Here is a 51468-nt window from a genome sequence, read left to right on the forward strand (position 1 = left end):
TTTTTAAACTCAAGAGGGTTCGAAAATGCTTGATCTTGATGCGATCGAATAAGTCTAGGACATTACCAGACACTTTAGGGATGTTACTATGCTGGTCTTCTCTGGGAGAGATTAGGTGTATGTACTCCCTCCTTTCTACAGATGTGCTTGGTGGTCGCACAGCCTATTTATTTGTATGAACAAGATTGAGAACATTAGAGAGATGCTGACCTGGGGTCATGCCCATTGTGTGCGAGTGGGAGATATTAGTTGGAGGGGCGCCCAAGTGGGGCTGACCCCCTCCTGCTTGTAACGCATGGCTTAAAGCCATGCGTTACTTGTAACGTATGTAACGCATGGCTTTAAGCCATGCGTTACTGCTGTTACACTTGTATATTGAAGGCTGGCCTTTAAGGCCGGCCGTGCATAGGAGGACTATATATAGTCCTCCTCCATTGTGTTTTTGGCACCATCTGAAAAATAAAAAAAGACTCTCTCTCTTTTTGTTCTCTCTTGATAAAATACTTACGCTGTGGATTGATTAAGTGTTACTCTAGTTCTATACTACGTAGTACACTTTTGCCACTAAGAGGAAACGCTTGGAGTTTATCAATCTGGAAAAACTTGTGGAGCAATTCTTTAAATTGAGCTTGAGGTATTTTTCCGCTGTGCATTCTAACAGATTGGTTAGAAATACAAGTTGTCTTGCCTCCATCGTTAAAGCAATACTATAGTGCATCTGCGCATACGTATAGGTTGGGTTTAGCTTTGAAGTCAATTAATTAATTAAACACTCGTACGTATTCCCCCACATTCTTAGAGCATTAGCATCAGCCTGTCTATCTCATTAGCCAAACTTCGATTCATATCTCACTTTTTCCTTTGGTTCGTGCTCAAAACTAAATCCTAGGTTAAATTGTTTAAATATAATAAAATATATAATTTTTAATTTCTTTATTACTTTTTTATTAAATATTATTTTTATCATATTTTACAGATCTACGGGTCATGTTTCATTTTTTAATCAACAGTCAAATTTTTTTAATTTAATTATCATAATTTTATAACACGCACTTTTTTAATAGTGTTATATTTAATAAGATAACGGTTATATCGTTGATTCTAAATAAATGACTTTTGTAGAATCTAATGGTAATAGCTAAAATTCTATCAAGCTATCTTTTTTACAAACTCAGTACTCTAGCCATTAAAATTAGTCCATGTTCATGACTTAGATGAGTTGATGAAGTAGTTTCATTTTAGTTCTGGCCTATGCGATACCAAAATCTCCTTCGGTACCTTCTATTAAAGAATTTTGCCCACAAGGTGAGGGTAGATGCTATGCAACTTCCAAAGAGATTCCCACGAATTGTCTCCCATTGGTGCTTCAAGCCATTTAGGCACTGTTTGGATACATAAATGGTTTCGTCTTATCTCATATCATCAATACATTTTTTTTCAAATTCTTACACAACATATAATAAACAACTCAATTTTTTTCAAATCTCAAAATAATAATAATATTCTAACAATATTTTATATAACTTTCATCTAAAACATATCATCTCATTTCACTATCCAAACGAGACCTATCAAAATTTCAGTAGATGCATGGTTCCCCACTCTTCTCATTCCTCTCTCAAGGATAGCCTTGTGTTCATGTTGAATACTACCCTTATGACCTAATGGTGGTAATGTAGGCAGAGGAGAGACACTACAATGCATGAATTTGGTATGAATCAATGATTATTTGCAACCAACTTTTGTTGACCACGTGAATTTGATAGCAACTAGTAATTATTTGCAACCAAAATGGATTTGCGGGAAAAAAAAATTATGTCCCAAAAACCACAATTTGTTATAGTGAGATTTGTTCACACAAATTTTTCTTTAAACAGGATACTTAAAAAACTGAGTGGATTTTAGAACTGAAAGATAAATTCAATCTATATGCCATTGTTCCAATTCTTGCAGCAATTTGGAAAGAACCATAGTACCTTGGGTCTAATTTCAAGCTATGCCTCATTACCACTATCTTTTGTCTGTAAGGCTGCAACCTCAAGAATACTCAATCACCCACTTCAAAAGATCTTTCCTTCCTCCTTTTGTCAGCAAATGGTTTTATCTTATGTGGGGCTTTCTATAAATTTTCTTTTAAAAGAGACAAGTGATGCTCTCAAGACTTCAAGTGCTGATTCACTACTATATTAGTTGTAGTTCCAAGAATGTATGCAACAATTTGGGAGGGAAATAACCATAGAGAGCTTCAAATGGAGAGACCACAATAGAAGAATGAGCAATGGTATTGTAACATCATTTTGCTATAGGAATCCAGTTGCTCCACTCCTTTAGTTTTTTGGCCATTATAACATCTTAAGTACCATTCTAGGAACTTGTTCAAAGCCTTAATATGGCCATCTAACTGGAGATGATAGGTTGAACTAAATTCTAGTAAAGTTCCATGTAATTGGAATAGTTCCTTCCAAAAGGAACTAGTGAGATCTTTATCCAAGACAATTGTCTTGGGCATACTATGGAACTTAAAAATTCCAAAAAAAGAATTTGAGCCACCTTGCTTGCTGTATATATATGGATAAGAGATGGGGAAAAATGAGCAAATTTTATTAATTTGTCCACAACTAAGAAGATCACACTCATTCCATTTGATAGTGGTAGACCTTCCATAAAATCCATTGAGATGTCCAATCTAGGTGAATTGGGGATAGACAATGGTTGCAGTAACCCAGTTGGGTGGAGAGTCTCGTGTTTATTGGCCTGAAATATGTACACTCTCTTACCATCTTCTTAATATCCCTATGCATTCCCTCCTAATAAAAATCAATTTTTGCTCTTTACAGTGTTTTTTGGTAGCTCACTTGTCCTGCCTATGGGTTATGGTGAATGTACTGCAATACCTTAGCTTTAAAAGGCAACAAGGGCATTACTACCAACTTCCCTTTCCTCAATAACAATCCTTTGTAGAGCAAAATCCTTAGGCCCCTCCCTTCCCTATTGCAGTTGAGAAACAATATCATATATTTGTTGGACAATACATAACTTTGTTTTAACTCCTCTATCAATACTGGTGTAGGGAAAGAAATCAGGGCTAAAGTGGCTTCCTCTTCCTCCACCTTCCTGGACAAGCATCTTCTACCTTGTTATCCCTCCCCTCTTTATACTCTATTCTGAAATCACAATCCATCAATTTTGAAATCCACTTTTGTTGTACTTTAGTATCTGCTTTATGCTCTAAGAGATATTTAAGTGCTTGTTGGTCAATTTTGACTTTGAATGTTTGACCAAGCAAGTAAGGTTTCCACTTCCTCACTGCAAAGACCAATGCCAAAAACTCCTTCTCATATGTTGATAGCATTAATGTCTTTCCCTTCAAAGCCTTATTGAAAAATACTATAAGTTGGCCCTTCTGCATAAGTAAAACTCCAAGTCCTCCCCCAAATGCTTCACACTCGATTATAAAACCCTTAGAAAAGTCAGGCAGTCTCAAGACATGAGGTTGAGTAACAACACTCTTAAACTCTAGAAAAGCTTTTGTAGCTTCTTCAGACCATACAAATGCATTCTTTTTCAATAACATAGTTAATGGGGTTGTTATTGTTCCATAATGTCTTACAAACTTTCTGTAGTATCTTGTAAGGCCCAATAAACCTCTCAAAGACTTTAAAGTATTATGAATAGGCCATTCCAACATTGAGAAAATCTTTGTTGGACCCCCCTTCACTAGAAATGATTTGGCCCAAATATCACCTTCCTTCACTTCAAACCTAAATCTTGACATCTTAGCACATAAACTATGATGTTTTAAGATTGTCAGTAGTGATCTCATATGGATTACATTACATGATCATAAAAGTTTTGGCTATAAACCAAAATGTCATCGAAAAAAATAAAAACAAACTTCCTGAGAAAGGGTTTAAATACCTCATAAATCAAGAATTAGAATGTCGAAGGTGCATTTGTAAGTCCAAATGGCATCACCAAGAACTCATAGTGGCCCTCATGAGTTCTAAATGTTGTTTTGGAGATATCCTCCTCTCTCACTCGGATTTGATTATAGCCTGATATTAAATAAAACTTAGAAAAAACCTTAGCATCATAGAGTTTATCAAGTAACTGATCAATGACAGGTATGGAAAATGTCTTTGATGGTTTCTTGATTCAAAGCTCTATAATCCACATACATTCTTCAACTTCTATCAGCCTTCTTGACTAATAAAATTGGTGAAGAGAATAGACTTTGGCTTTGGCTTATCACCCCATTCTTCAACAAGTCTTGTACAATCTTCTCAACCTCGATTTATGATAGTGGGGATATCTATAAGGTCTCATTGACATAAGAACAATCCCTTCTTTCAATACAATCTGGTAGTCAAATGATCTTGGTGATGGTGGTCCCACTGGTTCTTCAAAAACACCTTGAAACTCCTTAAGCACCCTTATCACTTCTGTTTGCACTTCATCCCATTCCTTACTATTTTCTACTTCTACTAACTGTAATAAACATGCATGTTTCCTCACAAAGGAGGATTTTAAATGTTTTCCAGTGACTTCCATTGATATGTTTGTAGAGTTAAGGCCCTTTAGAGTCATATTACTTCCTTCCACTACAAACTGCATGGTCATGTTTGTAAAGTCCCAATTGATGGGACCTAAAGTCTTCAACAACTTCAAACCAAGGACAATGTCACACCCCCCAGAGTAAGCACATGGAAAGGAATTAAGAATTTGGCTCCTTGAGTTTTAACCACTTCTTCACACTTCCCTTGACTCATAATCTTATCACTATTAGCCACTTTGGCTTGCAAACTGGAATCTTTATGAATTCTTAGTTTAGCTGCTTCAACCACTAATGGATCTAGGAAGTTATGAGTATTTCTTGAATCCACTAGGATCTCTACTGGAAAAGATTCAATCTTCCCAAGCAGTCTCATATTATTGTTAGGAAAACTAGAGATGGCATGAATTGAAAGTTCCAAATATTCTCCACTATACTTCTGCCCTTCATCACAGAACTACACTAGCTCAATAGACTCTTCTTGTTCTACCTTTCCTTCCACAGAATTCTCAAGTTGCAAAAATATACTTCAGGTCTCTTACATACATGGGATAGGTTTCATGTTTTTTCACAATGATAACAAAGGCCTTTTTTTTTTTCCATCCATTTGTGAAGGAAATATTCTTTTGGTTGGAACATTACCCCTTTGCACCTTTCCACTATCTTCACCAACTGTCTCAAAAGATATCTTCTCAACAGTAGCCCCATTTTGCCTCCAATTCCTTGATGTCAAAATATATTCCTTTTGGATTTTCGCCAATCCAAATGTTGCACTAAGGTTGATAGGATTGAGTATTCGTATAAGGAGACAATTTTCATCCTTCAAACTATTCAAGAAACAACTAAGTTTGTGCCTCTCAGATAAACCTTCAAATTGAGACTTATAAGAAGTTACAGATGAAGTTTGCTTAAGGTGAGTCAATGCCTCCATAGGGTCATCATAAGCTGTTGGCCCAAATCTAATCTACAAACTTTTCACAAATGAATCACAAGCCTTTGGTTGGAAGATGTTTGATGAAAGTCAAAATACTGAGTGGCTTTAAAGATCCACCTAGCTGGATTGTTCCCATTAAAATGTGAAAAATCCAGATGCACCCCTTGGCATAAAAGGCCCTCTCTTTATGACATACTACCCTAGGTTCCGAATTTCCCCTTCAATAGAATGAACTTGTCTACTTCCAAGTAAGTATCTAATCATATTAGTTAGTTAGTTGATCTAACCTTTCAATGATGCTATGGATGGTCTGTTGATGATCTTCTAACTACTTATGAACCACTTCTTGTTGTCTTTGCATCCCTTCATACTATAACTTCAGAGCTGCTGCTTGAGTGCCTTTAGCCACGAGAGGATTGGTCTCTCTGATACCAATTGTCATGGTCTAAATTCCACTCCCTATTTATAATATGTATAAAAGGCAACAATCAAAATGTAAAACGCATCACTACATCCGTCCCTTTAACATGAAACACATCGTTTCATTTAAACTAAAACGTCCCATTTCATCTCTCCCACTTTCTTCCTTTTCAGCTATTAATATCGTTGCTTGTATCATGACAAGAGATTTTGCAAGCAATAAATGTAAGGAAATCAAACGACGTGGGAAAGAAATTACAATGGAGATGGAAGAAAGTAGATTTGGTTGGAGTGAAATAATCATAAGAAAATAAGATGATCGCTAAAGTTGTTGATTTTGTCTATTTTACTGTAGCTCAAAAACTAAATGATGTTAATCCAATGTAGTCCGATTTTAAGCCAAATTAGTTATTTTACGGGCTTCACTTGCATTACCCTCAAAACCTAAAATAAGTATGGTTGTTTGGTAAGTTTATCAAAAAAACATTATTTACCATCATTTATTATCTCTTAATTATCAACAAATCAATGATACACATAAAAATGGTAGAAAATCTCGATCGATATATAAACATATATATATATATATATATATACACAAAATCCTGATAGATACTTACATATATATACATGTAAACACATTTCACAGTACAATTAGGTCCCAAGACTACGTTACCCTATTTGGTAGAGGAGGTTCTTATCCTTAGAATTTGACCGCGGGGGGTGAGGCCCCCACAATTTGAGGTTTCAAAGTTGAAACTCCAAAATTATTTAAGGTTTCGGTTTTGAAACCCCAAAACAAATGGAGGTTTCAGTTTTAAAACCCCACGTTAAAACCCTCAAATAAAATTAGGTTAATGGTTTCAATATAAGCCTCTAACCTAATTTAATTAGGATTTTGGATTAAAACCCTAATCAATTCCAATCAACGATTCAAATAATTCAATATATATATTACACACAATTCAATACTCTACAGCAAACAAAACACAATCTCATCATCCGAATCTAATGAACAATCCCATCCTCTATAGTCCAATCTATTGCCAAAAAACAAAATTCAAGACTAGGATTTCATAATACTTATAGAGATGAAGAGAGAAGGAGGTTCGGTACTCAATTATGAAGTGAGATGCGAATGGAGACAGTGACTACAAGAGAAAGAGGCTGAGACTTGAGAGTGGAGTGAGAGACAGTGAGAGAAAGGGATAGAGTGGTTTGAGAGAGTGAGAGTTCAAAGGGTGGTTCGAGACAAGGGGCATTAAATCTTAATAAAATGACGTCGTATTAGGTATACCCAAAATGATATTATTTCATTATATATATATATATTTTATATAAAGTGGACGAACATTGGATTATATAGGATTATATAGGCAGGCCTGGGCCCAGCCCGCCCCTTTCCCTATTGGGCTCCTAGATGCGGGTGGATGCCCTGCTCCACCTAGGCAAGGGTGGGCCAGACAATGGAGGGCGGGCATATGGGGGATGGGGGATGGGGCCCCGCCACCCACTCCTACTATTTGGAAGTGTTAAGTGAAGAGAGCCTAGATGTCCAGAAGAAGTGAATTCTCTCCAACCTCTGTTACGAGAATCTGATATTTTCTTATATAGAGGTGAACATAAATATTTGCAAAATCTTGAGATTTTGAGAGTGCATTTTTATTTCATATGAATAACAATAAAATAAGTTTGTTTCTCATGTATTTTTGTTGAACATATTTTCACCTTTTTTTTTTCCTTAAATAATGGTAAGGCCACGTTAGGTGCAAACTCATGGGTACATTTGGGGGGAGCGTAGCACCACCCATATTTTTATTCGTTGGAAAAAAAGCAACCTCGTTACATGATACATGTTTTGATCAAGAGTCGGGCAACACCTTACAAATTCTTCCGAGAAGGCTATTTCATCTTTTTTTTTTTAATTTTTTTTTCATACAATTTTTTATACTCTTAAATATTTTAAAAAAATCACAATATTATTAAAAAATATTTTCTTAATTATTAAATAAAAAAACATCTATCAAGACCTACTGTCAGGACAAATTTACCCTGGGTTAGTGTTTTCCTTTGATCAATTACTTGACAACTACTTTTTTCAACTTGTTATGTTCTGTTTTTTGTTTTTTAAGGATTTACCATGTTCTGTTTTTTGTTTTTTAAGGATTTACCAAACCAATCTTTAATGGGATTTTCTTTAGAAAAATGCTACTTTTACTATTTATTCTTGCCGCTTGGATTTATCACTGTAATTTAATTTTTTAATTTTTTTTACTTAGTGATTAAGAAAATATTTTTTAACAATATTATAATATTTTTTATTTTTTTAAAAAAATATTTAAAAATGTTAAAAAATACATGTAAGAAAAAAGAGAGAGAATATAACTACTTTTATTTTTTATTTTTTTTATTTTACATTTAGAGAGGGGGAGGTTTGGAACTTAAGACCTCAATTTTAAGAGTTGGAAATTTATGTCACATGCATTTAGCGAGAACATAACTACCTCGAAGCATTGCCGTAGAGGCACTCTTTTCTTTAATTTTATTAGCCGACCTTTCCAAATATCATTTTATACAAATAATCGATCAGATATACTTTGGGGATATCATTCTTGACACCTATGCATAACGTGTCTACTCTATTAAGGAGAGGTTTGGATTCAAAATCCACCTCAACTTATCTCATCTAATCATTACAACTTTTTTAAATTCCCACACAAAATATAATAAACAATTCAACTTTTTAAAATCCCAAAACAACTTTCTCAAATTTCCACACCTAATATAATAAATAATTCAATTTTTATTCTACTATTCACAAACCATCTCAACCCATTTCAACTCATTTCTAAATCCAAACCTCTCATTATTAGAGTTATGAATATGTGTGAATGATAGAAACCTCCAAAATAGTAATTCAGACAATAACTTTCAAAGATAGGAAACATAGCTTTCAAAATGGAATCTTCTAGGGCAGGTTTGAGAGGTGAGATGAGAATTTTGTGTTTTGTTTTAGTGTTTAAAATATTATATTTTAATATTATTATTGTATTGAGATTTGAAAAAGTTGAATTGAAATTTGAAAAAGTTGAATTATTTATTATATTTTATATGAGTATTTGAAAAATGTGTAATGATGAGATGGGATGAGATAACAATTTTATGTCTCGTCTCACCACTAAATTTGCCCTAACTGTTTTTATTCTATTTTAGCTAAAGGACAAAACAGGTGTGTAACGGTCCTAACGGATCAATAACACAGCAACGCCCCCTTCTTTATAAAACGACAGCGTATCACGACTTCCTTTAAACGTAGCACTTCATTAGTCATCAAAACGCAGCACTCGAATTCTTATGGAAACGACGCCGTAGCTCCCTGGTTCAACGACACCGTATCCAGTTTCAGCCCATCTACTTCATTTGCAAGACACGAACTCAACACACTACATGTTTGTTCCTCCTCAATGTTTGTTCTCGATGAACCCTTCCCTTCTCGATCTGCCCAGACCACCTTCCCCCATTTCCTTCCGATCTGAGCCCATAACAGTCCCACCATTCGTCTCCGCTTTGACTTGGACAAACGCCTGAGACAGCAAGAAAGCTTTTCACGACTGATTGATCAAAAGATCGACGGATAATAATGGAAGTGGGAGAGAGCTCAGGCGCAAGGCTCTCTGAAGAGGAAATCTGGGCCAAGCTTGGTATTTTCATCTATCTTTTTTTACTCTTTTGGTTCTTTTTTCCCCCACGACGTTTCTTTGTTGTGCAGTACATGCATGAATCGAAAAATCACCATTGATTACATTCAAGAAAAAAATAGTACATTCTTCTACTGGGGGTTTTCCACACATTTTAGCCGTTTAGGCCTTTATATTCTTTTGTTCCACCGCTCCATTTTATTGCTTGGTTGGAATATATTCAGGTTCAAACGTTATGCATTAATGGGTCGAAGTTGGGTCGCAGTTGGTTTGAGTCTTTCTTGGGTTTGGTTTAATAAGAATCATTAGTAAATCAGGATAGTCCAAAGAGTCATTTGTTGAAACCATCCAATGTGCTGTTCAGTCTTCGAAGATGTTATCAATTAGCCAGTCAATGAGTGCATTAAGGGCAGTTTGGATACTTAAAATATCTCAGTATATCTATTAATAACAGCGAAATTGTTTGAGTTAATAGGTTTGATTGGGTTTCGAAAAAGGTGAGAGAAAAAATTGAATTAAAGTATTATAAAATTAAAAAATTGTTTGGATATAATTTTTTTTTTAGATTTAAAAAAATAGCATTTTTTTTTTTTGTATTTTATTTTTGAGTTTAGGAAAATTGTAGTGATTAGATAAAAAAGTTGAATATTTGAAATTGAAAAATATTTTGAGTTTCAGTGATGTTTGGGAAGGAAATATTTGAGAATACTTGAGAAGAGTTGTGTTGCCAAACGGACTCGTCAGACTTGTTTGAGGAATGAGATGGAATGAGATAAGATGAGAAATCTGTGAATAAAAGTGAAATGGTTTGTGAATAGTAGTGAAATTGTTTGAGTTAAAATGTTTTATTGGGTTTTGAAAAAAGAGAGGAAAAAAGTTGAATAAAAATATTATATAAAATTAAAATATTGATAGAATATAATTTTTAATATTATTTTTGTTTTGAAATTTTTTGATATTGTTTTTTGTGCTTTGTTTAGAAGTTTGGAAAAGTTGTAATGATTATATGAAAAAGTTGAAAGTTTGAAATTGAAAAGTGTTTGTGCTTGAGTGATATTTGGAAAGGAAATTATGAGAAATTATGAGATGACATGAGATGAGATGATTTGTGTTCCCAAACGAGGCTTAGAATTTTGTTCCATTTGTCATAAGTCTACTGATGCAGTCTGCATATTTTAGTAATAGTCCTGGACAATTGAAGCCTCTTTAAAGGATTTGTTTGATTGTATTTTGGATTAAAGACTGGAATTATTTGTTTTCTTCAAGAAATTGTTTAATGCGACTGTAAAAACTCAACTTTAAATCTTTCAACAATCAGACAACTCTAACCCTTTCTAATCTGTTTTCAGCCATTTACAATGCTAATCACATGGTTGATACTATAAAAGAATCACTCTCAACAAATTCAAATTTTCAACTAGTGATTTCTCTTTCTCTTGTATTTATTTTTTAATGAATGGTAATAAATGTTCAAGGTGCACTGAGGCATTGCTGATGTTTCTTAAAATCTAGGAGAAAAAGTTGAAAAAAGTCATAAATCTGGAAGAATTAAAGTGCATGTTCTGTAGGTGTGAAAATAAATTTAGTTCAAATAAAACATTGGGATACATTAAAGTATCTAGCCTGCAATATTGAAATCAAATAGCTTTTTTTTTTTTTTTTTTCATTTTTTATATATTTTTATAAGTAATAGATAAATTTTATAAATAAGAATGGAATAGGCATAGCCTGTGTTCACAGGAGGTATACTGAAATCAAATAGCTTCTGAACATAAATACCATTTCTTTGGTTTTGACTACATGATGTTGTATTGAGCCACTCAAATATGGGTCTGGTATTCATAATCAGAGAGGCATTCATATGCATTTAGCAATTGAAGAATACATGTTACTGAAAGGTGAAGAACATATTGTGTTTTTCTTTTAAGGGTTAATAAAAAGGCTCAAGCGTATGGTAGACCACCTTGAAATCATAAGAACTAGCCAATTCAGTTTGAGAACATTATACACAAATGAAATACTGAAAATATGGTTACTTTTTGGCACTGCAAGATCCCCAAAAAATGTGTTTTTGCTCTTAAGTTCAGCTATGAAGGCTCTTTGTCTGGGGCGTTAAAGCGTAACATGTGTGTTTTGTTGGTTTGCTCTGGAAAGTGTTCCTTAGGCATCTTTTGATATTGGGTCAGTTGTGACATGTTTTCCGGTTGTCTGATTGGATTGCTGTGACATTATTTATTTGTTTAGAAGCTTCTATTTTGCATTCTGTAATATACTTTGCGTGTGGTATGAAAAATGGACCCAAAACTTGATCTCAATGGTTTTCATTTGTTTTCATTATGTACAAAACGTGAATGCATGATACAATAGGTGTTTATACATGTGAAAGGATATCAATATGTTACAGCAGGTACGTATAGGCATAGTACATCAAGAGAGGTATTTGTAAACGATAGATAATGACAATTATTTGTACATGCCAAACACTCATTATATCAGAACAGTTTATTCTTCCGGTTCCTAATAAAAAGTTCTCAGTTTTAACGCTTCCTAAGTGCATGTGTGAACAGTGAGTTTTTAAACTCAAGATATGTGTTGACTATTTGTCTTATAAAAAAATTTATCAACCATTTGTCATTGTCAATTGGAAGCTATGCTGTGATGAGTTTTTTGCAATAGCATGAAGTTAGTTATAACATGAGGAAAGGTTTCATCATTTTTTTTTATAAGTAAAAATGTATTAATATCAATGGGCATAGCCAAGTACACCGAGTGTATACAAGAGAGAACACCTAGCCCATAAAGAGAGCTCCTAAATGAACATCGCCCAAAGAAGGAGAAATTAGAAACCTATCCAATATACACCTAGCCCTATCGGGGCAAAACACGCCTTCCCAAAACAAAGCAAGTCACTGTAACTATCCCAACCCTTTGTCTCCTACACAATTAATGCTCCACCCGAATTATCCTACGAGAACTGAGGAAGGCTTTATGCCTTCCCTCTAGTCCTCTCTCAACTTGTACTACCTCCTTTGCGTCGTATTTGATTGCCCAAGTAAGACTCTTTAACTCCATGATTTTCTTAAATCTTGATTTTGTTTCAAGCGAGTGATCCACCTCAATTGTAGTGAGTAGTGCTATGAATTGGTCGTCAAATCCTCCACAAGTGATCCCCACACACTCTGTATCTCATTAACCTTATGCAAAACCCAATTCGATGATGATCCAGCTATGTTTAATGGAGGAAGAGATAACAAGGGGACAACTTCTTCCCCAGACATAGTTCCCAACTGAACACTAGGTCCTAAACATTTATCCTCGCAAGGCACCAACAACAAACCCATAGTCAAATCCCGTACCTCCTCAACAACTCCATTGGTACTCGCCAATGGTAAGGTTATGGTCACCATTGGAGATTTTGGGTTGGCAGCAAGTCCCTTCACCTCTGGCGACCCTTTATGTGCAACTTCGATGGACCCTACATCTCCTTCAGACCTCAGCGTTACACCATTTTCCTTCAACTTCGACGTGGGAGCCATAGTTTTTTCGGGGAGAACACTGACCAAGGGTGTAACACCGACTATCGGTCTTTCCTATGTCACCTGTGGCGAAGGGCATTCCATTACGAATGTCTCTATGCCGATACCCCACGTAGAACCCACTTCAAATAACCCAGTTTTCCTTTTGACCCACCACACTCTTCTGGATTTGGTTATAGGGATAGAGACGAATCTGATTTTCTGTTTTCCTTTATATGAGATTAAAGGATTTGGGCCGATCTTAGGCTTGTTTCTTACGACCTTGTTGCTTCCAGCTGAAAGCAAGTCTATTTTCATAGACAAGAAAGCGATTGCTGCCTTCAACTCGACAAGCTGGGTTTCCATCTCTTTTAATGTATTGTGCATCACGATAAGTTGGTTCTGAGCTTGTGTGATCTGCAGCCCACTTTCACAGTTCCCCTCACTTTGAGTCATCGAAGATTGACCCGTCTTCAGAGCTGCAACATATGATCGCCTCGCCACCATGGTTGTGCTTGGGTCTTTTTGTTTCAACTCTAGGTTGATGTTCTCATGATTGGATGTCCTTTTCTGGCTTTTCTTCCTTGACCCATCAGCATGAAAGGAAAAAAACATACCTGCGGCTCTGCGTAATTCAACAGCAAACTTCTCCCAACCAAGACCTTTATACCCTTTAAGAATGACTACAACACTCCGCCGGCCTCCTCCACAATATTCGGTGATAGTTAGATACCTATCATGCACGTTACTTATAAAAAACAAAAAACGATACCTATCATGCACGTTGGAACATCATTGAGCCACAAATGCTTTGTTTCCTTCGTGCAAATGTTTTGTGAAATCCGAATTTCTCCTCGCCTTAATACTGCTTCTATCATAGCCACCAGCCATCCTATACCACCCTGACCCATAGCTACAGACCTTCCAACCCTTCTGCTCCTCTCCACAATTTTTAATGAGGACCTCCATGCTTCTGGTAAAAACTCAAAAGCCTTTGATTCCACCCAAAAGTGCACCAACTGACCCATATTAAGTTCAAACCTTCGATTTCAGATGTAGGGGCATCCCAAGCTGAAGGGCTTTCCAAACTTCATTCTTGTCGAATGTTTAGGCAAAAATACGAGCACAAGCTTCGGTGTAGATACGAGCACAAGCTACGAGAAGGACACGGCTGAAGAGCTACGGAGCCCAGCTATGGATAGGGCTCATGGGACCTAATCTTGATGTCGGAGTACTCCGAGGTTGCTAAAGGGAGGATTGATGCCAGATGACCCTCAGCGAAGTCGCCGCAGCCCGTTGTCCTTGTCTGTGATGGTGGTGAGGTGTCACGCCGGCTAGGGCGGCCTTAGGGTGGCGGCAGGTTTGGGTGCTCTAGGGTTTTCTCTCTTTGTGCGTAGTCTCTCGGGAAAATTTTTCATCATTTTTAAACTATAGAATGATGGATTGTGAACTCGTATGTGAGGATAGTTTGTTAAACAGGGAATGACTAGTAACATACAATTTTATGGAGAGGCCTTGGTTTGGCTATTTAAATAATTTTCCTTTCAGAATTTTATATTCATATGACAATGTAAATTAAGCTTTATAGACTAACACAACAATTCAAAGCCAATGGAAGTTGTAGAGAAGCTGCGTTCAAGTTGTCACTCAGTTCAGCCTGTTTTGTATTGGTGGTCTATATAAGTTTTTTCCACCTTGGTATTATGACTTTCAGCTTGTTAGTGATGTGGCTATAGCTAGATGAAGCTAATGAGGGGAGTGAACTAATTGTAGAATTTGGGATTGTGCTTATGATTTAGGATATTGGTAAACTTTTTTTTTCATGTTGCAGTTCCACCGGATTCACGATATTCAGAAGTTAATATAAGGTCAGATGAGATTCTTGTATGCTCAGAGATCAGATCCTCCTCTGCTGATAAACAAGAGTGGTGCAAAATATCACGGAATTCCGATCTATGTACTGCCACAATGCAAAACGTGAGGTATTTTCTGTTGAATAATATTCAGCTGTTCAGTTTTTGTGTATCTGTCAAATATAAAATTTATGCTTTGTTGCAAATATTAAAATTGGTAATTCATTTTCAGTTTTTTTCTTCGTTTAAAGATTAAATGATTTTTTTTCCTGTAAGATAATGATGGATGCATGATGAGCACATTAAATTTCTTTCAGTGGATATACCTTGAAGGGTGTCAATATTCAGTAAAAGCCATGTATGCCAGTTGTATTATGGTTATATCATTGGCCATAACAAGTAATAAAAAAATCATCTGCCATAACAGCTGTTAATTTTAGAGTTAGCAATGGGTTGGATTCATGAACTTTACATGATTAACTAATTTGGGTAATTGTAGGACAGGATGCTGATAACCTGTGGTTCAACAGCCAAAATATTATCCAAAAGCATAAAAGGCATTAATATCATATGAATTTGCCTGAACATATTAGTTCTTGTTTATCGTTTGGTTGCTTCTGTGCTCAAGTTGTTTGAAAAACCAAGGGGCTGCTTTTGAAGTTGCTTTATTGATGATATTATTGGATGAACATTTGTATTCATTTATTTGGCAACAGAAGACTGACATTTATGTTATTATCATTTTTTGGGTGATATAGTTCCCATACGATACTTGTCAATGAGACTGTTGTCCATGATGAAGACACTATTGTCATCAAGTGTGGAACTGAAATTATTCCAGGCCCTGATAGAGAAGGTCAGTATCTATTCAATTTGGTATTCTGTAGTTCTTAATGGCTGATCTTGTCGACGAGAAAGTGTTATTTTAAGCTCTCTGCTGCTTATTACTTGTTTAAAGTGTTTTTCCTTTGGTTGATACTCATACTGGTTGTGTTATAATGCATGTGAATGAAAAATCAATTAGTTTAAAGAAAGGGTATGAGCCTATTTTATACATCTGAAAAGTGGATAGAATTATGAGTGTATTGTTGCAGGAGTGGTCATCTGTCTTTGTTGGAAACATATTTTGTACTGTAATTTTTAGGCTGTGGTTCAAATTATCTAATGTGCTGTGCCTGGATATGCGAGCAAATTATTTTATGTTTTCTTGATGCTCTAGGGTATCTTAGCTACAGATTCAAGGTAATGCCTAGCCCAGAAATCTGCAAAAAGAAATTAAACGTGAGTAAATTATTTAGTGTATTTCTCACCTTTAAATTTTCCCTCGAGGGTTGTTCTCATATGTAGTGATGCTGATGACTTAGATCTCACGGTTTGGTTTTACCAGATTTCTGTTGATGTTGAGCATGCAAAATGCAGCATTTGCTTAAATATCTGGCATGATGTTGTTACTGTTGCTCCTTGCCTTCATAACTTCTGGTCTGTAACTTACTTTACTTTAATTATGGCATTTTTGCTTATAATTTCGTTTAATGGCTTGGTGTGAGAGGGATTTGATCCCAAGGCTCTTGTTCACTAGCTAGCTTAGCTGCCATCCTTATGGCTTTTTTTATTTTCTATCTAAAGATTCCTGTTGAAGTTATTATTTTTTATTTTCAGCAATGGGTGCTTCTCAGAGTGGTTAAGGAGATCTCAAGAGAAACATTCAAGTGTACTGTGTCCCCAGTGTAGAGCAGTTGTACAATTTGTTGGAAGAAACCACTTTCTGCATAATATTGCGGAGGTAGGCAGACGAGGTTTTGGTTATATGGATAAGATGTTTATTAAAGCAAATATGCATTGGAGTTGTTACCAGCTTTTGGTTATATGGATAAGATGCTTATTAAATCAATGCATTGGAGTTATTATAAATGTGATTGGTGGAATAGCATCCTTTTTGTTGTTTATTCTCTTTATGCATTTGTTGGTGGAATAGCATCCATTTTCTAGTATTCTATAATATCATCAACTAAATGTAGAATGCTGTTAATTACTTAGAGCTTGTTGACTGTATCTGCTTCCTATATTGCGACTACCGAAAGTGTTGGGAAGATCATGCTGTTATTCCTCTGCTTTTTTTCGATTCTGGTGTTTTTGTTATCTGAAAAAAACACATTATTGATGTATGATATTGATGTTTGGAGCAATAGATGTATAAAAAAAAATGCTAAATGTACATAAGAAAAACTTATAAACAACTTATTTCTCCACGTGTCAGTTATTGATATGCTGAAAATTTGATTTTTTTTCTAAGAAGATATTTTTTACTGATATAACGATAGGCATAGCCCAAGTATAAAGGAGGTATACATGTGATTACACCAATTTAGGAACTAGAAACTGTTACAAGGGAATCATGGAAGCGAAGACCATTTAAATCTATAGCAATGGCCCACATAAATAAAGTCTTCCAGAAAAAGCTCTTAAACTCTTCCAATGAGTGTTTCTGATCCTCAAAATGTCTATCATTTATTTCACTCCAGATGCACCAAAATATACAAATGGGAGCCATCTTCCACACAATTGCTATCTGTGGTGTCCCTGTGATCCCTTTCCAACTTGTTAGTAGTTCAACCACCCTCCCGGCATTACCCATGCTAATCCCACTTTGTTGAAAAAGTAATTCCATATGGCCCGAGCAAACTCACAATGTAGGAGCAAATGATCCACTGTTTCACCACTACTATTTCTGCACATACAGCACCAGTCAATGATTATAAGCTCACGTTTTGTTAGATTATCAATGGTCATAATCTTCCCTAAGGTTCTGTCCAAACAAAGAATGCAGCCTTAGTAGATGCTTTACTCCTTCATATGTTCTTCCAAGGAAAATTATGCCTAACTTGAGTTGTAAGTATCATAGAAAGAGCATACCGAAAATGTTCCTTTGCTAGAAGCTCTCCATTCCATCTTATCCACCACTGTAACAGCAGGAGTAATGTTATATAGCAGGTTAAAGAATTCCACCAGAACACGTACTTCCCAATCATATACCTTCCTAGTGAAGCTAACATTCCATTCTTGAGAACCTTGAGTAATTGCCTGCAAGTCGGCCACCAAAGCATCTTGTTCCCGTGCAATTATGAAAATAGTGGGATAAGCATCCTTAAGAGCCATAGCTCCCACCCAAACATCATGCCAAAAATTGATTCTTTTGCCATCTCCCCCATACACAACCCAGTGTTGCACCAAAAAGACCACCAACCTTTGCGGATATACTTCCATAACCCCACACCGTATGCCCCCTAACTTCATTAGAACACCAACCCCCCTTGTACTTCCATACTTCGTATCAATCACCACCTTCCATAAGGCTTCCTTCTCATAATTATATTGCCACAACCATTTCCCAAGAAGAGCCTTATTAAAAGCCCTCACATTGCGAACCCCCAATCCACCATCCCTCAAAGGAGTACACACCTTATCTCACCCAATTAAAGGAAATTTAAACTCATCACTTAGTCCACTCCACAGAAAATCACATTGAAGTTTCTCAATCCGAGATGCAACACTAGCTGGAAAAGGAAATAAAGACGAAATATGTGGGAAGGTTTGATAGAGTACTCTTAATTAGTGTAATCCGACCCTCTTTAGATAGATACAACGTTTTCCACCCGGCCAACCTACACGCTATTTTCTCTAACACCTCTTCCCAAATAGTCTTAGCTTTGAATGAATGCTCCCAACAGAAGACCAAGGTACTTCATCGGCAGCGAAGAGACCACACAACCTAGTATGTTAGCTAGCCCCTTAATATTGCTTACATCACCCACTGCAACCATCTGTCTTAGAGAGATTTATTTTGAACCCGGATGCCGCTTCAAAGCAAAGTTAGATAGCCTTCAAAGATTGAATATGACCTAGGTTTTCCTCACAAAATAGTAGTATCATCTACAAACAAAAGATGTGAAATAATGGTAGAGCCATGATGATTATCTCCTGCTGAAAAACCTGAAAAAAATCCACCCTCTACTGAAGCCGACACCATTCTGCTTAGGGCCTCCATGACAAGAACGAATAAGAGTGGTGATAGTGGATCCGTGTCGCAACCCTCGTGAACTATTAAAACCCACGGGATCACCATTTACCAAGACTGAGAAGCGAACCGTTGACACACAATGTCTCATCCACCCCTTCCATCTTTCCCCAAATCCAAATCTACTCAACAAATAAAACATAAATTCCCAATTAACATGATCATAGGCCTTCTCCATGTCTAATTTGCATAAAATACCCAGGACTCCCTACTTAATCCTGCTGTCCAAACATTTGTTAGCGATAAGAACCGAGTCCAATATTTCTCTACCTCTCACAAATGCATTTTGAGACTTAGAGATAATTTTATCCATAACTGTGCTCATCCTATTAGCTAGGACTTTTGAGAGTATCTTGTACACACTGCCCACAAGACTAATAGGCTTGAAATCTTGCACCTCTATTGCACCAACCTTTTTAGGGACAAGTGCAATAAAAGTAGCATTTAAACTCTTCTCAAAGTTTGCCAAAAGTGAAAAATTCTTGAAAAACCTACATGAAATCCTCTCTCACCGCCTCCCAAGTCTGAAAAAATGCCATAGTAAAACTATCAGGGCCCGGAGCTTTATCTTTATTCATTTTTTTGATTACTTGTTGTACCTCATCCTCTTTGAATGGTCTCTCCAGCCAAACCATACTATTTTGATCAATGGCCTCAAAAGCTAGAGTCCTAGACCATCTACTCTAGGCCTCCATGCATAAGGTTCCAACAACAGTTCTTCAAAATGTCCAGCAATGTGGTCTTTTATCGCTGATTGGTCTGAAGATACACAGCCATCTATGGTCATGGTCTCAGTGGCATTATTCCTCCTATTTGAGTTTGCAACTCGATGAAAAAACTTTGTACATTTGTCTCCCTCCATAAGCCACAATCAGTGATTGGTTTGAAGATACACAACCATCTATCACCATAATCAGTGATTTCCAGATATCGCCCAAAAGCATTGGCCTGTCAATGAGCAACCAATGTCGCCTCCCCATTGCGATATGTCTTGAAAAAACCTTTTTTGCCCTTCGATATTGCACACTCTTCAACTGTGTTTGCTAACCAACGTGCACTGGTTGGACTGAAGACCATCTCCTTGTTGACCTTCCTGCATGTCTTGATAATACGCAAGATACTTCCCCCCTCCATAGCTAAAACAAATACCTTTGTTTCAATTAATAAGTATTTAGAATAAAATTAATAAGTATTCATTCACATCAATAAAGTTTATCTCTTATCAAAAAAAAAAAAAAGTATTTAGAATACTCCATCCTAATGGAACAACTCAGATAATGCTTCCGATGTAGACCACCGGACTATTACCTCCATCTTACATTTGTACTGAGAGAAAACTTGAGGAGAGAGAAACTAGAAAAGGATAATGAATGAGAGAATCTTCTAGTAGCAATTGAATCCAGTAAAATTATGAAATTTGAAATTCAAAATTTGAATTTCAAAAGAAAACTAACAAAATGAGTCTTATATGTAAAATTGTAAGTAAAATTATAAGTACATGTAGCACTGCTCGATGTATGATGTTCGTATTATTAATAAATTTTCGACGATGATTGTGTGCTTGATAGAGTAACATTGATCTAGTGCCAAAATTTATATGTTTTCTTCTATTATGGTGTTAATTTGAAAGCTTAACCTATGTTACAGCTACAACTTTGTATTTGTACAATTTTTCGAGCGTCATAGGCATTTGAGTCGGTGAGGTATTCGCATAGCATCATATTAGGTAATCTTGAAGGTCTTGTTACCTTATGTTTATTCATGAGGTTTCAGTCTCCACTTTGCCTTCTCATGCACCTCTCATTCATATGTTTGAAATTTTTATGGTTTAGAGCATGTCATTATTTCTGGCATTATGGATTTCATTGATCTCTTTTGACTATTTTCTGCTTGCTTTTGTCTAGGATATACTGGAAACTGACTCTTCATTAAAGCGTTCTGATGAAGAAGTTGCACTTTTAGATTGCTATGCAATGATACGATCGAATCTCGTAAGTAGTCTTATTACTATCTAGCAATGCTATGTTAGTGCTTTATAATGTGTAGTACAATATCTGGCATAAAAAAACATGAAGGTAGAGATACAACTTGTGTGGTTAGACTACTGCATTGGTGTGTCAACAAAGAGGAGGAATTATTTCCAGTTCACTTGGGGAGGGATACTTTCTTATTTATTGACTTTTCTATAACTTTTGCTTGGTTGTTTCTGCACAGACAATGCAATGCTCAACTGCAGTTCTAGTGTGCCCCTGAAATATCTGATTTTATTGCTTTTAGTATTCAGCCCAGTCATTCAAATAATAGATTTGTCGGTTGTAATGTAAGGATGTGATCTGCCAATATGATGTCTCCAATTGCGACCCCATGGCATGTGGCTTGGAACATTTAGCAGGTCCTATGGAAAACCTTATGGAGGACGATGCATTGGGTGAGACCTAGCTCCACCTACACTCACCATTCTTTTAAATACCATCTATCATAAATGTGTTGGTAGGTCATATCACAGATTCAGAGTTATTTGCGAATACAATGAACTGGGACAAAGGGGAAGGGGTAACCACTTGAACAGAAAAAAGGCCTTGTTACTCACTTACTTAATGATGACACACTGGCCTAAAGGGAAAAACAGTTGTGCATTTTCATTTACTGCCAATTTGATTAGGGACTGATGCAAGAGAAAATTGGAGAAAAAGGCAGGTATCAAAGGAAAGAACAGAAAAGGATTAGAAAAAGGGTACCAATTCTGATATTTTGGTTGCATATTCTGCCAAGTGCTCAGATAGAAAATTATTATCTCATGAAGTCCTCAACTCCTGAATGATCACCCAAATAGTCTTTGATTGTCCACTATCTGGTGTGTGTTTTAGGCCTGGTTCTCCTAACAAATCCAGTCCACTTATATAACGCCTCAAGAGAGGCCCAACCACATTTGGGCCCATACTCCAAAAGGGTTAGTCAATGGTGTAATTAGAGCCCCATGAAGTAATTTACAAAGGGCAAGAACTTCTCCTTCCTAAGTAATGTGGGAACAAACCCATTCACCACATGTACTCAATATGGGTATCATGATCTCCTCTCTTAAATTCCCGACGTCCTAGTTAGTTCATTCCATCATAAGTGGCACAGTTTATGTCTTACATTTCTAGTTGATAGTGGCTCTGATATCATTTGTAATGCCACAAGGGAGGTTCAAACCACATTTGGGCTCATACTCCAAAAGAACTAGTCAATAACACAATTGGAGCCCCTTGACGTTTATTATAAAGGGTAAGAACTTTTCATTCTCAAGTAATGTGGGATCTCATTCACCACATATTGCTCAATATGAGTATTATAGCCTACTTTGGATAGCGACAAGCCAAGCCTCCATACCATCTAAGGGAGTCCTGTCTACTATGAGGTTTTTTTTTTTTTGCATGAAACTACATGTAGAGTCCACTGTTGGCAAATTTAGAAGTAAACCGTCTCCTAATAAACAAATTGTGTCATATAACTTGAAATGTCATATAAACAGTAATCCAATAGAAGGTAGGATGGTAGTCCAGTGATTCTAACTTGCTGTACTAAGTGGTTGTTGGTACCTGCAACCTTGTAGGCCGAGACAGGATAAACAAATGAGGAAGATAGCTTTGCTTTTAGTTGGTATTGGGATTGTTGAGATAAGGAAGCCCTTGGTCTATGCCTGACAATCTTTAGTAAATGCACTGTATATATACAAGAATCAAATTGTATCCTTGGAAATCCTCAGTTTTGTATATGAAAGTTGAAGAAGAAGTTGCATCCCATAATTAATCCAAGGAAATAGGTTATAGATAAAATAAAGCTCAAACCAATTTACGACGTCTCCGTTGTTGACGTCAAGCAATTCTACGATTATTTACTATAAAATTTTTATTGTTATTATTATTATTATATTTTAAATAGAGTTGTTTAAGCCCTTCTTTGACTGGCATTTCTGTGGGCAGGAAACCATTATTGCCATGTCTAGTGATTTAAATTCCAACATTGCGATTATTATTGTTTGAGTTGCATACAAATTCCTTGACATTTTGAATAATGAGCATGGTTGCTTTAATGGTATTTGCACCTCGTACTAGAGAATAGTCTATAATATATGAAACCTGAGCTGGTATGCAGATGAGCAGTGTGTTAGTTTAGTTTTTTTCCCTTTCCTTCTTCAGCCGGAAAGGGTATAATTTGGTTCTGATCTTTTTGACTTGTGAAAAATAAGAGATTATGATCTTTTTGTTTTTTGTGTTCACGTCATTGGTTGGGTTTTATGCTGTCCCTAATATATGATTCTTTCCCTTTTTTGTTGATTGTGATTGCATATTAAATTAGGTGATTAGGTCTGGAAAAAGTCTTCCTCGGAAGAGGGCTCACTTACTGGTGGATGAAGAAAGTGATGACATAGACCTTCCATGCCCTCAATGTGGTAAATACGATTTGTTTATCTCGTGTTTGGAATTATTCCTCGATCTATTAAACATTGTGGGTTGACAATTTGGTTATCCACCCATCTATCAACTTTATCTTACTCTTTCATTGCTTTACTAATTATAGATTTTGCAGTTTGCCAATGTTATCCATCAATATATGTATTTTTCACTGACCTTCTTTAGTTATTTTTATAAAGAAGTTTTCATGTTAATGATATGGCGGAAATTTTTGAAAGTAGTCTATCAAAAATTTTTGAAAGTAGTTAATTCATTCCTATTGAATATTTGGTCTTCAGGCAAATGTCCTATCTACTTTAGCTACACACTCCGTGCATTTTACTAAAATGCTCAAGTACTTGTAAGAAGTGCATTTGCTTATAAAAAAATTATAAAAAGTGCATTTATTCCAGGTACTGAATTGGAGGGGTTTCACTGCAACCAGAACACTGTCCATCTTCAATGTCAAGCATGTGGAGGAATGATGCCTTCCAGAACTGATATTAGTGTACCTCAGCACTGTAAGTTGAATTTTGGAGCAGAAATCTTTGTCTTCTAGCATGTAATTCTTGTTACAAGTTAAATCAGCCTGCTAGTTTAAATGCTTGAACTTCACTTTTTCTGTACCCACCCTAGAAGTTTAGTAAACCCTTTGAATTTTACATCTAGAACCATACTACTTGTGTCTGTAAGCTTGGAATTCGAGTTATTTCAGAGAATTTATTTTTTTGACCCGTAAACAAAGTTTTATTGATCATAAACTCGGAGCATTTGTTAAGATAAGGAAGATGAACTTTTCCACGGGATGTTCACTTTCATACCCTTTTAGGTTTAGGTCTAATGAGGCATCTATTCTAAATAGCTAGAATTGCCATTTTCTTCCTCTCTTGCAGGTTTAGGATGTGATAGAGCTTTTTGTGGTGCTTATTGGAATGCTCAAAGGCTTACGAGAAGCAACTTCCACCCTGTTTGCAGTAGTGAGACTTTTAAACCAGTATGTAGCCTTTTTGCTTCTTTTTTTTTTTTCCTTCCGTTTTTTGTTTTCTAATTTTGATATTTTCTGTCTTCCTTTCTTGACATAAATGGATTGTGCCTGAAGTTCACCATTTGGGAACAGTTGCATTTGTTGCTTATGTTACTCTGAATTTCCTATTACTAGGCAACTGATGTTGCTGATCATCACCAATCCATCTAATAGGGCATTTTTGTGGCTCTTTTGGAAAACACTCATTCCATTACTATCCTCTTTTATGCACCCTCTTTTCTCAACTTTATAAATATTTTTTTTATTGGCACCGGGTGTCCGGGAACAGTGTCCCGACTAATCTCGGCAACTTTATAAATCTTTGTTTAGGTTTGTCGATTCTAGTTGTCTAACTACTTGTGAAACTTTGTCAACAAAATCTCTCGAAGTTATATTCCTTGTTTGGAATAGTTATAGGTTTTAATCTCATTTTTTTTGCTTATCTTACATGCCTTTTCTTTTTTAAAAAAGATCCCATATACAAACACCTTGGCTTCATATCTTCACATTCCCAGGAGTTCCTGGTTTAGCCATCAGAGCTGAGAGCGATAGCATATGAATGAGTTGAAAGATACATCCATATGCTACATAAACTGCCTAGTTGAAAGATAGATTGGTATTTGATATTTAAGTACTGTACCTATGTTTTATCAAGGACTTCTCTTATGTTACCAAAAGTTATAATAAATGATGATGTAATGGTCACTATATAAACGTTTAATGATAAACTTCTTTGATACGCTTTGCAGATCTCAGATTGCTCTATTTCTAGGATTCCTGAGGCTGTGCATGAAAAGAATCAGCATGAACAAGATGTATAGATTTCTCTGTACCAAAATACCAAACTCTTGTAATTGTTTTGGTTAATAAATGGTTTACTTTACTCATGTCTTAGTGATTTCTTAGATCACAAAGAGGTGTATTATTCGGATGGGCAGAACATTGCAGGATGTTGTCTCAGATTGGATTGCAAAGTTCAACAACAGAGAAATCGGCAAGTTGATGATTCTTAACTTTTAGCTTGATGTTTGAAAAAGTTAACTTGTTGGGCTTGAAAGTCCTGATTTGTAACCACAATGCTCAGTATATCATATTGGTTTGACTGCTAGTTAGCAGTTGATCAACCTTCCTGTTGTATTGTTATCTTTTCTTCACATTGTTAAAGTTCTAAATTGTTTACTGGGTATACTTATCCATGGCTTTAATAAGATTGTCGCCCCTTTATATGTAGCTCTTATATAGGCTTATATAAGTGTAGATATATATGTAGCTCTATATATATATAAGCCATGGATAAGTATACCCAGTAAACAGATTGTCACCCATTCATATGTAGCTCTTGCTATATATACACACATGTTTTGATAAGTAAAACATATTTTTTGAATACAAAAAATAGGCATAGCCCAAGTACACAAGATGAATTCAAGAGAAAGGATTATAGGAAAATATAATTAAGTTTTCATTCATCCTTTGGCCATCATAGAGTTCTGATATAAACTTCCGAATATTCTCACCCTGAATGGTCCCTTCTTTTAATTTTGAGTTAATTTTGGTCTCTTGGCAGATCGAACAAGGATGCCTCTGAACCATGCTGAGATGATTACTGCCGCAACATACTTTTGCAAGTAAGTTCATTTTGCATCAATGGTGTTATGGGTAAATGAATTAAATTTCTGCCTGCACCCAGGCACAAAATCTTGGATAATTTTATTTTATTTGGTTGTGCACATGGATCCAAAAGGGTGATGTCATTTGATTACTGGTGTGCAGAGTGTAAGAAATCTATGCTAATTATAGTTTTTGGTTTGTTTACTTCTCTAGTGTACACTGCATTTTAGTATATTCTTTGTCGTTGTGAACCCTCAGTCAGCTGTCACATTTAGGGCATTTGGTACACGGAATGGCTATTCCGTTGGGAAAAAGAACAATGATTACTGTCAATAGAATAGTTTTTCATATTAGTTTTGTTGTAACACGAGAATAGAATCTTGTACACGTGCTCTGATGGTGGTATGGTGCAATAACCTAGTGATTGGAATCATATTATAATCAAATTTTCTAAAACACCCTTAGAATTTTACATTTTTGTGAATTTGTTTTTCTTTATTTTCTCAAAACATAAATAGTCATTTGATAACCTTTTCTTTTTTCAATTCATGCCACGCCAGAATACCAATATAATCAAATTTAATCATGGATTTTGTGCTCTTAATTCAAGTTTTACAATGTTTTATTCTTGTGCTTGTAAAAGTAAAAAGCTTGTAAAAGTAAAAACTATAAAAGTATAAAAACCAAAAATTTCAAAAACTATGGTTTCTTTCAAATAAACATAAAGTCAAGTTAAAAATAAAAAAAGAAAAAAGAAAAGCTATTGTGGAAAAAGCCCCTATACTTGGTGTTCCCTATTTTATACTTGTGTACTTGGATTGCGTGCCTCTGCGTTTGACTAAAATTACAAGGAGAAAAAGTTGTTAAAGGAAAGAAAGATAGATGAGCAATGTGGAGGGGACCTTCCTCTTTTCTGTGTGGCAGAAGAGGCATGCCACCCTTAATGAGGTGGGCATGCTGGCACTGGGGCCTCCACCCCTTTGTGGGGTGGTTGGGATCCACCCTGCAAGTACTGAAGTAGAGGTGAGGGAGGGCCTTAGTGTGATCCATCTTATGGGGGTGACTACACCCCTTTGCCCTCTCAGCTGGTGCGGCCATCCCAGGGAGGTGGCAGAGGGGGAACCTCCTTTGCCCACCCTATTTTCAAAAGTAGAAGTGGTTGCTGATTGATGTCGTTGGGTAAACCAAGTATTGCATGGTTGATATTTTCAGTGGGGGCTCAACCTTGAGTGTAGGTTCTTGAAATTCTCTTGGTTGGAAATGGAGTCTTCTTGTTCATTTCTGCTCAAAAGCTATGGTCAATTAATGGACCTTGTGGAGTATGGAGAAGGTGGTCGTAGAGGCTTGTTAGGCATTGCAAACGGAAGAGATGGAAATGGTTGGAAAGCTTTTTGTGATGAGCTTCAAAAGGTGGCTCCTTATTTCTAGTTGCTCTTTAATATCCAGTCAAAATATGAGCTTCCTTAAATTCTTTTAAATCAAGGTCTCTTGGGGAAGTGGATATGGCATTAGACTTATGAAAGAGAGCCTTTGGAGTTTGGAGGGTGCTAATGGACGTAAAGTATGTGATCTTGGGAGGAGGTTGGTGTTCTCATGAGGTTAATGGATCCCTTAGGCTGGTCTTAGGAAGAGCATTAGAAGGGGCTAGGGAGGTTTTTCCTGCTTTATTAGAATTGAGGTGGGTGATGGATATAAGCTCCATTTTTTGCATGATGTGTGGTGTGGAGATCAGATCTTGAAAAGTATTTTCCTGAAGTTATTTGACAATGCACGTTTTAAGGATGCTTCTATGGCAGATCATTGTCAGCACTCTGCACTCACATGATTCTATCACTTATATGTTAATTTTGTCGGAGTGGCTATTGACTGGAGGTGGATCTCTTTAACTTGTTCTTCAACTGATTGGAATCCATTAGGGTGGGATGGGATAGTGAAGAAAATCTGTTTGGTGCCTCACTAATAAATGAGTGTTCAAGTAAAAGTTATTTTCAGCATGTTATGTGCTCATGACAGCTCTCCTTTACCTTGGAAGATTACTTGGTGACATAAGACTCCTCCGTGAGTGAACATTTTTGCATGGACATAAGATTTAGGAAACATTCTTACCTTGAATACGTGAGAATAATGGGGTAACCGTGGATCACCTTTTACTTCATTGTGATGTAACTAATTTTTTTTTTTTTTTTTTTTGTCGGGGAACCTCTCGAAGGCTTTGAACCCACCCCTGCAAAGTAAATCCCAGTCCTGTGCACCACACCCTTAGAAGTTTCCCTACACGAAACTGGTTAAATCGTTGGCTTTTCACCAAGGGGTGTGGTCCCAAAGAATTGTTTGCACTCATGAGGTGTTGAACCTTGGGCCTTGAAGAGAGTGATACCTCAAGACTAGAGCCTTCACCACTTGGGCCAACCCCTTGGGGTTATGTAACTAATACTTTATGGAACATGATTTTAGCCTATTTGAGATGGATCAGGTCATGCATTCTTGGGTTGTGGATCTTTAGCATGTTGGAATGGACAATTCGGTAGTCATCAATTAGCATTATTGGAAAAAATTAATCTCTCTTGTTAATTGTAGTATATATGGAGAGAAAACTAAGTTTAGTTTCAAAGATTGTGAGAAGTTGGTGATGGATCTTTCTCAACACCTTAATAAGTGGATAGTGGTCCACATTAATGTGGCCTTTCCTATTTCTTCTTTTCAGGATTTTATAGATCTATTTCCTTTCTACTCAGTTGTATCTCGTGTACTTCCTGTATGTTGGGGTAACATACTTCTTGATGTAGTAAAACTCAGTTTACATATGAAAAAATGTTTTTTTTAATGTTTAGTTTTGTTATTAAAGATTTTTAGTTTTAACACCTAGGGTTTGGCTCAAGTGGTAAAGGCCTTGGGCTTGGGTGTATGCTACCTCCAGGTCTAAGGTTCAAATCCCCTTGGGTGCAAACAATCTCTAGGGGCCATTAGACTGGGGGATTTTCCGAGGTGCACTTACGGGAAACTCCTTGCTGAGGGCATGTGCACTCCCGGGGATTAGTCGGGACGTTGTTCTTGGACATCCAGTGCCAATAAAAAATAAATAAATAAAAAAAATATTTTTAGTTTTGTTTTTTAATCTTTATTTTCTAATAAATTAATTTGTAAGCTTTTCTCAATAGGAAGATTTTTTTTTTTTTAATAAGTAGGATAGAATTTTATTCAGCAAATGTAATAGGCGAACCCATGTATATATGAAGTATACAAAAGAAATACCTAATTACATTCTATAAAGAAGAAAATGAAAACAGAAAATCATGAGCTGAAACTCCATCAAGCCCTATTGCGTAAAACCACTGCAGTAAAGAAAATACTAAGAATTTTCTGATTTCCTCCATAGTGCGCTCCTTATTGTTAAAACATCGCTCATTCCTTCCCCACCAAATACACCACACAAGACAACAGAATCATCTTCCACACAGCAGCCACTTGAGTAGAACTTCGAAGCCCCATCCAGCACACAAGCAAATCCTTTACTTTCATAGGCATCACCCAAACCGACCCAACTCTACTGAAAACACCATCCCACAATGCCTTTTCCACTTTGCAGTGATCCACATATTCTCCATTTTTTTTTACACATAAAACACCACTCCATAATAACAAATCCACGCCTTCTCAAATTATCGATCGATTCGATTGTCAAAATGTTTCCAAGTGATGCTGTCGATATGAAAAAAGCAACTTTGGAAGGCACATGAGACCTCCAAATACGCTTCTAAGGAAAAGGAGAACAATGCTGAATGGTCAGCACCTTGTAGCAAGACCGTACCGAGAACTTCTTGCTACCCGTATGCTCTTCCATATCATTTTATCCCTTTCATTACCACCAACCCGCAGGGAATATAGGAAGCTGAAAAAATCAAAAACCTCATCAAGTTCCCTGTTCTTTACAGCTCTAATATAAATTATAGCAGCTCATCGGAATGCTTCCATTTCTGATTTGTTAGTCCATTCTAATGGAACCTCATCAAGGTCCCATATTTCTGATCTATAACCTCCCTACACAACGATTTCCCTTCCAATTGATACCTCCACAACCATTTTCCCAACAAGGCCTTGTTAAAGCTACTCAAATTAGGAACCCCCAAACCACCATTTGAAATAGGAGAACAAACTCTATTCCAACTAACTAATTTTAGTCTCCTCAACCATTCCACCCCCACGAAAATGTACAAAATAATTTTTCAATCAGGTTCCCATCTCTGAAGGCAAAGGAAATAAAGAAAGGTAATAATTTGGGAGGTTGGAAAGAGTACTTTTAATAAGAGTAATTCTTCCCCCTTTTGATAAGTATAACCCATTTTCTCAACAGGAAGATAGTAGGTGTTTCTCTCATTTAGGGAGGAATAGCTATTCAAATGAGTTATTCTCATAAATAATTTGTTAATAGCTGAGGTCTCATAAATAATCAAGTACCCAGTCCATTCTACACTCTAATCCCGGTACGAATCATGCTTCAATCTTTGACCTGATCAAATGTTAGAAGGCCCCCTTGTTCATGATTGTTTGACTGAGTGTTGACAGCCAACATTAAAAAAGCTGTCTTTTACATGAGCTTTGTAAGATAAAGTTAGCTCTGCCAAGTTGTGTTTTGTTAATGATATTTAGCTTTGCAGTAAGCTTCCTGCTATTCAGCTCCAAATAGTTCTCACTGAGGAAGGACATAATAGAACTTTAATCTGATAACACCAGCCAGCTTTTATTTTTGGCAATTGCCCGTTAATTCAAATTGTATCCATGGATTATAGAATGAAGCTCTGGCAGTGGCAAAACTACCGGCTACAGTAGGACATTGAATTCAAAGATCTTGCCTCATCAAATGCTAGATTTTTATTATGGATGTTCGTTTTTGATGCAGCGATTGTTATGACAAACTGGTCTCATTCCTTCTATACTGGTTTCGGATTTCCATACCCAAGGATGTAAGTATGATCAACTTGAATCATTATAAAATCAAGTTCAGGTCTAGCTATGATTTCTATTGAGCGCATGCACAATAGGAACTTGCACGAATAAATTCAATTCAAAGAATATTTTGCCAAATTTGATTTATTGCCATTCAACTGAGAATTGTATTTATTTTCTTAAAGAAATGCCTCATCTTGACAACTTTCTGAAAGTGGCTTTCCAATTAGTTTGCCCAATGGTCTGTCTTTTTTGGGTCAATCAGTTCTCCTATTGTGGAAACATTCAATAAATTTTTCCTCCCTGGAATCGAGTGTGATTCCTGTGACCAATCGGTATACTGTAACGATCATTAGTCAGCTCTAGAAATGTGCTCTTGAAGAGTCATTTAATTTCAAATATCCTTAATGATTTCATGAAGCTCTAATCAGATATAAATGGAGTCATTTAAACTAACCGCCTTTTATTTAAACCAACCAACTTGTTAGTTTTGAAAAATGCCTTCTAGTTTTCGTTATTATTTATTTTAATGTGGTTATTTGCACCATTTTCGTAGCTTTTACCGCCAGATGCATCAAAGAGGGAAGATTGCTGGTATGGATATGCATGTCGAACACAGCATCATAATGAAGACCATGCTCGTAAGAGAAATCATGTTTGCCGTCCAACTAGAGGTATTAATATGTAACGTACGTGCCTTCAGTGATATCTATTTATGGATATGTAGCCTCATTTCTTTTGCTTGTATTTTTCTTCCTTTATGCTACTATGGTGGTGTAACTCTACTGCGAAGAGAGTTAATGATTTAATACCACCAAAAATTCGCCTCAAACTTTCTAATCAATATTTTTTTTGCATCACTAAGGTCCTTATGTGCTAGAATGACCAGCTCTATTACAATTTCATCTTGAAATGGTTTGGGTTCTGGTAAATTCTTTTCTGCAAATGCTAGCATTTCACGCCTTGGCGTTGCTCTTGTATATTTCCTGTGTACTTGGGCTCTTTCCTATCCTTGTGATCTATAAAATCTTGTTTACGGATATAAAAAAAAAAAAAAAATTCTGTTTTCCAGTGGATTTGAAGTCCATTGATGGCAAATAATTAAGAAAAGAGTAAGAAAAAATTGTTCATGCCATTAGTTTATGATCATGTAGAATTAAATAAGTACCAAGAGTTGACAGATCATTCACGGCAAGACTTGACAATATTGGTGACTTGGTTTGTAGTCATTTACACTACGCGAGTCCTCTAACTCGCATCAGTCTGATTATTTCTTCTTACCTTGATCTAATGATACTGTAAAATATATTGCACGACAGAGAGGAAGTTTCCTCTTTAAACAGTGCATCGCATTTTGATAGGCAATCAAGAAGTTTTAGTCGTAAAAGTAGGCAAAATCCAATTACACAGCCGGTATACATGAGAATAACCTAATTAGAGTTTACAATCAAAAGGTGAAAATTATGGACATTCAGTCCATTACAACGGCCTCCACCCAAAAGAATAATGATTTGAAAAAGAAAACTTTGAACTCATCCATTTTCTCGCAACCTTCGAAGCTTCTATCATTTTTCTCTTACCAAATACACCAACACATATAGGAATCATTCTTTAGATTGTTGCCACTTGTGAGTTACCTTGGAGGCCTCTCCAACTTGCAAGAAAATCTACCAATTTAAGAGGCATGACCAATGAAAATTCAATTCTTGCGAAAAAATTATTCTGCATGGTCTTGGGCACCTCGCAATGTAAAAGTAAATGATTTATTGATTCACTACTATTCTTACACATGATACCAGTTCAAATACCATTACTTAGCATTTTCATAAATTATCTGTAGTGAGCTTCTTGTTCATTCAAAAAAAAAAAGCTGCTTTTGAATGAGTTTTCGACTACTATAGTCTTCTAGGGGAACATGATCATTCCAAAACTCATTAGAACTTGGTAAAACAATCTATGGTAACTTTACCTTTCTTGGAGGGGTTCCAATTCATCTTATCTATGGTACACTTCGTCATGCTTACGAAATACAATGCCACATGGAACTTTGTGATAGCCTCTGACTCCCAATCTTGAATTGACCTAATGAAATATACATTCCATTGAGGGGAGTCACTAGAAAATACCAAGAGATTGGCTATTGCTATATCCTTATCTCTGGCGAGCTCAAAAATGGCAGGGAAGGTGTTTTGGAGGCTTCATTTACTGCACCATTTGTTATACCAAAATTTGACATGAGAGTCGTCACCCACCACAATTATGTTCATGTTTTCGACAGATTTTTCAATGTCTACTAATGTATTTCCACAAACCCAACCCATATAGGTCACATACCTCATTCGAGCACTATCCTCCCTAAGCCTCCCCAAACTTGAATTTTTAACAAACTTCCATAAGGGCCCCATTTCGTGTTGGTACCTTTACAACCATTTACCCAACAGGACTTGGTTGAATTTCATCAAGTTACGAATCCCCAAACCACCTACCGAAATTGGAGTACAAAAAATTGACTAATGAACCAAGTGAAATTTGAACTTTTCCCCTAATCCACTTCACAAGAAGTCCCGTTGTAGCTTCTCAATTCGGTTAGCAACCTTTGTGGGGAGTGGGAGCAAGGACAGAAAATAGGTGAGTAGGTTAGAAATAGTATTTTTAATCGAAGTGAGCTACCACCTTTAGACAAATAAAACATCTTCCAAGAAGTCAATATGCGCTCCACCTTTTCAACCACGCCATTCCAAATCTTCTTTGATTTAAAGGGAGCACCCAATGGTAAGTCAAGATACTTCAGGGGTAGAGATTATATCTTATATCCCAAGAGAGAGGCTAAATTCTCTGCTTTAAGGACAGCCCCGACCAGCGCCAATTCAGACTTTGAGAGATTATAACTCTCAAACTCGAGACAACTTCAAAATAAAGAAGTAGAGCCCTCAAAGATTGGATATGCTTGATATTTGCTTCACAGAAGATGAGAGTATCATGAGCCATAATCACCATTCCCCACCGAGAAACCATAGAGAAAACCACATTTCACAAGCCCTACAATCATCTTACTAAGAGCTTTGATGACGAATAAAAGTAAAGGAGAGAGCGGGTCTCCTTGTCTCAAACCACTGGAGAAGTCAAAGAAACCCATCAGTTAACCATTCACCAAGATAAAGAACTAAACTGTAGAGATGCGAAATTCTACCCATTTCAGCCATTTTTCCCTAAAGCCACAACTTGCAAGTAAATAAAGTAGGAACTTCTAGTTGACGTGATCATAAGTTTTCTCCATGTCTAATTTGCAAAGTAACCCAAGTTGGCTAGATTTGAGTCATTCATCCAAAACTTCATTTGCAATTAAGACCGAATCTAGGATTTGTCTACCTTTGACAAATGTGTTGTATGGTTTTAAAATTAACTTTTTCATCACCGTATTCAATTGATTCAGTAACACATTAGATAGAATCTTATAGACATCATTCACAAGGCTAACAGGGCGGTAGTCTCTAACATCCACAAACCCCATCTTTTTGGGAATTAATGCTAAGAAAGTAGCATTAATACTTTTTTTTTTCAAATATGGCATTAGTATGAAAATCTTGAAAAACCTGCATAAGGTCACACTTGATCACTTCCCAACAAGTTTGGAAGAAACCCATGGTAAAATTGTCAGGGCATGGAGCCTTGTCACTAGCCACGCCGCAGGTTACTTTGCAAGGTGTCACTAGCCACCTTGTGCACTGCTGATCTAATGTTGGAAAAAGTTATACCATCCACTTTCGATCGCCATGTGTGCTGTTAAGATAGATGTTGGTAATACTGCGCGATGTGGTTCTTGATGACTAGTTGATTCGAGGACACTTCACCATCTACCATCAACATATCAATAGCATTGTTCCTCTTATGAGAATTAGTCACCCTATAGAAGAAGTTTGTGCACTTATCTCCCTTCTTGAGCCATAGCGCCCTTGATTTTTGTCGCCAAGAGATCTCTTCCATACTTGACTCTTGCAAGTTCTCTTGGATTTAGAGAGAGTTCTTGCCTCTTCCTCACCTTACAAACCCTGTAGCTCTTTTGAGAGAGAGAGCGCTTTTGTTAGATCACATTGTTACAAACTTGTTAATTCCATTGCTTCAGATTATGTTTCAGCACTTTTTAACTTTTTACCATTATGAAACTTGGAAAGTCTAGGAAATTGTAAGATGACCACTATCACCTGATCCTGTCAACAAAACCGTCTGATTTAAGCCACATATTCTCAAATTTAAAATACATTCTACCACCTTGGATTCCTCTACAATTTAAGATGAGGGGAAGTGATCAAGCATAACCTGGATAATCTTCTTTGAGTTAAGTGCATCACATTACATCTAAACTTTTGGTCTAGAACAAAGTGTCCATGGTAGATCCTTGATTGTTTGAATGTTATCGAAGGTGGCCGATATGGCATTACCAATAAAATAGTATCTGTCTCATTGAAAATGATTAGGTATTCCTGGATTTTGAATGAGGTAGTAATTTTATCCTATCACAACATGTCATATAATTAAAATTGTTTACATGAGAAATAATTGCTTCTGCTTGACACGAGGTTTAGCACACGCTCATTTGCCGTTGACTTTATCGTGATATTACTTTCCAATGATTGCCATTTATGCCACCAAAATGTAAAATCAAAGACTGATGCTAAGAGTAGGTTCTAAGACTGTCATTGGCAAAGAGTTAGTTCCGAGCAAAAAACTACTGTGGAAATGCCTGAAATATCACTTTCGTAGTGTATGCATGTAATTCTGCTGATCTTGTTTAAAATGGTAGAACATGGCGCTCTTAAACCAAATTTCATGAATAGAAAAGAGACTTTTAAGGAAGTTCTAAATGGGGTTCATAATCATTATTCTCGTGTCCTCAACTTTCTATCATGCATGCATTATTATGGTTTGTGAAAACGCACTTCGTACCCCAACATTATTACCCATTAATGTACAATGTCGCATCTTTAAAAAGCGTGCATTGTTGTATCTAAAATTATATATTAAAATGGAGACATTAATTGAACACCCATTTAAGAACTTATTTTTTTATCAAAAAATCTACTCAACCTCCTACTATTCATACAACCTCCACACTCTACATTATTTTTAATTTTTATTATTTTTTTTTATTAAATATTTATTATATAAATAATGAATAAAAAATTTAAAATAATTTAAAAGAATAAACTCAAAAAACAATTTTAAAAAAAATATTAAAAATTTAAAAAATTTAAAAAAGTGTGGAGTGTGGAGTGTGGTGGAGGTTGTGTAGCAAAACTCTTTTTTTATTATCTCAACATTTGGAAATGGAGGGAGGGTAGTTAGAGCATATATATAATATCTCAACTTTGATATATAGTTTAGTATCAATATTAAATAGATATATATTTTTTTCTTTTATATATTTGAAAGGATTAAATATATAAAATTGAAAGAGATTAATTGATATAATCTAATACAACATATCAAATTATGTTAATTTATAAATTTATTTTTTAAAAATTAAAAAAAAATAACTTGAGTTTCCTTTTTTTTTTTTTATTTAAATTCATTTTGATCCCATGGGTGTAGGTAACGATGCATTATTGGGGCACTCGTTAACGAGACAAGATAGAAAAAGAGCCTAAAAAGACGACGAACGGAAAACACCAAAGAGTTAGGTGGGACGTGCGAGAGACTGAGTAAACTCTCTGCAAAATATATGTATGTATGTATATAAAGATATGTTATGCACTTCCGGCCCCTACCTTCTAGATGATGACAGCCAAACTCATGCCTCGTAAACAGTGCAGCCTTTGCATCATAAATTGGTGGACTAAAGTAGTAAAAGTCTGTCTGATCATAGAAAATTCAAAAGAAAACTGTGTGGGCATGAAAAATCAAATCATTCATTGAATAATAATTAAAAAAAAAAAAGATGTTAAAATAAAAGTTAAAAGGACAGTGAACAGAGCTCAAGTTATATAGCAAGCTTGCAAGAAATTTATGAGCCAGAGCAGATACAGAAGGGGTAGGTTTCTTGGCTGACATCACCTCCTATCTACCAACCAAAACTTCCTACAAAGGACATGAAAATTAACTATATATTAAGCTGGAGACCCCACAAAACATGACACCGCCCTTCCTTTAGGTCTATTCTATCTTAATTCTCACGTCCTTTAGGTTTAGTTTTTTGTTTTTAATATTTAGGTTAGGTTCAGATCATCAGAGTTGGTTCACTTTGTCCAACGGAAACATCAGGCCGCATGACCAAAGACTTCTTTATTCATAGATCTTTACGGGAAGTTTTTCAGTGCAATCTTGAATTCGGTTTGAGAACGCTATTGCTATAGCCAGCTTTCTAGCCCTTTATTTTTTCATCTTCAGCTAATATTTATATATATATGTAATTCGCAACAGATCGAGTACTACTAGATATTCGATCGGCGACGAGATATGATAAATCGAAGTACTATATATGAACATCAATCTCATGTGAAGATAATAATAATATATACATTACAAGAAAATTATTTTTTAACGATTAGTTAATTTTAATAAAATGATAACTTATAATTAAAATTAATTACAAATAATCTTTTAATTGTAATAAATTCATCATAAAAATCTATTTTTCTTATAATATACCACTAAAAAGTATTAATTAGAACACGATTACGCTTGTAAATAATAATTGGGATTGACTAATATTGCAGATACGTTAATTAGTTTATTGATAATTAAGTTGATCTCTATTATATATCATGTGTGTGTGAATAATTAAAATGAAGTAGGATTCATGCTGTATATATATATACAAGCGAATAGCACATGACCTGATCATCATGTTTAATTAATGGTCAATTATATTATAAACAGCTGAAAAATCTCATGACTTGATCATTTAAACGTCGGAGTACGTTACACCTAACCAATGAATTACCACTTATAACATGCAGTACTAGTACTACTGAATTAATTGGATGCATGAACTTCGATCTTATTCTGCTGATAATTGGCATATACGTTTCTTATTCTTTCAAATGAATGAATTTTTTGGATAACGCCCCAATCTTATACTAGCCAAGACTCGCAATGACTTTCATTCCATGGCTTTTCGTCCATCGATCGCTGAGTCACCCACCCACCCACACACACACACACACACACACATATATATATATATATATATATATATATATATATATACAGAAGATCATTGGGTGGTTCCACCATATTAAATAATGGCTAGTATTTTGATCACAAGAATTAGCGCACATGATACATGATGATGTACGTACGTACATTGACGTTTCTACGAGAGGAGAGGAATTCCTATTTCTCACTCAATGGCAAGAATATTAAATCATGGTCAAGCAAATAAAATGAGAATTGAATCAAGACCCAATGACAAGAAACATTTTTAGAGGAGAAAGCTGGATCATATTGTTTTTTTCTTTTTTCGTTTTTTCTCAGATTAGGTTCATGATATCTTACAGCTAGCTAGCTTTCCAGCCCTTCTTGTCAAAGAGGGAGAAACAAAATCTTACAACTATTTCAGAAGCCTTTTTACCACCACAAGATCATTACATGATGTGAGCAAATTAAGGTTGTGAGACTACTTCTATATATATAAAGCATCAAGAGTACTAAAAAAAAGGCCTCTAGTGTCTATAGAGATTGTCAGCTGTTAATGTTCTTCCCATGGCTTCGCAACTACATGCTTGAGTACTATTCTGAAACCCTAAATGGCAGCACAGACGTCCTACACTTTCACTAACATTCCCAAACCACTGGCACTGGATCGAAACCTGTTGTTGTTGTTTTTGTTGCTGCTTCGGCTCGTTTATGTTGGGAGACGGAATTTGAGGCTGATAGGGCAGCCCTATGGAGAGTTCAAGGTTGAGTTCTGGAAACACTTCCTCCGTGGTCACTCCACTGCTACTATTCGATTCTTCAGCAGATTGAGTTCGGACTTTCACGTTGGCATTATTAATAGTGCCATTCATTGGATTCTTGAATTCAGGCACTTGGATGAATGAAGCCATATAATTCTGCACTTCAAAGAGATCAGAGCTCTTACTGTTGTTGTTGTTGTTGCTATTGTTTGTACTTGTTTTGTCATTGATAACGTTTGTGGTGGTGGCTGGGTTGACTGGACGATGAGTTTGAGGATCGATTCCACGGCTGCAAAGCTTTCTTTTGATGTGTGTGTTCCAATAATTCTTGATCTCATTATCAGTTCTTCCTGGTAGGCGCGCAGCAATAAGAGACCATCTGAAAGATGCAAATGGTAAAAATATTTAGAAAAATACTTAATTATCGAAACCCAGATGGATTCTGCTCGTTCTTTTTTCTTGGCAGATTCTCATCCTCGTGTCGAAAGGAGGGTTTTAAGTCCAATATAGAGGCTTAATTTAACTAAGCGCGCACAAGGTAGACAACATTGTTTGGGATTAAATTAATAGTATTCTAACTTTTAAAAGTGAAAAAATCAAAAGCAGGATTAATGTTTTCTGAAATTTATAAATTAGGAAGTATATATAATGAACCAAAACGACACAAAAAAGTTTGAAGGGAATACTCATTGCGTACTTGTTTCCAAGTAAGTTGTGAAGGTGGATGATGAGTTCATCTTCCTCATCAGTGAAGTTTCCTCTCTTAAGATCAGGCCTGAGGTAGTTTATCCACCTCAGTCTGCAACTCTTGCCACATCTAGGCAAACCTACATGGTTGAAACCAGCAATCCTTAGAACAACCCAAAATCTATGGTGTGTGTGAAAGAGAAAGATCAGAGAGGGAGAAAGGTGGGAATTAAAGTTACCTGCAGCTTTTGGAAGAGATCTCCAACAGCCTTCCCCATGAACTTTGATGTAGTTAATGAGGAGTTCATCTTCCTCTTTGGTCCATGCTCCTTTGTTGGTGTGTTCTTTCTGACAACAAGGAGATCTGCCCATGGTTTTGTTGGTTGTTAGAAAGGGAGAGAAAAAAGAGAAACCTGCGGTGAATGGAGGTGGAAAAGGAGTTTGGGGGAAAAGGAGGAAGAAGGAATATAAACGGGAGGTGGTGGAAAGAGCAGGATGGAGAAGGTGCAATTGACTCGGGACCCCTTTTTTTCTTACAAGATGTAAAGCGGGGGGAGTGTATTTGACCGAGTTGGTGAGGATCGACGAGTGGTTGCAATTAAGTTAGTGCTCGATTTGGTAGGTAGCTCTATGTTTTATGTTGTTTTTTTTTTTGGAAATTCTTTTGTATTTTGTACTTTTCCCTTTTTTTTTTTCTCAAATTTATCTCCAAACTTTTAGAACTCTCAATTTACCTCCCAAACTATGAAATTTACTGGATTTACTCCCCCAATTTATTACCAAGCTAAAATATGTTTACACCCAAGCTAGACACGTGAGCAATACATATATATATATTTTTTAGAAATGATATATATAATCATGAAATGTGTAAGTAACGTACAATTCTTTTAGAAAAAAATGAGTAAATAGAGGATCTATATGAAAAAAATTAATTTTTTAATAGTGATCCTCACTCTTTTTTCAAACGATTATAGTATACTTGCGCACTTCACGACTGTATGTAGCATTACTTTTTTTTTCAAGTTATATATGAAATTAAAAATATGATAATAAATAAATAAATAATTATTGACTGACCACCACCAATTTCGCTAGACATGATCGACAAAGCGAGATTTCTCTTTAGTTATGCCTATTCAATCTATTTCAATGTGCTCTTCAATCCCCATTTTTCAATAATTTTGGTTGCCCCAAAAGGAAAATAATAAATTATCTTCATTTTATTTTTCTAATGTAGTCATGATCTTTGTAAGGGTTTTTTTCCCCTTTATCTTAACGGGTCTGAGAATGACAACTAAGAAAATAAGAAGCGAATGCTCAACCTAGAACAAGTAGACTCTTCGGCTTGGCCTATGGGTAGACTCCCTTGGACGCAACCTTCATAAGGGAGGGTACTGCAGGGCAATGAAACTCGCCGACTTGGAGATCCCTAGAACAGTATCCAGCCCTTGAGTGCCTGTCCGCGTAAATGCGCGGGAAGTAAGGGGGACCCTCGATCCTTTAACATAGACACGTCGACGGACCACTAAGGACGTCAGCAAGTTGAGAAAAATTAGGAAACTACTCCGCATTAATAGCACCACTACCTGAGCTATACTCCATATTAATGACATCGTCGTAAAGCCACACCACCGTATTAAATGACTCTAACAAAAGGAATAGTATGAACAACACAAACTTCATAGGAACATACACGATCAGTCCTCCTAGACTCATGGTATAAATAGCAATTTTTGTTTTTTAAAGAGTTGGAGCCATATGTCCAATAGTGACTCATCTCTAATTTTATTAATAAACTCTTACTTATGGCGGAGGAACAACCTTAATTACATCAAAGAATTACTAACAATAGCCCAACATAACTTAACGTCTAACATACAGAATACCCAACCTATCTGTTCTAATAAGACCCCTGAGCCTCCCCAACCCGTACTCCTCACCCATGAAATCCTAATTCCCATCATTAGTACCAAATTTTGCCAAAAAATCAATCACCATATTTGCTTCTCTAAATACATGAACAATCTGAATATTAAGAGTATAAATAATAGACTGAGTTTCCTCCCAAAAATTTCACAAATACCAATAATTACAAGACCCCATATGAACCAACCTATAACAACACTAGAATCCGACTCCACCACCAAATCCCTCAACCCCAACTGTTGGTAGAGACGTAACCCATCTAGGAAAGCACGACACTCAGCAATGGTGTTAGTAGCATGCCCATAACAATGTGCAAATCCCCCAAGTACCCGACCATTTGCATTCCGAACAATACCTCCACCACCAGATACACCTGGGTTCCCAATTGAACTCCCATCTACATTAAGCTTAACCATACCCACTTCCGGCGGAGACCAAGCAATCAACCTTGGCCTACGCTCAACAACAGCACCAATGGAAAATTAGGATCACACAAAACCCGTCTATCAAGTGAGCCAAAACTCTTGAAACCAATTCTGAAGATTTGAGTTGTTGGAACCTGATCTAAATACGTACGAAACATGATGTTAATAATTTTAATTTTTGATTATCAGTAATCGTTGAGAGTATATATATATATATATATATATAATATATAATTATTATATATTATATATATATATATATATATATACTCTCAACTATTACCGGTAGAATGTGAGAAAGACGGCGATAAGAAAACAAATCTACCATTGAATAATTGTGTTCATGAAAAATATTGTACCTTAGGCTCTATAGGTTGTGACTTTTGTGTTGATTCTCGTAGTTCTTTCTTTTTTTTTTTTTTGAAATAAACCATTCCTCATTCATTAATATAAACTATTTGGTCAATACAAAGGTTATCAATCTGTAAACTATTTAAGACAAACAATGGTGCTTCTTCTATCCATATTTTTTCCTCTACAGTATGTAACGCAGCTCTAGCTAGTTTATGAGCTACTACATTTGTGCCTCTATGTGAGTATTTAACTTTCCAACCTATCCAGCCTTTGATCACCATCTTCAACTCTTCAATAATACTGCCATAGAAAGATAAGTCTTCATCTTGATTGTTCACAGCATTTATCACAATCTGTGCATCCCCCTCGAAGATTACTTTGTCAAAGTTGAGATCTCTACATAAATCCATTGCTGTTCTTAGAGCATAACACTCTGCTAGAGCTGGTTCAACCACATCTTGCTTCTGAGCATGACATGTTGCCATGACCTCTCCCTTCTCATTTCTTATTATGACCCCGGCACCCATCTTTCTTGCTTTAACATCCAAAGCTGCATCCCAGTTTGCCTTAACCCAACTCTGTTCTGGTGGAAGCCATTTTTCACCTCCCATTGCACTGCTATTTCCCCTTTGTCCCATTACCTGAGTTTGAACCTGATGAAACTCATTCAAGGAATCTTCTGCTGCTCTAATAACACTGCTAGGACTGGTGAACTTCTGTTCAAAAATGAAAGCATTCCTTCTGATCCACAAACTCCTCATAATGGCAGCTATTGCTTCCATTTCAGTTTTATGGAGCTTTTTTGTCAAACTCTCCCACAAACTCAATAAATCAGTTTCTTCTTGTATCTTCCATTTCTGCACTATTTTAAGAAACCCCGCCCACACATCATTGGCAGCAGGGCAATACCAGAGAACATGCATTACAGATTCCTCCTCTTGGAGGCATATTGGACACATTGAGTCATCACTAATCTTCTTAACAAATAAATTCTTCTTTGTCGCCAACAAATCATTAGCTGCCCTCCACATAAACATTTTAACTTTCCCTGGTATGTTCAGCATCCAAATATGTTTCCATCGACCATCTGATTCATCCCCTCTTGAGTACTCCCCTTGTGCCCTTTTTGTTCTTCCTTGCTCCAAGTAATATGTACTTTTAACACTAAACAAGCCTTTAGTAGTAGGCCCCCAAAACATCTTATCCTCCACCTCATTTCTGCTCAATGGAATACAACAAATCTGTTCAGCTTCTTCTTTCATAAAGATTGCTCTGACTAAGTGCTCATTCCATTCCTTCTTTCCCTCAACCATAAGGTCGCAGACCTTAGCCTCTCCATTCAAAATTGTAATTGGAGACTGAACACAGAAAGTGGATGGGGTAGTCAGCCATTTACTTCCCCAAATTTGGATCCTCTTCCCATTACCTACCCTCCAGCCCCTCTTTTAATAAGCCCATAGAGCTCCAAACACTCCTCCATATCAATGAAGGAGAATGCCCCAGCTTTGCCTCCAACAGATTGGAATATCTAAAATATTTTTCCTTATAAATCTTGGCAGTTAGAGAATGAGGATTGTGTAATAATCTCCATCCTTGCTTTGCCAACAAAGCTGTATTAAAATTCTCTAGATCTCTGAATCCCAATCCTCCCTTACCTTTTGATTGCCCCATTTTCTTCCAACTCCTCCAATGAATACAACTCTCTCTTTGCTGGTTGCCCCACCAAAATTTAGCTAGCAAACCATTTAGTTCTGAGCAAAGCTTCTTTGGTAGTCTGAAAACACTCATGGTATAGGAAGGGACAGCTTGCAGCACAGCCTTTATCAAAATTTCTTTTCCTGCACTTGAGAGAAAGGAGTTCTTCCAACTATTAATTTTTTGCCATATTCTTTCTTTTAGGAACCTAAAAGTGTTGTACTTCGAATTTCCCACCAGAGTAGGAAGTCCCAAATACTTTTCATAGCTCCCTTTCACCATATCCCCACCTTCCCTCAAAATCTTGCTTCTGGTCTCAGAATCAGTATTAGAACTGAAAAAAATGGCTGTCTTATCCTTATTAAGAAACTGACCAGAGGCTCTCTCATAAGAGCTAAGGATCCCTTTCAATTTTATCCACTCCTCAACATTGGCCTTGCCAAATAGAACACAATCATCTGTAAAAAGCAGATGATTAATCCTCAGCCCCCCCTCACAACTGATACTCCTCTAGTAATTCCCTGTTGATCAGAAAAATTCAGCAAAGCACTTAGTCCTTCTGCACACATTATAAACAGGTAAGGGGATAGTAGGTCCCCTTGCCTTAATCCCCTTGAAGGATATATTTTAGCACCTGGCTCACCATTGACCAAAACTGAATAAGTAACTGAGGAAACACATCTCATAATAAGATGTATCCACTTGCTACAAAAACCCAGTTTTACCATTATAGCTTCCAAAAAAGCCCACTCAATTCTGTCATAGGCCTTGGACATATCAAGTTTGATGGCCATGCTACCCTTCTTGCCTGACCTCCTCCCCTTCATAGAGTGAAGAACCTCGTATGCCACCATTATGTTGTCAGTAATAATCCTTCCAGGTATAAAAGCACTCTGGTTGGATGATATTATACTCGATAACACTCCTTTCAGCCTGTTTACAATAACTTTCGAGACAATTTTGTAAATTACATTACAAAGGCTAATTGGCCTGTACTCAGTAACAAGTAAAGGGCTTTTTGTCTTGGGGATTAGAGCTATATAAGTGAAATTAATAGAAGAGAACAGAGAATTACCATTGAGAAAATTTAGCACTGCATTGCAAACCTCATCACCAATTGTTTCCCAATGGTTTTGATAAAAACAAGCCCCAAAACCATCAGGACCAGGTGATTTCAAGGGACCCATCTGTTGGATAGCAGCCTCTATTTCCACTCTGCAGAATGGCCTAACCAATCTGTTGTTCATCTCACTTGAGACTCGAGCCTCCACATGCTGCACACATTCTGCAATGTCTTCTTGGCTTGGCCTTGATGAGGTAAACAGGTTATTGAAAAAGTTATTAATCTAATTATATATATTAGATTAATAACTTTTTAGTAAATAGATTGTAATATTAGTCTAATTATATACAGGTAAACAGGTTATATTAGTCTAATTATATATATTTTTTAATTTTTTTTAGTGATTAAGGATGTTAAAAAAATAATTAAAAAAATGATAAAAAAAAAAATAAAAAACTTAAAATGACTATGGATAGTAAATAGATTGTAATAGAGTATAATCCTATCACTACCCTACTATATATATAGTGATCAGCTATAAATTAAAACTCTCTCGATTGGCCAACAAAGAAAGAACTACGAGGAAGAATTAGTCACAAGTGAGGATCAGTGTTCAGGATTATTCTCCTCTCTCTCTCCCACGGAATGGGAGCCTGAGGTGGAGTGGGGGGGCCCACTAGATTCTAACGGAATTTAGGTGGTGGTTTATGAGTGGAAAGGGACGGAAAGGGAGTGGAGTACGGAGGAATACGGTGGAGAAAGGCGCTGAGGGTGGAAAATTACAGAAAAATACAGGGAGGAACAGGGAGAAAGAATGGAGGATTTAGAAGAACAATGGAATAAGCTAAATCTGCTGGAAGAAGAAGAAGCTGCTATAGTCTTTGATGAAGAAGTTGGCGAGGAGATATCTTACAGAGGAGAATGCAGCCTGGTGGGGAAAGTGTGTATGGACAGAACTATTAGCAAAGAAGTGGTGGAGAACACGATGAAGAGAGTGTGGAAAATAAGCAAACCTGCTAAGTTCCTAGAAGTAGATACAAATGTATTCACTATTACATTTGCAAATCCAGCAGACAAATATCGTGTTTGGAGTGGAAGACCTTGGTCTTTTGATTACCATCTGTTTGCGTTAAAACTTTTTGAGGAAGACACACCACCACAGAAGCTGAGGTTCATGCAGGAGCGTTTCTGGATCCAATTCCATAATCTGCCACTGTCCTGCATGAATGAAGATAGAGGAAGGCAGCTGGGCAATACCATTGGTGTGGTGGAGAAGGTGGATGTTAAAGAGGATGGTAGTGGTTGGGGAAGATATCTGAGGGTCCTGATTGTGATAGATCTTCAAAAACCTCTAGCTAGAGGCAGAACCATCAATGTGAAAGGAGAGAAACTTTGGATCCCCATAAGGTATGAAAAGTTGCCTCGTTTTTGTTTCTCTTGCGGTTGTTTAATTCATGAGAAAGGAGGCTGTGAAAACAAAAATGTAGGGACTGAACAGTATGGGGTATGGTTAAGAGCAGATATGAAAAGAGGAGAAAAAATAAAAAGAGAAGGGGAATCTGTCAATTTAATGAAGAATAATGTAGGTAAGGGTGGGCATATTCAGGTGGAGGGAGATGATGTTGCAAATATCGAAAAAGGAAAGAAAGGGTTAAATGGAGGAAAAACTAATGGAATGGAAGAGGGACTGAGTGAGGTTGAGTCAGAGGAAATAAGTGCAAAGGAAAATGAGAAGGAGGGAAAGTTAAATGGGGAAGTGATTAGCAATAAACAAGTAGAAGCAGTAAAGAAAAGAACCAATGGGGAGGAAGTAATGAAGGGAGTAGGGTATGAAAAGGAGCTTATATTAGTGGATGAGGAGCAGAAGGGAGATCTGAATGAAACAATACAACATTTAATTATCAAGAAGGGAGAATGGAAGAGAAGGGCTAGAGAAAAAGGAAAAAATGTAATAAACAGAGGTGAGCAATTAGTTAAAAAAAGAAGGTATGAAGGGGAAGAGGGGGGAGCTATAAAGAGGTTGAAGGAACAAAAGGATAGTGAAAGTGGAGAGGGGGAGGAATACAATTCTTCAATAAGCATGGTGGTGGCTGTTCAACAGCCCCACCATTCCCAATGAAAATCCTTAGTTGGAACTGCCGAGGGCTTGGGAACCCTCGGACAGTTCAAGATCTTTGCCTTATGGTGAAGGAAAAGGACCCAGATGTGATATTCATTATGGAGACTAAGTTGAAAAGTGAGCAGTGTGTGAGATTGAAGAAGAGATTTAGCTGTGAGGGATGTTTTGTTGTGGGATCAGTGGGATCAAAAGGAGGTTTATCTCTATGGTGGAAAAGCAGAATAGAGGTAGAGATACAAAACTTTTCACAAAGGCATATTAGTGCATGGATCTCAGAAGAAGGAGAAGGGGAAAAGTGGTTAATGACTGGTTTTTATGGCCAGCCTGTTACCAACAGAAGAGAAGAAGCGTGGAACTTGCTAAAAGCATTAAAACCAAACTCCAATCAAGGGTGGTGTGTAATAGGAGATTTTAATGAGATTGTTTCAAATGATGAGAAGATGGGAGGTAGGCCAAGATCAGAGAGACAAATGGAAGGGTTCAGATCAGCACTAGAAGGGGGGAATTTATTTGATCTTGGATGGAGAGGGAATAAGTTTACATGGAGTAATAAGCATGAAGATGAGACATTTACAAAAGAAAGGCTAGATAGGGCAGTGGCTAATTCAAAATGGTCACAAGTGTTCAATGATCATTATGTGGAAGTGCTGACTAGTAGAAGCTCAGACCACAGGCCAATCCTTTTGACTATGAAGAAGAGAGGTGATAAGGTTTGGAGGAAGAGAAGGGTCTTTCGATATGAAGCTAGTTGGGTTATGGAGGAGGGTTGTGAGGAAGTCATTAGAGGGGCTTGGCATTCAATGCATAGGAATTCACAAAGTCAAAAGATCCAGGCTAAGCTAGAGTCTTGTAAAACAGCCCTTCAAAGGTGGAGTAGACAGACCAGTTCAGACAGATCAAAAGATATTAAGGAGAAAACTGAGTTATTGAAACAGCTTCAAGATGAAGAGAGCAGTTTTAATGTTGCAGAGATTAAAAGGGTTCAGAGGGAGTTAGGGGCATTGCTTGAAAAGGAAGATCTAAAATGGAAACAAAGAGCAAAAAGAAATTGGTATGCAATGGGGGACAGAAATACCAAATTTTTTCATGCTTGTGCATCACAAAGAAGAAGGAAAAATGTTATTAAAAAAGTCATGGATGAGCAAAAAATTGTTGGCCAATCGAGAGAGTTTTAATTTATAGCTGATCACTATATATATAGTAGGGTAGTGATAGGATTATACTCTATTACAATCTATTTACTATCCATAGTCATTTTAAGTTTTTTATTTTTTTTTTATCATTTTTTTAATTATTTTTTTAACATCCTTAATCACTAAAAAAAATTAAAAAATATATATAATTAGACTAATATTCATTTCCTTAAATATTAAGTAAAATAAAAAATTAAAAAGAAATCAAATATAAAAAAAGTGGTAAATGAATAGTATGAGAATAATAATCCTATTATTTTCCATAACAGATAGGTGCATGAACTTTAGCAATTACACACAAAAAGAATAAGGAAAAAAAAAAAAGAGATATTAATTTGTCTTTATCAAATCCCAAAATCATGATATCTCTTTATTCTAAAAAATTAATTATATTTTTCTTTATAGAAACCTTTAAAAAGTGACCCTAATTATTTCTATGAAAAGTATTGATCAGCAGGCAGAAATTAAGCATGGGGGCGACGGGAAAAAAAGGACCAAAAAAATGTAATGCAAGATGAACAGTTGGTAGGTACGTAAGTAGAACCTTTGGAAAGATGAAAGTAGTACTGATCAATGACAAAATCAGCAAATTAAGATCCGGTTTGATATTTTAAGTATTTTTTTTTCCCAATCCTATTTTAAGTATTTTTTAAATATTTTCAGATATTTCTTTCTTAAATGTTTCTTAGACATAAAACATTTTTTTAATTTTAAACTTTTAATGGTACAACTTCCTCAAACTCTCAAAACAAAATATAAAAAATAATAATATTATTTTTTTCAAATTTTAAAATAAAATTATATTTAAATAATTTTATTCTATTCTTTAAAAATACTAATAAAATATTTTAATTCAAAATATTTAACTATTCAGATATTCTAAATATAAAACAGGATCGATAGACTCCAATATGGTCGCATTCATGAGTCTCGACTTGAGGCAACCGAGGCCGTCCTACCAAACTTTTTTGTTAGACTTTCCCAACCTAAACATATCCCATCTTCCAAGCTTGTTCTTTTTTCTAACTTTTTACTTATGGTATTCCTCCTTTCCGCACTCTTTTCTTCCTACATTAATTTTTAATTAAATTATCAAAACTTTTATATACGGTCACTTTTAAATATTATTTGTGTACTCAATTAATGTGATTAGTTGCGTCACTTTCTTTTAAATATAAAATAATTAATTTGACCAATCATTTCTATTGTATCAATAGAATACATAAAAAATATGTAAAAATGATTATATGTAACAAAATTCATAAATTATATATACATGGCCAATATTTGTAATAAAAGGATTCTAGAAGATCAATATATATATATATATATATATACATATATATATATATATATATATATAATTAAGCACTTCCCACTTACTCTCCACTTACTCCTGTCAATTCAGGATGATGAATGTAACACACTAATTGCCTACTTGCCATGATCATTCATGAGATTAACTGTTCCCAACTTCATGAATATCTATCATTTTTCCACATCATGCATATAATTTCTTTGTCCCAATAATAATAAAACCCCAAAATAAGGATCTAATTAAGTACTTGTTTTTTTTTTTTAATCTCATGATATTGATTGATATCGAAAAATTAATACTATTTTCTGTATCAATTAAGTACTAATATCATATATATCTAGTAATTAAGCTGGCCTTTGCTGATGAAGGCCGTCATCTTCCTTCACGCGTGGAATATATAATATATATCCTACCCACTACTAATATTATTGAATATTAAATGCCCCGGAAATTGAAAATATTTCTAGAACATGTGACGCGTAAATATTACTACTTTTCATTTTAGTTGAATTTTGAAAGTTTTTTTGTTTTTTTTGGTCATTTTCATTGTTCAACCAACCCTGCCAACATAATATTATTCCAGCATTCCACAGCAAAAGAAATTCATTTTAGACCGGTCATATTGCATGTGAATTTCTTTTATGGGGAAGGTTGGTAAGGGCCATCTTCCTTATAACTTAAGCTTTTGTTGCTTCTAGAAGCTAGGGTTTGAAGAAAATAAATTATTAAAAATAGAACATGGAAAAGGGGAGAAAATGGAAGAATCTTTCAGGTTGGTTAATTACCCACCTCCAGACCTATATATATATATATATAGTTTTTTATATGTTTTTGCCAAGTACTTCATATATCTGATATATATTGGAGCAAGTGGGCCTTTGTGCTTTGTGCTCCTCTCATGTTATCTATTCCCATTTGCAAATATGTATGGTTTTGTTTTTAGTGATTTAGCTTATCCTTATATATTGCTGATCATCTTATACATGAGGATCATGATCTTTTGACTACAAATTATATAATTCTAATATTTGTCACAGATCATGAAATTTTTATTTCAGAATTGGGTCCACATTAATTAGGCAGACCAGAAAAGGGGATTTATAATGACCATATTATATCAAATATTTCTTTTCTTCAATCGATCGGGGTCTTAGGCACATATGCGTTCTAATATTTAAATGTTTGAGGGGCGCATTATTGGCACCTTTTAAATATGCCAAACAGGTACTAGATCAATACCTTTTAATTTTCATGCCTGATTAATGAAGAGCTAGCTACATACAGATGAGATATCCCATATGATAAAGATAAGAATAGGTAGCGAATGAGATCTCACATGATTGTTTGGGAAGGAAAAATTATTGTTCTTTATAAAGTTCTAATGGGGCTCCAATTGTATATTGACTAGTCCTTTTAGAGTATAAGTCAAGTGATTTGAACCTTCTATTTGGACGTTATAACAGAAATTACCAAAATTTTGGTAGCATTTTGCCCAGCTCGGCCCCCTCATATTCATGTAAATAGTTTAGCCAACCTTTGAAGAATGTTTAATTTTGGCCAAGTGCACTTGTTTGGACATGGTACTTTAGAGAATTTTGTAAGTTCATGAGCTTTAATTATTGCAATTAAGTTAAGAATATGAACAAATTATATATGTTGATACACTTGAAAAAACAAAAGTTGCAGATAGGAGGCCCCCCCCCCCCCCCCCCAAAAAAAAAAAAAAAA

The 51468-nt window shown here is 35.9% G+C and overlaps 3 protein-coding genes across 3 annotated transcripts; 2 read left to right on the forward strand and 1 right to left on the reverse strand.

Annotated features, from left to right (window-relative positions):
* The first annotated feature begins 9346 nt into the window (after positions 1–9346).
* LOC109018781 (E3 ubiquitin-protein ligase CHFR) lies at positions 9347–31994 on the forward strand. Its single transcript, XM_019000968.2, has 15 exons — positions 9347–9607; positions 14951–15101; positions 15731–15828; positions 16192–16253; positions 16360–16451; positions 16632–16755; positions 20952–21038; positions 23389–23482; positions 23897–24004; positions 24377–24477; positions 25257–25322; positions 25414–25501; positions 26075–26135; positions 31016–31079; positions 31619–31994. The coding sequence occupies exons 1-15, from the start codon at positions 9547–9549 to the stop codon at positions 31748–31750; spliced, it is 1389 nt and encodes a 462-aa protein (XP_018856513.2). The 5' UTR covers positions 9347–9546; the 3' UTR covers positions 31751–31994.
* A 6426-nt stretch (positions 31995–38420) lies between these two features.
* On the reverse strand, positions 38421–40163 carry LOC109019965 (myb-related protein 308-like). Its single transcript, XM_019002349.2, has 3 exons — positions 39884–40163; positions 39655–39784; positions 38421–39336 (listed from the first exon to the last, which is right to left on the reverse strand). The coding sequence occupies exons 1-3, from the start codon at positions 40014–40016 to the stop codon at positions 38724–38726; spliced, it is 876 nt and encodes a 291-aa protein (XP_018857894.1). The 5' UTR covers positions 40017–40163; the 3' UTR covers positions 38421–38723.
* A 5761-nt stretch (positions 40164–45924) lies between these two features.
* On the forward strand, positions 45925–47229 carry LOC118349709. Its single transcript, XM_035695252.1, has one exon. It carries the CDS (start codon positions 45925–45927, stop codon positions 47227–47229), a length of 1305 nt encoding a protein of 434 aa, XP_035551145.1.
* Positions 47230–51468: the final 4239 nt, after the last annotated feature.

Source organism: Juglans regia, chromosome 10, assembly GCF_001411555.2.
Source record: "Juglans regia cultivar Chandler chromosome 10, Walnut 2.0, whole genome shotgun sequence".
Taxonomy (NCBI): Eukaryota; Viridiplantae; Streptophyta; class Magnoliopsida; order Fagales; family Juglandaceae; genus Juglans; species Juglans regia.

What these genes read in the sequence shown, in the direction of transcription:
- LOC109018781 (XM_019000968.2), top strand. Translation starts at nt 9,547, where the DNA reads ATGGAAGTGGGAGAGAGCTCAGGCGCAAGGCTCTCTGAAGAGGAAATC. An exon ending in CCTTGCCTTCATAACTTCTG is followed by an intron (nt 16,452 to 16,631) that starts GTCTGTAACTTA and finishes TTTTATTTTCAG; the next exon opens with CAATGGGTGCTTCTCAGAGT. An exon ending in AGAATCAGCATGAACAAGAT is followed by an intron (nt 25,323 to 25,413) that starts GTATAGATTTCT and finishes GTGATTTCTTAG; the next exon opens with ATCACAAAGAGGTGTATTAT.
- LOC109019965 (XM_019002349.2), bottom strand. Translation starts at nt 40,016, where the DNA reads ATGGGCAGATCTCCTTGTTGTCAGAAAGAACACACCAACAAAGGAGCA. An exon ending in ATCTCTTCCAAAAGCTGCAG is followed by an intron (nt 39,785 to 39,883) that starts GTAACTTTAATT and finishes TCAACCATGTAG; the next exon opens with GTTTGCCTAGATGTGGCAAG. An exon ending in CACAACTTACTTGGAAACAA is followed by an intron (nt 39,337 to 39,654) that starts GTACGCAATGAG and finishes TGCATCTTTCAG; the next exon opens with ATGGTCTCTTATTGCTGCGC.
- LOC118349709 (XM_035695252.1), top strand. Translation starts at nt 45,925, where the DNA reads ATGGAGGATTTAGAAGAACAATGGAATAAGCTAAATCTGCTGGAAGAA.